The sequence below is a fragment of the Muntiacus reevesi genome, chromosome 3, assembly GCF_963930625.1.
Source record: "Muntiacus reevesi chromosome 3, mMunRee1.1, whole genome shotgun sequence".
NCBI lineage: Eukaryota > Metazoa > Chordata > Mammalia > Artiodactyla > Cervidae > Muntiacus > Muntiacus reevesi.
This window is the reverse complement of record NC_089251.1, coordinates 108547155-108617741: the sequence shown is the minus strand read 5'-3', so window position 1 is coordinate 108617741 and position 70587 is coordinate 108547155. Positions and strand designations below refer to the sequence as shown.

Genomic DNA, 70587 nt, shown 5'->3' with positions numbered 1-70587 from the left:
TAGTTCTTGTTTTTCTGCTTTGACCCCCTAATCCTATCTTCGGTCAGGGATCAGATCCCTCCACTGGCTGCTGATAACTGCACACTCTTGGAGTGGTTACCATGTATTTCCTCCAAGGCCTCGATACTCAGCCCCTCTGTCAGCAAGCTCTGGGCTCTGGAAAGCAAACCAAGGGGAGTGTTAGCAGAGCAGACGGAGGAAAATTCAAAGCAAGAATCACCCCTGTCTCTCCTCGGCCTGGGCCCACCCTATAAGACCATTTCTTCAGACAATAGGTGCCATTTCTTGAGCATCTTTTTTTTAAAGTTAAAGTCGCTCAGTCATGTCCAACTCTTTGCAACCCCATGGATGATACAGTCCATGGAATTCTCCAGGCCAAAATACTGGAGTGGGTAGCCTTCCCCTTCTCCAGGGGATCTTCCCAACCCAGGAATCGTACCCAGGTCTCCTGCACTGTGGGCTGATTCTTTACCAGCTGAGCCACCTGGGAAGCCCAAGAACACTGGAGTGGGCCGCCTACCCCTTCTCTTATTTTTCAGGCTGTGCTGGATCTTAGCTGCAGTGCAGAGGCTTCTATAGTTGCAACACGTGGGCTCTAGAGCATGCTGGTTCAGTAGTTGCAATGAGCAGACTTATTTGCCCCACAGCTTGTGGGATCATAGTTTCCCCACCAGGGGTCGAATCCAAGTTCCCTGTTTTGGAAGGTGGATTCTTTATTACTGGGGCCACCAAGGAAGCCCCCATTTCTTGAGCATCTTAAGCTACGTGTCTCCCGCCTACAACAGCCCTCACCAGCAGGGCCCCACTCCACCATCCCAAGACCTAAGAGACCCCCATGTAAACTGCATTAGTTTTCTGTCATGGCTGTAACAAATTATTGCAAACTTGGTGCCTTCAAATGACACAGAGGTAGTATTTTACAGCTCTGTAGATTAGAAGTTTGACAAGGATCTCACTGGGATAGAATCAAGGTGTCTGCAGGGTTGTGCTTCTTTCTGGAGGCTCTAGAGGAGAACCCCTTTCTTTACTTTTCTGACTTTATGGCCCCTTCCTCCATTTTCAAAGTAAGCCATATGGCACCTCTCTGACCCTGCTTCCATTGCCACATCTCTGACTCGCCTCTTCTGTTACCCTCTTCCACTTTTAAGGACCATTGTGATCAGGCTGTTGTTGGGTGAGTCATTCAGTCATGTCCCACTCTTTGTGACCCTGTGAGCTGTGGCCTGCCAGGCTCCTCTGTCCATGGGATTTTCCAGGCAATAATACAACCTTAGCTCCATCTGCAACCTTGATTCCCATTTGCCATGTAATGTTCACGTAACATACTCACGTTCCAGGGATTAAGAGGTGGATACCTTTTTGTTTTTTTAATTCAAGTATAGTTGATTTACAATATTGTGTTAATTTCTGTTGTACAGAAAGTGATTCAGTTATTCTGAATCACTTAAGAATACATATATATTCTTAATATTCTTTTCCATTATGGTTTATCACAGGATACTGAATGTAGTTCTCTGTACTATACAGTAAGACCTTGTTGTTTATCCGTTCCTTATATAAAAGCTTACATCTGCTGACCCCAACCTCCCACTCCATCCCTTCTCCCTTCCCCTTCCCCACTGGCAACCACAGGTCGGGTCTCTATGTCTGTGAGTCTGTTTCTGCTTTGTAAACAGGTTCACTTGTGTTATATTTTAGATTTCACATATAAGTGATATCATATGGTATTTGTCTGTCTCTTTCTGACTTCACTTAGTATGGTCATCGCTAGTTGCATTCATGTTGCTGCAAATGGCATTATTTCATTATTTTTTATGGCTGAGTAATATCCCATTGTACACAGATACCACATCTTCCTGATCCAGTCATCTGTCAATGGACATTTAGGTTGCTTCCATGTCTTGGCTAGTGGTGAATAGTGTTACTATGAACATAGTGGGGCATGTATCTTTCTGGATTAGAGTTTTGTCTGGATATATGCCCTGGAGTGGGATTGCGAGATCATAAGGTAACTCTGTTTTTTGATTTTTAAGAAACCTCCATTCTCTTTTCCACAGTGACTCCACCAACTTACATTCCCACCAACAGTGTAGGAGGTTTCTAGGATGTGGATACCTTCAAAGTGACCATTAATCTGTCTACCCCATTTAACCAACAGGGAGTGGTGGGGACCATGACAATCCAGAGAGAACATACTAAATGAGAACAATATTCTCAATGCCCCCTTCTAAAGGGGGCATCTGCTACTCAGCCCTAGCTTTCTTCAGGTGAAATCTTCCAATTCTGAAATCACCAAACAAGCCGGAAAAAAAAAAAATTCTCATGGGCTAGATCCGGCCTGAGGCCACCCAGGTGTGACCTCTGAATTCATCTCCACCCCATCAGTGGTGAAATGATGAGATGCGCTCTGGCATTTACAGGTTGTCCAGGCTCTGGGGGAAGAGGAACCAGCTGGGCTGGACGTGGGAGGGAACGTGGTCAGGAGCAGAGCAGGTACTGCAGGGGGTGCCTCGGGGGAAAGTTTAGAGGGAGAAGGGACCAACCATTTCCCTGAGGGACCAACCATCACCTGCAGGAAGCAGTGGTGCATCAAAGGGTACAGGAAATCAGGCAGAGGCCGACCTGAAGAAATCAACCAGACTGAGGGAGGCTTTATGCCTCATGGCTTCAGAACAAATCAAGCAGACCCTTTCTAATTTCAAAACGTATCAGTTCTTCTCTTCCCCCTGAAAGCGCTAGCAACCCTGGCTGACTGTGTGGAGACTGGCAGGCAGGAGGCTGGCAGGGGTCGGGGTGAGCACGAGGCTTTTCACTCTCTGCCTTTTCATGCTTTTTGAATTTTGAACCAGTGGAAGTGCTATCTATTTAAAACACTACATTGAAGTACCTTTATTCATTGAAAAATATTTTAAAAATTCAATAGTTTACGTTCAAGGTAAAGAACAAAACAAAACATGAATGCAATGTGTGACCTCATGGCAGGAAGGTTTAGAAATGGTGAAATGTAAATGAATGTTAACAAAGTGGGCCAATTGCTTTGGATCCATCATGTTTGCTGCTTTTCCTTATCCTCACACACAAGGACTTTGATAAACCAAACTGGTGTCTTCAGTTCCACTCTATTCCAATCTGAATGGCAAAAAGCTAAGACTTGAGAGTCAGTCAGCTTGGTGACCTTGAGCCAATGTGCTTAACCTCTTTGAGCCTCAGTTTTCCGGTCTGTAAAATAGAGGTAATAATGATACCAATTTTATGGACTGTTATGAAGATTAATGAGTTAAGGCAAGTAAGGCACTTGAAACAACACAAAATCAGTGTCCAAAAATGATGACTCTTATTATTATTTTTACTGTTCCCTTCTAAACTTGTTTCTTTAGAGTGGGAAAATTATTAAAACCATAACAACTTAGGGCTTCCCTGGTGGTTCAAACTGTAAAGAATCTGCCTGCAATACAGGAGATCTGGGTTCAATTTATGGATCAGAAAGATCCCCTGGATAAGGAAATGGAAACCCACTCCAGTATTCTTGCCTGGGAAATCCCATGGACAGAGGAGCCTGGTGGGCGATGGTCAATGGGTTCACAAAGATTTGGACATGACTGAGCGACTAACACAATAACAACTTAAGACACGCAATGAAGATGATCAAAATGAAGTGAATTTAACCTCTGGCCCCCCAAATACTTACAACCACGCTCTGAAGGGAATATCCATGTCTCCATTTTATAGATAAGGAAACTAAGGCCTGGAAAGCATGAACAAGTTCCTCAAGGACACTGAGTTTGGACACAGAGAAGACAGAGGCTTGAACCAGGATTTCAAGATTCCAGATCCCATGACTTTCAATTAAAGTCTGTCTTCTGGTGTGATTATACGGCGTGATCATAAAATAACAGGCCTGAGTGGGGCAGTTGGATTTCCGTTTGTTTGGTTTGAGGACAGCCCCTCCCCTGTCATAGTCCCAGACCCAGTAGATTCTAAGGTGGGGGTCAGGTCAGGTCTCTGGCTCACATTCTGGTCTCAGTTTTGGAGCCAAGTTCCTCTCTCCCCGGGGAGGGATGCAGGGTTGGGGAGGGGGTGTCAGTGCATGGGGGGTTGCCATGGGTGACCCTGGCCCAGCTGCTGCCTGAGCTTTCTCACGAGGAGGTTCTCCCAGCGTCCCAGATCCACCCCAGGCCCTCTGCTGCCTCCCCCAACCCTCGTCATCTAAGGAGCAGTTGTTGCAGCTTGCAAATGTGTCTGGCACCAAACTTGGGAGTTAGATGCTCCAGAAAGATGAAGAGCACTCCCCAAGCAAACCTCGGGAAGTGAGAGCCCAGTGATCAAGAGCGCAGCCTTGCAGGTTTCAAACCTGGCTCCTCCACTTCCTAGCTGAGTGGCGGTGGGCTTCACCTTTCTGAGGCTTCCACACCTGTGAAATGGGAAGGCCAGCGTATCTATCTCAGATGTTGAGACGCTTTTCTTTTTTTAAAAGCGCTTTATTGAGGTATAATTTACATACCATAAAATTCACCTGCTTTAAGTACACAACTAAGTGATTTTTAGCCTATTTAAAGAATTGTATGATCATCACCACATCCATTTTAGGATATTTTTATTGGGGCTTCTCTGGTAGCTCAGACAATAAAGAATCTGCCCACAGTGCAGAAGACCCGGGTTTGATCCTGGGTTGGGAAGATCCCCTGGAGAAGGGAATGGCTACCCACTCCATGGACCAAGGAGTCTGGTGGGCTACAGTACAAGGGGTCACAAAGAGTCAGATGTGATAAGTCTCTCCAAAAAAAACTCTCTTGTACTCATTAGCAGCCACTCCCCTTCTTCTTAGCCTTGGGCAGCCACTAATCTCTATTCTATCTCTATAAATTTACCTTCCCTGGAAATTGAACATAAATGGAATTATACAATATGTAGTCCTTTGTACTTTGTTCCTTCCACTTAGGCTAATATTTTTGAGGTCCATCTATAGATTGTATACATCAGTAGTTGTTCCTTTTTTTCTTCTTTTTGGTCATACCACACAGCTTGGGGGAATCTTAGTTCCTTGACCAGGGATTGAATCCAGGCGCAGGGCAATAAAAGCACCAAGTTCTAACCACCGGAACACCAGGGAATTCCCGTGTTTGTTTCTTTTTATTGCTGAGTAATATTCCACCATATGACTATACTACATTCTGTTTATGCTTTCATCATTTGATACACTTTTGGGTTGTTTCGAATTTGGGGTTATAATGAGCAAGGCTGCTATGACTGTTCCCTGTACAAGGTTTTGAATAGACATATGTTTTCATTTCTCTTGGGTGAATACCTAGAAGAATGGCTAAAGTCATATGGTCAATTTATATTTAACTTTATAAGAAACTGCTAGTTTTTCAAAGTCTTACATTCCCAGCAGTAACATATGAGGATTTGCTGATAGAATTAAATGAGATAATTAACATAAAATGCTTAGCACTGTGCCTGATCATAGTGAATCTTCTATAAATGGTAGCTAGTATTATAGAGGTCTTAAAAGAATCTTAATAGAATAGTGTGAGAATCCGAGGTACTGCTGCCTCCTTTCCTGGAAAGAAAGTGAATCTCCAAGAGGCAGTCACTCTACAGTGTTAAAGCCCACACACCCTTTATCTGGCATTCAAGGTTCTCCACACACCCCATCGCTCCATCTGCTCATCCAGTCTTGGCCAGCATTCACCCTGCCCTCTAGCTTCTGCCCAGCCAAGCTGATCAGCACCCCTGCTCCCACCATTCTATGCTGTCTCCCTCTTGCTTTCTCTTCAAGTATTAAAATCCTACTTGGTTTTCAAGACTCAGGTCTAGCTCAGGTGTCCTTTCCTCTCCAAGGTCTATCTCAACTTTTTTTTTTTTGACCATGCTGTGGGCATATGGGTCATAATTCCCTGACCAGAGGTGGAACCCATGCTTCTTGCACTGGAAGCTTGAAGTCTTAATCACTGGACCACCAGGAAAGTTGCCTATACTGAATTTCTAAGTAACCAGACTAGCGCTGTCTGTGTGCTGTTGAGCACCCGAAATGTGGCTAGTCAGGGAACTGAAATGTACTAACTTATAATATATACATCAGATTTTGATGATTTAGCATGAAAAAGTAATATGAAATTAATAGGGTTTTTTGGTATTAATTACAGATTCAAATAGTATTGGAGGTATATTGGGTTAAGTAAAAATACATTATTGAAATTAATTTATTAAAAAATTAAAATTTTTTTAAAATGAGGTTGCTAGAAAACCTTAAATTACACATATGGCTCACACCTGTACCTAACTGCTAGTTCTACTGGACGGCATTGGTAAGAGCATCAATATCTTAACAGCTGCTGTTTACTGAGCACCTATTTTCTTGCATTGTTGCATCTGTTATCTGATGTAATGCTCAGTGCAACCCTGTGGGGAGATGTTATGAATATCTCCTTTTTTACCGATAAGGAAACAGAGGGAGGGTGTGATCTCCCTAAGGTCACAAAGCTGGACACCGGCAGACTCAGGATTCAAACCCAAGTTGTCTGCCTCCAAAGTCCATAGTCTTCCATTCTGCTGCACATACCACTGAAGCATCAAGGGGGGTCTCCTGGGGTGCCTTTGGCTGGAATCAGAACAGCTTTTCATGGTAATGAATCATGCTAATCAGAAACTGACTGAAAGCTTGTCTTTCATAAACACAAAAGGAGAAAGCAGATTAATTAATAGAAGCAGTGCATTTGGAATAAATCAGATCTTGGCATTTCTGGGTGTAAAAAGATTGAGAACCACGGGTCTAAACACATATCTCGTTTGACAGGTGGGGACGCTGATGCCCCAAAGGGAGAAGGTTTGTCCAGGGTTGTCATCGAGTGGCAGAGTCACATGCAAAAGCAGGGTTTCTGGGCTCTCAGGCCGAGTTCCCCTGCATGGACCTCACTGTCTGTACATGGAAGGCCCCTGCCCCCAGCCACCTGGAAGCCTTTTGTCTTGAACCAGCCCCCTTCCTCTCCCCAGCCTATCCCGAGGACTAAAGAGGAGGGGGGGGGGAGTGTCAGGAGACCCAACCCATTCCCATCAGGGTCCCAAGGCCACCATCCGGTCCTGGGCCAGGAATTCCTTTCAGAGACTGAATTAAACTGAGCCTGAAAATAATTCCGCACCCTTGGACGCCTCCAGGAGCTCCTTATTCCTACTCTGCCCGGATCTAGCGGACCAAGCCTCCCCAAGTCTCCTCTAGGCCATCTTCTGGGCTCCCCCAGACTTCCCCTGCCAACTTCCATCTCCACTCATAAGTGTGTTAGGGAGAGGGGGTGTTTAAATGTCTAAAGGCTGCCCACATCCCTGTGCCCTCGTCCCAGACTCTCCAAACAGGCAGGAGAAAGGGCGACAGAGACGTCCTAAACCCGGCATCATCATTGCTATGAGCCAACCCAGGAGGGCCCGAGCCAGAGGCACAGAGAAGACACCCAGACGTAGACACAAAGGGGAACCAAGAGTGTGCCCAAGGCAGAAGAACAAGGATGGACGCGCAGATCAAGATCAAGGCATGGAGCGAGAGACGAAGGGAAGAGACAGAAGAGAAAGAGAAAGAGAAAGGAGGTGGAGATGAAAAGGGGATTCAGAAAAAGGAAAACGAGAGGAAGGCAGAGTAGGAAGACGAGAGAGAAATGAGAACGTGCGGGAGAGACCGCAAGAGCAAGAGAGGCGCGACCTGGGCGAGGAGGAAGGGGGCACCCCGAGGGCGCCAGGGGCGATGCGGGCGATCGGCGGGCGGGGGGTGGCGCCCGGGCCGCGGGGGTCCCGGGGGTGGGGCGCGGGTCCTCCTCCCGGCGCCTCGCCCCGCCGCGGCGGTCGGCGCAGCCACATTCCTCCGGGTTTCCCACACACTCGCCATCAAAGAGTCCCCAAAGCCCCGACTTTTCCCGCGCCCCTCCCCCGCCAGGGCCGGAGAAGCTATTTTTCACCCCCTCCTGGTCTTTAATCTGTTGTGGGGGAAAGAAAGCGGCTTTTGTTGGGAGAGGGGCTGCGCGAGGGGGCGGGGCGGGGGCGCCGGCGATTGTGTGTCCCCGCAGCTGCGCGCCCGGGGCCGCCCGGGTGGGGCCGCCGGGGCGCGGGCGGGGAGGGCCCCCCGAGGTCGGGCCGGGCCGGGGTGGGGCGCAGGGGCGCGGGCGCGGATGGCCGGGGCAGGTCGACCCGGCCCGGGGTGGGGGCCGCGGGGGCGCGGGGTGCGGGCGGGAGGGTCGCAGGGGCCGAGGGAGTGGAGGAACAGGGTCACCCGGGCGCGCAAGCCCATTGTCCTCTTGGCCCTGTTCTGCAGCTGGCCCCGAGATTGGGGCAAAATGGGTACACGCGGAAAGGGCGCGTGGGGAGAAGGCTGCGGACCCGGAGGAGGTCGTATGCTCAGGCAGGGGCCCACGAGAACTCTGGGAGACGCACCGCGCTTTTAAGTATCACTCTGGGAGACACGTGCGCGCGCACACACACACACACATATACACCGTCTCACCAGGGACACAGACACACAAACTCTCAAGAAGGGTCCCACAGCCAGAGAGGGGCCAACCACACACTCCGGGAGGAACACACACATTCAAAAGAAGAACCCACTTACACACATACACAGACACCCACACACCACCTGACACCATAAAGGTCTGTTCAACAACGTGGATTTCCAATATGTATTTCCTTTTCCTTCCGGTTGGATTCCTGGGTGGGGAAGATCCCTTGGAGAAGGGATAGGCTGCCCACTCCAGTATTCTGGTCTAGAGAATTCCATGGACTGTATCCTCCATGGGGTCGCAAGGAGCCGGACATGACTGAGCGACTTTCGCTTCACTTCACTTCTTCCAACCCCCATTTCTCCTTAGAACTGGCCCCCATTCTCCAGGATTACCTTCTAGACCCTCCCTCCAGTTGGCAGCGTGGCTCATGACTCAAGCAGCTGTGCTCTGCCTCCTAACAGCTGTGTGACCTTGGGTGAGTGGCCTCACCTCTCTGAGCTTCTGATGGATATGTGGGTTGTAAGAGACAATATGTGTTGAGATGCCTGACTCATCGTTGGCACTTGGTTAAACTAATCCCTTATGAGCCTGCTGATGCTGGGGCCACAGTAATGAAGACACTCGGGGGCAGCTGTGGCCAGCCTCTCTTCAGCCTTCCTGCACCCCTGCACTTTCACTGCAGTGCCCAAATGGGCGTGGGGGAGGCTTCTCCCCTCCTGCAGGGTCAGCTCTGTCCCCAGGCTGGATCCGTACCATCCCAACCTCAATATCTGCCCTTTGAACTGCTGCTGGGACCTGGGCCAACACAAGACAATATCGGGGCAGGGTGGACATTGCATTTCCAGGCTCCTTTTTTTTTTTTTTTTAACCTTCAACTTTTCTTGCCTTGGTTCCATCATCTTTCTAAAGCCCTTCCTGAACCCCAGTAGTGAGAGCCCCAATCCAATTGTCAGCATCTGTCTGTGGTAAAGAACATCCCCTAAGGGGTCTCCCACGAGTGATCACCGAGGTGGAGCTTAATTCACTACATCCTTACTCATTGCCCATTCTCTGCCAGGCACTGTGAGGGATGCTGAGACCAGGCAGATGATATGACATAATTACAAAGCAGGTGAGCGATAAACCCCACAGGACAGTTGGAAGAGTTCAGTGAAACTATGAAGGAAAGTACCTTGGAAATAGCCAAACCTCTGCAATGATTCCTTTTCCTTTTGCTACTTGTTAAACCAGATTTCCACATAACCTACTGATGCTCTCTAAAGACTAGAAGTTCCAAACCTTTCTTTCTTTTTTTCTCCAAACTTCTCTTAACAGAGAAATGAGCTTATCCCTATCTGGCCTCATTAGCCTAAAAATGCTGGAGTGTCTGGACACTGTGTGCAGTTTGAATGTCTGTCTCCATCCTTTTATTCATCAATGTTTGAGCCACCAGACCTGAGAGTTCAGATTTTGATTGTTGGAATTTTTTTTCCTTCTAGCTCTGTAGACAAATCTCTTTGACCTTCAGTACCTTTGTCATAATACCTACCCTCAAAAGAGATTATACAAGACAGAATTTATAAAGAACCAGTGCAAGATAGGTTCTCAGAAAATAAATTCCCTTCGTACTTCCCTGTGGTTGTCCACCCACCCACACATCTCCCAGATGCCAAGCCAGCCCCTGGATGTCCCACGGTCACTGCCTACCTGCTGACATAAGGGCTTAGTTAACTTAAGAGTGTTATGACTGGTCCAAGCTAGGCTGGCTTTGGGTTGAAAGAAGGAGAGAGGGAGGAAACTCAACTCTAAAGCTGACTCCTAAATACAGGAGTAGTCAGTTTGCACTTTGTTTAAGAATAAACATCCCTTAAAGCATGGACAGGAAGGTTTGGGGGGGGGGGGGATTCTTCAGATTTCCAAGAAATGTCCGAAGCTCTCTGAGTCTCTCTCTGCTTAGAAAACATTTTCTAATACCTTAGTGTCTGTCTTCTGACATAATGATTGTCTTGCTTTTCTCTATCGGGTAGAATAAAACCATCTCAGGAGCAGGCTACTTTCCTAGGAGATCCCTTGAAAGGGCAGAAGGAAAATCATAAACACAGAAGGATAAAAGCTTTAAAACAGGTACCTGGGTGCAAGATTTGGATCTGTACCTTATTAGCCATGTAACCTTAGGCAAGTATATTAACTTCCCTGAGCCTCAGTCTGCTGGTACACAGAATGGATCAATGAGACAATGCATAAGGCAAGCAGGACTTGGCAAATAGTTAAGATTCAATGAAGAACGATGATGATGATGATGATAATGATGGGACCAAGTACTTCTGAACTGTAAAGGAGCCCATCTTGGAGGTCCCTAGACATCCACATTCCTATAAGGACTCATGCCTGAGATCCAGGTGCTCCCCATAGTCCCCTTCTCAGTATTGCCGTTCCTGAGAACAGTCTCAGCAGGAACCATTAAGCTTCTTGAAACCACCTACCTCACTCGCCAGGGGTTATATCACATCACAGCACACAATAACTAATTTGACTCCTGTGGCACTTTCTATCCCTTATCCCCTTGATCCTCCCAGCTGTTAAGTGGGTGGGTATTTCTCCCCATTTTACAGAGGAGACAACTGAGGCAGAGGCAGGCTAGGTAGTCTATCCAAGGGTTTGAACCAGGCTTTGACCCTGCATTCCCTGTGATCTTGTTTCACAAGAGTCTAAAGCTGTAGTTTGAGGTCTAGCCTTGCTAGGGGGAGGGGAGGGGTATGTTCTAAGTGTGTGGCTAGGAAATCCTCCTCACACTCTCACAGGTACTTTGTGAGCAGACAGGTGTGCATGTGTTAGTCACTTGGTCGTGTCCGATTCTCTGTGGCTCCATAGACTGTAGCCTAACAGGCTCCTTTGTCCATGGAATTCTCCAGGCAAGAATACTGGAGTGAGTTGCCATTCGTTTCTCCAGGGGATCTTCGAGACCCCGGGAATGAACCAAGGGTCTCCTGCACTGCAGGCAGATTCTTTACTGTCTGAGCCACCGGGGAAGTCAAACAGGTACATATTAGGAAATGCAGCATCTGGATATGTCCTGAGATCCCTAATGTATCCCTAATACAGCAGACTACCCTAATTCAAAAGAGATTTAGAGGGCAAAGTGGACAGGGAGCCACAGGAGGGGTAGGTCTGGGTCCTGGCTACAGGTCAGCAACTGATATCTTGCCCAGAATAACTTTGGGCAAGATTCAGAAGTTCTCTTGGTCCCCACTTTCGACATTAAAGGCAAAAAAATAGAAAGGTAGATATAAGCTCAGTTTAGGCAAAAAGACATCTGCAATTCTCATCATCATTACTTTGACTTTGAAATCGACAGCTCAGAGACCCCCCACTACTTTTTAAAAATTTAAAGACAAAACAGTATAACTTAACAGTTCTGCCAACTCTTAAAAAAAAATCAGAGAGCACAACACTGACTTTTTTTCTTTTTTTTTTTTTAATTTTGGCAAAGGAAGATTCAGTTCCTGGAAATGCTTGCAAAATGATTCCTGACACTGGGGGGAGACAGTTAAAAAAAGAAGACGACGAAAACTTATTAAACACATGTAGTAAAGGACGAAGGTGGGAAGAAAGAGAATCAACGAAAGAAAGAAAATAAAGAACTAAAAGAGATAGAAGGTGGGGAGGGGAATCCATTAAAGGGCCCCAATTCAAGGAACGTTATCAAGTTCTCAGCATCTGCAATTCACAAGCCGCTTGTGGGTCGGGGCGGCGCAGACTCCGCCCCTTTCTCGGGTGTCGGACGCTCATTGGTGGGGGCGGCAGTCGCCGGCCGGTGACTGCCCGAGGAAAGGTTGCCTGGGACACGCATCCCTGTGTGAACGCATGACGTCCCACCCTGGCGCCAGGCTGTCTGGGGCTGAGTCTTAGATCAACACAGCTGTGGGACCGGGACCCACAGCTGGGCAAAGGAGCGGATTCCTCAACAAAAAATAGGATTGTGAGAAAAGTTCTGAAACAAAAACAGCGCAGACAAAAGCCTTAATGACATCCTTTCATAAAAATAAAAAATGCAAGAGGGGGGAAAAAGCTGGTAAAAGGAGCAGAACTGGGAACAGAAAGTTCAGAGGCATTTGGAATAAGAGACTGAGGCCCCACCACCGCTAAACAAGTTGCAGAAGGCCTGAGCTAGCCCTTCAGTCCGCTGTTGGGAAAAAGAAGTCTTTTGGGTTCAAACTTTATCCAGTGTTCTCAACCGTAACCCATTTCTTTCAGAATTAGCATCTTACATTGGAGAGTACCCATAGAGGTCATTTGCTCCCCGCGCCCCCAATTTTACAAAAAATGAAGCCCAGGAAGGAAGGAAATTCTTCCAAGGCCACATTGCAAGTTATTGACATGACCAGGAAAGAATTCTGCTTGCTAATCCCACTGCATCTCTTTCCTGCCTGTGTCGCCCAGCTCCTGGGCATTTTAGCCTGAAAGCATCTTTAGAGATAACGTGAAAGTGCTTTGCAAACTTCTGCACAAGCCCGACATCAGTGGTAGTGATGGAGGAGGGAGAAAGAGAGGGGGGAATCTACGTGCCTGCTGCTACGTCGCTTCAGTCCGACTCTGTGCGACCCCATAGACGGCAGCCCGCCAGGCTCCCCCGTCCCTGGGATTCTCCAGGCAAGAGTACTGGAGGGGGTTGCCATTGCCTTCTCCTGAATCTTTGTGGACCTGTGGACTAAGCACGGACCACTCAACCAGACACACGCACTCAGCAGTCACTTGCCCTCACATCCACTCAACCAGTTCTCAGGCACCAAGGAGACTAATGGACGTGATGGAGTCAGTATGTTAAGCGCCTTGCAGAGAAGAGACATTTAATAATTATTTGTGGAAGGAAGGAGGTAGATCTAGTTAGCTCCATTTTATAAATTGGAAAATTGAGGCGCAGAGACGTGACTTACCCAAAACTCACAGGTTTACTAAAAAAGAATGGAAATTTGAACGTAAAAATGCCTAGCCCCAGAGACCGTGATTTTTTCCAGAACCTGGGCTTGACTATTTTGCACAAACCATGGAGGTCTGCATGACCGAAAAGAAAAAGGTTTTCTTTTCGGTCATGCAGGAGTCCTTATAGTCACCATATTCCTTTCCTGAGACCAAAGAGCTGACAGGCTCTCCAGTTGACTTCTGTAGCATATATAGACTGATCTGTCCATTCACAGGATATTTTCATCCTCTTATACTAAAGAGACTGTCCTTGAAAACATCCGTATTTCAGGAAGAAATCTTTTGAAGACCTTTTACTTGGGACACAGATTCCTGTGGTATGACAGCAAAAAAAAAAAAAAAAAAAAGACTTTGGGGTCGGCTCTGCCATTACTTGTGGTGTGACCTTGGAAACATTTTATAACTCCTTTCTGGACCCTTTACCATCCCACACCTGCCTGCCCAAATTTCATAAAGCATCAGACTTCTAGAGTTGGAAAGGATTTCAAATAACCACTTAGCGCCATTTCCCCACTTTATTCACAAGGAACCAAGGCCAGGGTACCTGAACTTGTCCACGATCACAGGACAGATTATTGGCAAGGCTGGGAAGTTGAATCCAGGACTCCTAACTCCCAGTCTAGTGTCCTGTTTCACTATGACTCTTTTGAGATTGTCCTAGCTCTGAGCTCCCATTGTCCTGTTAATGAGTGCCACACAGTATAGAACTCTTAATTGTTTCCGGTGTTAATTTTGTCTCCCCAAATTCTGGGATCCTTGAGAGCAGAAGTCACTGTTTTAAGGAAACCAGCTCCATAAATATTCATCAACTGATTGATTAGGGAAGCAACCATTGAGGGATCCCACCTGGTCACTCCCAAGACAGAAACCAGCATTCAGAGGCTGCACTTTCCCCAAAACCCTTGGAAATGACAAGAAGACAAGCAAAGAATGCAATGTCCCATTGCAATATGGGGCTTACTCGCCTGTCCCCCAGTTCCTTTCTTGGGGGCTCTCAGATAGAGCTGGAGCCATTTCAGCAAGGCTAAGAATAATCAAGTCCAGGTGGCCTGCCCTCCCACAGCAGAAAGAGACAGACAATAGAGTGATGAAATTACCAAACTATTGTTTTCTGCATAGAGGTGTGTGGAGAATGTGGGGTTGGGGGGAGGGAGAAGGGAGAGTTAAAAAAATATTAACTGACCCAAAGGGAGCTCCTAAAAAGGTTATCTAGAAATCAGCCCATCTGTACTCCATATTCAAAACCCTGTCCAAAATTCTAATCAAACTCACTTCCAAAACATAACTGGGCATATATTTGGCTCCTTATGGAATGCATGAGGCCAGAGGGTGGGAGCTCTTTTTCTTCCCCATGCAAAAAGCACAATTCAAGCCTTTTTTTTCCCCTTTCTCCCTGTTGCTCAAACAGTGTTTTTTGCTCAAACCCCCTTCCCCTCCTCCTTCTGCAATCTCAGCGCCTAGCCCAAATCTGTTTTCTTCATTGTAACCTCAGCTTCACCGCAATTAATTTTTTCCCCCTCTGGTCACAAGATAATTCCTGACGCCAGTGAGTCTGGAGGTCAGACGAACAGCAAATTGGGGAACAAGGCGGCACTAATTCCTTACAAGTTTCCCTTGAAAAATCTTTTGCTTAAAAAAAAAAAGCTTTGCTGTTCAGGGATTTATGACCTCGGAGGACTATGGGTTCGAACAAGTATTGGGCTGTAGGTGGACTGGCAAGGGGGCAGGGGAGCTCGAAGATATGGGGCGCTGCCAGGAAAAGGCAAATTTTTAAAAGTTAATGGTTTTAAGTGATTTTTTAAAAATCCTTGCTGGCAAAGAGGCCCGCCTCTCCCCAGTATCAGCGCTTCCTCATTCTTTGAATCCGCGGCTCCGCGGTATTCGGCGTCAGACCGGCCAGAGGAAGCCTGTTTGCAATTTACCCGGGTTGTGAACGCCCAGGGTTGGCGGAGGCGGGGCCAAGGCGGGCTGTTTTGCATAAAGGGGCGTGCCCTCCAGGCCGACTCTATAAGTGCAGACTTCGGAGAGCGTGCGCGCGTTGCAGGCTGCTCTAGGGGGTCTCTGGCGTTCTCCTTCCTTCCAGCACTTCCCAACCTCACCGCTCAGTATGAAGGCGCTCAGCCCGGTGCGCGGCTGCTACGAGGCGGTGTGCTGCCTGTCGGAACGCAGCCTGGCCATCGCGCGGGGCCGTGGCAAGAGCCCGGCCGCCGAGGAGCCGCTGAGCCTGCTTGACGACATGAACCACTGCTACTCGCGGCTGAGGGAACTGGTACCCGGAGTCCCGCGAGGCACTCAGCTTAGCCAGGTGGAAATCCTGCAGCGCGTCATCGACTACATCCTCGACCTGCAGGTGGTCCTGGCCGAGCCGGCCCCTGGGCCCCCAGACGGCCCGCATCTTCCCATCCAGGTGCGCGCGGGCGTGCTCCGGAGCAGGGGCGGGGCTGAGCTCCAGGGCTGGGATGCTACGGGACCCCTGGACCTTCCAAACTCCGTGCGTAAACCCTTCCCCCCTTTTCCTTCTCTCAGACAGCCGAGCTCGCTCCGGAACTTGTGATCTCCAACGACCAAAGGAGCTTCTGCCACTGACCTGGCCCGTCCTGGCGCCTCCAGGTGAGTTATCCAAGCCGTATCTCTCGGGGGCGGGGAAGGGGGACGGCTGGTGCTTAAACGGCAGATCTTAGAGTTGGTAGACCTTTTAAAGGATTGCCGCGGCCCCCTCGGTTTAGGGAAATTCAGGCCAGAGAGGCGCAAGTGACTGGCCTGTGGTCACATCAAATGAATGACGGAACCAATTCCGATCCAGAGTTCGTTTCAACCTAAAGTGCACGTTGTTACGGTCTTCCCCCATTGGCCAAAGACGCGAAACTATAGACGCAGGTCCGACTAAATAAAATATAACCAGTCTGGCTGTGGCTTGGAGTCGTAAAGGGAGACGCGTTTTCCTCAGCCCCCTCCCAAGTAGTGTCACTTCCAAGAGGGAGGGGTGGTGCAAGCTCCGCCTGTGGTCCTTCGGCGCCAACTGGGTGGGGGCAGTGTGGGGCGCGGAGTTATCAGCTGGAGGTAGAGACCGAGTTTCCTCCCTGGCGCCGGCCAGTCTGCGGACGGCCCCCGCTTCGGCGCGCTCGGCGGAAACTGACGGCACCCTGGTCTTCTTTCCTCCCCCGCCCAGAACGCAGGTGCTGGCGCCCGTCCGGGACCCCGGGACCCTCTACGGCCGGAAGCCCGAGGGCATGGATGGGCCTCAACCTTGCCCTGCCCACTTGACTTCCCCAAACCCCTGCCTCGAGGCTGGACCTGCGCCCAGGAGCGAAGGACTGTGAACTTGGGTGGCCTAAAGAGCCAGCGCTCGCTCTGGGCACCCTCCCCCAGCCCTCACCCCACTCCCAAGTTTTAAAGACTGTCTTTCAGTGTGTGGAGGTGTTCGGGGTGGGGGCTGGCTGTTCTCCAAATTCTGCCTTGGCCAAGGCAGCGGTAGAGCTGGTCTTCTGGTCTCCTTGGAGAAAGACTCTGTTGCCCTGATTATGAACTCTATAATAGAGTATTTAGCTTTTGTACCTTTTTTGCAGGAAGGTGACTTTCTGTAACCATGCGATGTATATTAAACTTTTTATAAAAGTTAACATTTTGCATAATAAACGGTTTTTAAACACTTGTGTTTATAATTTGATTCCTTTAAGTGCTAACACTTTCTCACAAAGCTGGATTTAGGGAGAATAAATTCATGTCTTTCTTGGAACTTAGGAAAAGTAAACTTGCTTATTCCCTTAAAAGGGAGATGGGAGAATGCCCAGCTAAGCCTGGGGAAGAGGGAGAAGTAGAAAGGGCTCATGGGGGAGCCCCACACGCATTGGGTGCAGAGAAGAGCCTTGCCCTGCCTCGCTTTACAAGTGAGGGAAGACTGAAGAGTGACTGGAAGGAGCTCACCCAGCAAGTTGGGGGCCTAGGATAGAAATCTCTCCCGAGTCCCAGTTCTTAGGTCGTTTGAGAGCTGTGTTGCTAACTAGCAGATGGCGGTCCTCATTAATGCCATTAATCATGATGTTTCTCTAGCAGGGGATGTGAAACAGGACCCTCACCTGTCAGGCAGGCATGGTGCTGATAGATCCATTTCAGAGATAAATAAATGGATCATTGGGCTTGGCTTACTTCCCGCCTCACCCTTTTCTGGTTTAATTCCTCTTGGGCTTCCAAAGTTGGGGAAAATAGGAGAGGGTCTCTTCCCTCAAATCTGATCAACCACTCTGATCAGAAGGACTTTGGTGCTGCTTGGGAAATAGGGGGATAAATTCTACCACCAGGTAGTTGAAGACTAAGCCTCGACTGGGAGTTAGAGGAAGAGGGCACTACAGCCTTCATCCTGGTGTATCCTTCCAATAACATCTCCAGTGGGAGTCTCCTCTAAGCATCTTTAGCCCTATTTCAGAAATGGAGAAATTGAGGCTCAGTCAGGTTCACACAGTCCCTCGAGAGGCAGAAATGGGATTTTAAACTTAACTACAGTGACCATGGACAGGAAAGCCTGGTGTGTTACAGTCCATGGGTCATGAACAGTTGGATGCAACTTGGTGACTGAACAACAATGACCATGACTGTAGTGGAAAGGAGCAGGATCTGAGACTGGCTATTCCATGGGGCCAGGCTTGAGAGTCAGGCAGAGGGCAGGACTCCCAAGCCATGCCATCTTCCTTTGCTTCCCCACCCCAACCTCGATCTGGAGAGTCAGGCAGAGGGCAGGACTCCCAAGCCATGCCATCTTCCTTTGCTTCCCCACCCCAACCTCGATCTGGCAGTTCCCCAGGTGGGTTCCACCAGGCGCCTGGTCTTACTAGATTCCTGTTTATGATATGATCTCATTCATGTGTTGGCACCTGGCATTAGTTACTTCAGTATTTCATAACAAACAGGTCACCCACCTTTCATGACTTAACCCTGGTGAATTTGCAAGGGTGAACAGGGGCATGTGACGGGGTGGCAAACTTTGTCTTTGTGAACCACCCTCCTGATGAACCAGTGTTCTTAACCTGTTTCCTGGTCTCCTCCAAAGATCTGGTGAAAGGTATGAATACTCTTCAGAAAATCCACACGCACACACCATTTTGCCAGAGCAATAGGGCTTCCCAGATGGCTCAGTGGTAAAGAATCTGCCTGCCAATACTGGAGACACAGATTCAATCCCTGCGTCAGGAAGATTCCCTCGAGAAAGAATGGCGACCCACTGCAATATTATTGCTTGGGAAATTCCATGGACAGAGGGGTCTGGTCGGCTACAGTCCATGGGGTCACAAAGAGATGGACACGACTGAGCGACTGAGGATGCACGCATGGCCAAGCAAACCTCCAATGCCCTGGGGAGAGCCTTCAGTCCCCATGTGAGGAACTTTTGCTTCAAACCCAGTAAGTACAAGACCCAGGCCGGCTCTACCTGGGATCATTCATTAGGTGTCCTGTGCTGACTCTGAAGTCAGCCACACAAAGGTGCAAACAGCATACTAGCTGTTTGACTGCAAGCCAGGGACTGTTTCTATTGAGCCTCAGTGTCCACACCTGTGCGAGACTGCTGCTCTTGATACAGTTCTGAGGCACCTGGCCCCATATTAAACCATTAATTGCAGCAAAGCCAGGCACTGAACTCAACGCCCTGTGCCCTTTCTGCCACAGCATGCCGCTTCCTGCTCGGAAGGTGCGGGACTGAAAGGCAAGGAAGTGCTGGATGGCTCATCTGCCCTGTGACCTTGAGCCAGCCACCTCACCTCTCCAAGCCTCTCTCCTCCCTTGCGCAGCAGCTGGTGCTTCTTGCATTGCTGCCTCCCAGGACAGAAGATAATGGTGGGAAAGTTCTTTGAAATGCATCACACACCTACGAGGTATTATTAAGCTAATTCCAAGGAAATTGCCTGTAAGGTCCTCGGAGACTGAGCTGCTCAGGTGGCAGGGACAAAAGCTGGAACCAGCACGCCAGTTCATTAGTCATTAGAGAGTGAAAGCAATTTGGCCCTAGGTCAGAAAACTCTGAGAGAGGAGAGTTGTCTTGTGTCATAAACACCTATCAAATGCCTACCAGGTGCCAGGCTCTATTTCATCTTAACATTTTTCTAATCCTCACCACCACCCAGCCACATTTCATTATTCCCATGAAACAAATTCAGAGAGGCTGAATAACTTGATCCAGTCACATAGCAAGGAAGGGCCACAGCAAGGCAGCATCCAGCACCACCTGGCTCCAAAGTCCACGTTCAATCTTTTCCCTCTCCATTCCCTTCCCCTGGCACATATCTGGTCCCCAGTAGGCGCTTGCTGAATGAAAGACCTAGACCCACCCCAGGTCTCCCTCTCATTTGTGAAAAGAGGATGATGGTGCCTCTTTTGCAGGTCTGTGCTTCAGATTAAAGATGCATAAAGCATCAAACAGCCTCCCTGAAAATGCAAGATTCTCCATTAACTGAGTCTTAACAGTTCACTGTTGGATCAGCTCTGAAAAACGGACTTTGGGAAGGGATTTTTACTTTGTTAAAAACAAAAAAACAAAAAACAGGTTCAGAACAGATGAAGTAACTTGCCCGGGGCCACACAGCTCCTAAGTGACAAAGCAAGGATTCAAATTCATGCGTGTGAGAAACCAGAGACGGTGCCCTGTACGAGAAGACCAGTGACAACTCTCCTGTGGATGTGCCGGACAACCGCCAGTGGCTGTCTTTCGACCTCATCATCTCTCACTGCGGGCTGGCACTCGTCTCACTCCCGGGGCTACATCCTAAATCCTCGCTTCGCTCTTGCAGAACTGCCTCTGGCGCTCCGCTCCCCGCCGAGGCTTCGGAAGGCCGGGGCAGGGGCGGGGCCTCGGCCCACGTGGCCCGGAGCCCGACTGGGCGGGGCCAAGATATCCCCGCCCCTGCCCCGCCCCCGGCCCGGCGACCCGCGCTCCCCCCCGCGGGCCCTGGGGGCCGGTCGCAGGTGTTCGCTGGCGCCCGGATGTCTGAGCTCTGGCTCCGCTCTGGCTCCGGCTCCCTCCGCAGCCTGCGGGCGGGGCTCCCAGCCCATCCGGAGCCTCGCGGCGCCCCTGCCGCTCTGCCAGCAGCGCGGCCTCCCGGTTCCCAGCCTCCCGGCTTTGGGGGCGGGGTGCCGGGCCACCCCCACCCAGCCGAGCTGCTGACCCGATCGCTCTCCCGCTGCCCCCAGCTGCGCTCGGACCGCGACGGCCTCGACGCGCCCCCACCCCGCTTCCTGCCTCGGCAGTTTTGCCCGGGCCGGGCGGCCGCCCTGGATCGCACCCCGTTCCTTCCTTCCTTCATTCTTTTCAGGCAACTTGCATTCCTCGAGCGCCTGCGACGTGCCCCGCACGAGGCCTCTCCGACCTTCCGAGTGCGGGCCCCCGGCCCACCGGGGTCCTCCGGGAGGATTCCGCCCTCCGCCCGATCTCGCTCCCAACTCCGCCAGACTCTTCTATCTCTGATGTCCGGTTTCACTCCGAGTTTAGCATTTAATTGTTCTCTGGTTATTTCTCCTGTTAAGGGTCAGTCGGTGGCAGGGTCAGGGGATCACTTTGTGACCGAAATCAAGGGTCAGTCTGAAAGTGGAGTGAGGGGTCCGAGTGTGGCCAGAATTGGGGTTTTAGCCAGACTGTGGCAAGGTTTGGAGATAGTGTGGGTGGAAGTTGGCAGTGGTCAGGCTACGGCAGGGCTTAATAGACAGAGTGTAGTAGCATCAGTGGCCAAAGTCAGTGAGTCAGTCTTGGGCAGGGTCAGTGAACAGTGTGGATCAGGGTACTAGGTCACCCAGAGACTAGGATTTGGTGGCTGCCTTTGACAAGCCAGAAAAACGCAGTGGGGGGTGGGGGTGCAGTGTAGCTCTCTGAACTCAGATTCCTATCCCTCCACAGCTGGGGGCTGGTCATAGCCTCCCCCTGGCATTACTCAGACTGTGAAGCTGGCCTTCCATCTGGGACACTCCCTGCCCTCCACACCTCCCTGCTCCTGCCTTGTGCCAGATGCTGGAGGCAAAAAGCCCTGGCTGGGGCAGACCCGTGGTCAGACTGACGGTAACACTGGCCATGGCAAGGAGGCCTTAGGCTTCTGATGGACCCCCGCACACTTGGCATCACCCGTGGGGAACAGGTACCTTGATCTTCCCTGTACCTTCTGCCTTTTGTTCACAAACCTAAAGGCGGTTGGGGATGGAAGGGCTCTTAGAGGTCACACGTGTGGCCCAAGAGGGGAAGAAGCCTGCTCAGAGACACCCAGCAAGTTCGTGGTCAAGACAGGACTCCAGGGAACTCCCTAGTGGTCCTGTGGTTAGGACTCAACACTTTCACTGGGAACTAAGATCCCATAAACATGGCCAAAAAAAAAAAAAAAGACAGAAACCCATGTCTTTTACCTTTCTAGCTAGGGCACTCTTTGTGATCCTCTGCCTACCCTGAGCAAGGATTGTTATTCCCACTTTAGAGATGGGGCAGCTGAGACCCTGAGAGGCTTCTGGACTCACCTGGCTCTTACTGCCAAGGGCGAGTGGACTGCACAGCACCCAGCTGAGGAGCTGGACACGCGAAGTGGGGACCCGGTGATTCCCTGAAGCACTGCGTCCTTGTCACTGCCACCCAGCCCCCTCCCTGACGCCCTCGTTAGGAGCAAATGAAACAAGGGTGGCCGGGCAAAGCTGGGGAGAGAACACTTTTTAAGAACTGCTGGGGAAAAGCTTAGCTGGGTTCTTATGGAAACATATGGAACTCATTACCCTAAGTCGAAGTGGTCGCTGGCCAGCTGGCAGTTGGTCGGTTTGGGGCTAAAATTGTGTGTTGTGTGGTAGTGAGGGTACCTAAGGCAGACTCACCAGAATAACCTGCCCACTCACTGATCCAGGTTCTTCCTGAACCAGGTATTGTTTCCATTTTTAACATCGGAAAAAAAAAAAGTGATTTCAAGACCCCAGGTACTAGGCCACTCTAGGTTTTGTGGGTAGGATCAGAGACTTAGGGACCATCAGGACAGACAGCCCCCCCAGAACCACACACACCCTGACTCACATGTCTTTTTCCCACCAGGGCCCCTGCAGTGGGTCCAGATGTGTGAAGAGGGTCCAGATGTGTCTCAGCTTCCATCCAGGGTTCATCCAGGGGGGGCCTTGAGGGGCTTAAATGTTGGTCCTGCATCCTGTCAATCACATTTCCCTGGGCAGGTTGGACTCCATATTCAAACACAGCAGCAAGAAAGTGTTAAAAGAGACCATTTCCTGGTACACAGGATTTTAGTCTATGTGGTTGTAGGATCCTGGGGGGCTGCCTCCATTTCACCCCTATGAGGCTCACAGATATTAAGGAACCTGCCAAAGATCACCTTGGAGTAAGCATCAGAGCCCAGGTCTCCAACATAGCCTCCACATCCTGTCTTGTTGATGTCTGCTGTACTGCGTGCTAAATTGCTTCAGTGGTCCAACTCTGCCACCTCATGGACTGTAGCGCCCCCCCCCCCCCCCGCCCAGGTTCCTCTGTCTGTAGAATTTCCCAGGCAAGAATGCTGGAGTGGGTTACTATTTCCTTCTCCAGGGGATCTTCCCGACCAAGGGATCGAACCCGTGTCTCCTACTTTAGCAGGCGGATTCTTTACCATTGAGCCAACGCAGCTCTTCTAAAACTTTCTACTAACCAGTGGTCATACAGAATTGGCCTCAGCCACCCCCCCACAGCCCTCCTGTACTTTCTGTGAGTTTGGGAATCAGACAGATGCTGGTGGAAAACCCTAGCTTTGTCATGTATGGGCTATGCCATCAGAAAAGTGAAAAGTGAAAGTTGCTCAGTTGTGTTCGACTCTTTGCAATCCCATGGACTATACAGCCCATGGAATTCTCCAGGCCAGAATATTGGAGTAGGTAACTCTTCCCTTCTCCAGGGGGCTCTTCCCAACCTAGGGATCGAACCCAGGTCTCCTGCATTGCAGGCGAATTCTTTACTAGCTGAGCCACAAGGAGAGCCCAAGAATACTGGAGTGGGTAGCCTATCTCTTCTCCAGCCATTAGAGGTAGGTTATTTACCCTCACAAGTTTGCTGTGATGATTAAAGCAGATGACATGTAAAGTGCCTGGCACTTGGTGGACCCTGGGTGACCCCAGCCACAGAGCTTGTTGGGCACGGTTGTCAGACTCCTCACATAATTCCTCCCTCATCTTTCAGGGTGGCAGTGTTGTTGGCATAATCCATCCATGGCATCTCAGCACTGCCTGTCCAGCAGGCGTGCTCTTCAGAGGCCCTTCACACACACACACAGGAGTATGTGATCAACAGGACGCTCGGTGCCTTGAGGAACAGTGCAAGGACTTAAAAAAGCAGGGCTGCAATTCAGCATCGCCATTCCTAGGCTGTACCACCATGGACAAGCTCCTTAACCTCTCTGAGCCTCAGAAAGCCAGCCTGGAGCCACCGCAGAGTCCTGCTGAGGATTTAGTGAGGAACTAAAGATAGAGCACCAAGAGGCCCGCTGGCACAGGGAGGCATTCAGTAAGTTACAGTTGGGGTTAGAAATGGTCCTATTTCACAGATGGAGAGGCTGAGTCCCAGAGGGCATAAGTGACGCATCCAGTGTCATGTGAAAAGACCCCCTCACAGATCCAGGGATTAAAAACCAGATCTCCGTGCTCCCAGTCTTTGCCCAGCTGCTGCTGCTGCTAAGTCACTCAGTCGTGTCTGACTCTGTGTGACCCCATGGACTGCAGCCTACCAGGCTCCTCCATCCATGGGGCTTTCCAGGCAAGAGTACTGGAGTGGGGTGCCATTGCCTTCTCCCTTCGCTCATCACTGGGATTCGTAATCATTTCATGACAAAGGTGTTTTCAACTGTGGAAAGTCAGAACTTTGAACCCAGGCTCTGCCTGATACAGAGCCAGCTCGCTGGTGAGCGCATCCCTCTGTAGAAGAGAACAGGGGTCAGGGTTGGGGTAGGATGGATATGACTCAGAGACCAGAGAACCTGGAGGCCAAACAGTGAAATCAGGGGAGCAGGAGCTTTGTGATCAGACAGACCTGTCTCTGCCACTTCTTAGCTGTGTGATCAGCTAAAGGACCACCACCTCTCTCAGCATCACTTTTTCCTCTAAAGCTCCCAGTAGAACCTCTTTCATAGGGCTGTTTAGGGAACTAAATAAGACAACAGAGTCCCTGGCACAGATGAACTGCTTGAAATCGGCAACCCCTATGATTTTATCAATATTTTATCAAGGAGCCACCTGTGACTTTGTCATCACCCTCATTGTGAATCTTTTTGTAGACTTCCAATTGAACAAACAATATTTGGCTTCTGATATGCCTGTGTGTGTCCACATTCCCCCACTTAGAGTGTAAACTTGGACAAACTACTTAAGTTCTTTCATCTTCAGTGTCTGCACCTATAAAATGGGGATAATGAAAGTCCCTACTACAGACAGTTGGGATTTTTTTTTTTTTTTACTTTTCTTTTTTGGACACTCCATGAAGCTTGTGGAGTCTTAGTTCCCCAACCAGGCGTTGAACTCGGGCCCCCAGCAGTGAAAGCAGAGTCCTAATCCCTGCACTGCCGGGGAATTCCCAGGTGTGAGGATTAAATCAGTTACCACAGAGTACGCTCGGTCTAACGCTTGGCACATACTAGGGACCCCAAATGCTGCCTGTCATTCATTATCTTAGCACACTCTGAAGTTTGGGTTCCCATGCATTCTATAGCCATCTGTGTTTTTATACAAAATCTTAATGCCTCAATTATTTTAAATTGGCATTTCAAGAAAATGTACATATTTTTATCATATAGTTTTGTGAGATCTAGAGCCTAACTAACTTCACACATAGCCACACTTCTACGTGTGCACACGCATGTGCATGAACACACACACACATGATGGCTGAAACAAGCCCTCTTGCCTTGAAGAGCGGCCCGCATGCTCCGTCCCACTCACTGTCCTCTGTGAAGGGAGATTGGTGACTCTGACCTTTCAGCAGGAGAATTCCTTGGCAAAACTGACCTGGCCCTGGAGAAGGGCATGGCAACCCACTCCAGTATTCTTGTTTGGAGAATCCCATGGACAGAGGAACCTCGTGGGCTGCAGTCCATAGGGTCACAAAGAGTTGGACACAACTGAAGTGACTCAGCACGCATGTGTGATAAACCATAATGGAAAAGAATATAAAAAAGAATGTATATATATGTATAACTGAATCACTCTGCTGTAGAGCAGTAATGAACAAAACATTGGAAGTCAACTATAAATCAATAAAAGTAAAATAAAAACAACAATAAAACAAAAAACCAAGATGTCAGGTGGGGCCAGACCACCTAGGATATGACAGCCTTCTCTGGCAGCAGATCAATTCAGTGCTCTTTCTGGGGAGCACCAGGCTTTCTCCACCCTAAGCCCAAGTCTTGACTCTTTCTCTCAATCAGAACGAAAGGTGCTATAAAGTACAGGAAGCTCATCTTGGTGCTCTGTGATGACCTGGGTGGATGGGATGGAGGCGGGGTGGGAGGGAAGCTTAAGAAGGAGGGGATATATGTATGCATATGACTGATTCACTTTGTTGTACAACAGAAATTAACACAACATTGTAAAGCAACTATATTCCAATAAATAAATAAATAAAAGTAATTAATAAAAAATAAAAAACCTGACTTGGGAGGAAGCCCTGGCTCCGCTCTCAACCTGAGTATCAGAGCCCAGGTCTCAGTCCTGGTTCTCTCCCCTCCTTGCTGTGCAACCCTGGGCCCTTGACTTCACCTCTGAGCTTTGACTTCCCACCTGTGAAAGGGGGCGGACCTTTCAAGGTCGTGAGGATTAGGGAGATGCACAAAAAGTGTCTGCACATAGTCATTGCTCCAGATGAGAGCTCTTCAAAGCACGTTGGTTTTTTAACTCAGTAAGCGCTATCTTTTTATAATCTTTAATAAAACAAGGTTATGATCTGGGTGCCTTAATACCCTTTATTGCTTTTTAAACACATCTGTTAATCCAATAAAGGTGGTTTTCCTCCTAAAATTATTTTCTTTCCTATTTTATTCATATCTTACAATGTCTGGGCAAGTCATTGGACCTCACTGAGCCTCAGTTTCTGTATTTTTAACATGGGAAAAATGCCTTCCTCATGAGGTTGTTTGGAGAATTCAGTTGAGATGGTGTATGTAAAAGTGCTATATATGTATGGTGTATATCAAAAGTGCTTACTGTCAAGTCCAATAAGTGTAAGAGATGATTTTTTGCACCCTCCTTCCCTCTCAGTAGGCTGAATTCCTCAAAGACAGGAGGGAGTTTTATTTACCTTTGTATCTCCTGTGTTGAATGTGTAGTAATAATTTTAATAGTAGCATTTATGGTGATAAGAACTTTCATTTCCTGCACACTTGTATTGTGCAAGACTATGGGATGAGAGCATCTTAATGGAAGGATGAGTGATAGACACTTAAAAGTTTTGATTCCCTCTGCTGAGAATTGTTTTAGTTTTCTCTTGAGCAAGTTCTGTCTTCCATCCTGCAGACAAATTATTTTTATTCTTGGGCCTCATACGTTGTTTGGCCAATCCAGTTGAATAACCATAATAGCATTATTTAGTTTCCTTATCTATAAAATGGGGCTAATGATCAACTTAACCTCATATAAAAGTGTCCCATAAATGACAGTAACTTTCCCTTACTCTTTCATTTCCTCCCCACCTAGACACACCCTTTCCTTGGAGAGGAAGGTGATGACAGAACAAGGTGATTAAACTGGGTGGCAGAGAGCTGAGTCCCTTCATTTCTCTGTGCTTTTTTTTTTTTTATTTTTATTTTTTTGCCCATGCCCCTTGGCTTGTGGGGGGGGTCTTAATTTTCCCACCAGGGATCGAACCCTCACCCTTGGCAGTGAATGTGCAGAGTCTTAACCATTGGACCACTAGGGAATTCCCTGTCTGTGCTTTTGTTTCTTTTTTTGATGAGGGTGGCAGATCTTCCTGGAATAATTCCCTGATTCTGAGACCCTCCATGTCCAGCCTCCTAAATAATCTCCCCCTTTTGCCATAGCACCAAAGATTCAACTCATCTGGATGTCACATGCCCCTGTGATCATGTGTTGTATATTCCAAGTGCCTGTTAGTCCTGGAAGCAGAGTGGTGTATTAGGGTTTGACTTCTATTTTTCTAAGCATTTTCTTACCATCTCATCTCATTCTTTATAAACCTTTCAAAGTCCCCAAGCCACACATGGGGCAGCTGAGGCCCTGAGAGGGGCAGGGCCGTGGCTAAGGCCACAGACTGAGACAGAGCCAGTCCTACGACCCGAGGTATGCTCTGAGTCCCTCGGAGCTTAGGAACTCCGTGAGCCTCTAGATCCCGGGCTTTGTGCTTGATGCTGCCTCACAGAAATTTTATGAAGTCGGTGCTCCCCTCCACTTTCCAGATGAGCAAACTTAGAGTCAGACAGGTAAAAAGTTATTTCCCAAGTTGGAATCATGATGTAATCAGGGCTGATTCTAAAATGTGTGCTTTTTATCCAGTACCCCGATAAATATCCAGTATCTGCCCTGTTGTTATCTCAGGGCCCCGAAGATGGCCACTCCCAAATCTCTAGCAGCAGTGTTGGACCCTAAAGCTGGGAGTGATTGCCAAGGCTGACCCCCACGCTCTGCTCTCTCAGCCCCAGCAACCCCAGGGTCAAGGGGTTCACAGAGCAGGGCCCAGGAGGGCCCTCCTGCAGCAGTGATCTGCATGGAGGGGCCCCCCGATCCCCAAAGGCCATTGTCTCCCCAGGAGACAATACAGATAAAGGACCCAGCCCAGTGGGCTGCCTGCATCAATCTGTAACCATGGAAACCCGCAGGGAGACAATTCCAAAGCCCCTCCTGTCACCCTCCACCCTGCAGCTGTGGCTCCAGGAGCCCAGCCTCCAGCAGAAGGGGCATAGCTAGTAATCGCTGCCCCCCACCACGGCCACCCCCAAATGGGACACAGCTAGGCTCCCCCCAGCATACATCCTCCCAGAACTGGTGTTGGCAAAGGGGCCTTGGAAGTGTTTAAGGTCTATACCTCATTTCATCTGCAGGAAGGTTAGTTCCACCAGGTTCTGCATCGGCAAGATGTCACTGATCACAGGGTCCGGGCACAGGGAAAAGAAGGTCTCAATAGAATTCTTCTCCATCCAACGGTCAACCAGGACCCGGGAAGGTATTAGGTCTTCGGCGCGTGACTTCCCCCTGGTGGCCAGTTGCTGCAATTGTCAGTTTCGACTCGAGTAGCCAAACTTTTGTTACCTCTTTTTCCTTGGCTATCCAGTGTGTTCCAGCTGCCCACATACATTTGATCTAATCCTCACAACCACTCTGGGATGTGAGTGTTCTTATCCTCCTTACACACGCTGAAGCCAAGGCTTTCAGATGGTCTGCAGAAGGAAACAAAGCTAGCGGAGTGGGTGAGAGGGTGACTCCAGACTGCCCTGGCTCAAAACCAGGCATCACCAGCCCGATGATCTCGGGAAAAGTATCTGAGCTCTGAGTCTGTTTCCTATCTGTAAAGTGGGAGTGATAACAATACATACTTCATAGTGATGTTTCGAGGATTATATAAGATCCATAAGCCTTCAGAACAGTGATTGGCACATGATCAATAAAATCCTGTGGCCTGACACTTCTTAAGGCTGTGTGCCTTCAGGTGTATCACTGAGTTCTTCATCTGTGCGTGTGTGTGAGCTCAGTCACTGCAGCCCTGTCTGACTCTTTATGACCCCATGGACTGTGGCCCAAAAGGCTCCTCTGTCCATGGATTCTCCAGGCAAGAATAACAGAGTGGATTGCCATGCCCTCCTCCAGGGGATCTTCCCAATCCAAGGATTGACCCACGCCTCCTGCGTCTCCTGCATTAGCAGACAGATTCTTTACCCACTGAGCCACTCAGGAAGCCCCTCTTTTACCTGTACAGTGGGGCTAATCATGGCTTCCTCCTAGGACTATCATGGTAACTAAAGTGGATTTGAGGTGTGAATGTACTTGCTTTGCTACTATTAGCATCATTTTTTTATCTGCCTTTTTGGGGAGGGCTGATCATGGGGGCAGAGGGATGGGCAGAGAGATGCTACTCTGTCAACAAGCCAGGAGGAGATACCTGAGAATTCTGGTCCCTGCAGTCTCTTTGGTTTGCAGAGTCACAGAGCCTCTGACAGTGGCCAGAGACTTTTCTGGGAAGAGACTGGGAGTGGCCTCTCAAGTATTCCAACAATGTTTCACTAAGTTCACTTCAACCAGCGGTTCTTGGGCTTCTACTCTGCAATGAACACTGGGCTGAATATGGAGGTGCGACAATAAAGAAGGCAAGGAGTGACTTAAATCTGGGGGGAGGGACAGAACAGAATTACAATGTGAAATGATGACAGACTGAGATCCCCTCCAGGAAGTGTGGAGCAGGGGTCAGAGTTAGCATCTGAGAAATGGGTGCTCTAAGCTATCACCACCCACACTCACAGTGTGGCCAATACCACTCAGACTCCAAAGACTGAATGTCTTGTTTATTTCAAAGCAGTTCTGAGTCTTTTTTTTAGTGTCAGTAGTTGATCTGGATTTTTTATATTGCTGTCCCAGGTTTCAATTCTATTCAGCTGAAGGGTTAAAACACACCCATTTTTTAAAAATTAATTTCATTTTGGAGGATAGTTGATTAACAATGTTGTGTTAGTTTGAGGTGTATAGCAAAGTGATTCAGTTATACGTATACATGTATCTATTCTTTTTCAAATTATTTTCCCATTTAGGTTATTATAGAATATTGAGGAGTAATCCTTGTGCTATACAGTAGGTCCTTGTGGGTTATTTATTTTATTTTTATCTTTTATTTAATTTTTTTTGCTTCCCTGCACAGCATGTGGGATCTTGGTTCCCAGGCCAAGGATCGAACCTATGCTCCCTGCAGTAGAATCCCAGAACCTCAACCACTGGACTGCCAGAGATCCAGGCAAGTCCCTGGCTATCTACGTTAAGTATTGTATACCAGTGTGTATGTGTCAGTCCCAAACTCCCAAGCTATCCCTCACCCAGTTAACCCACTTCCTTGACTACAACCATACATTCATTCTCTAAGTCTATGAGTCTGTGTCTGTTTTGTAAATAGTTCATTTGTATCTATTTTTTTAGATTCTGCATAAATGAAGTCGTATTTGTCTTTCTATGTCTGACTTACTTCACTTATTATGATAGTCTCAAAAAGCCCATCCAGGTTGCTGCAAGTGGCATTATTTCATTCTTTTTAAAAACTGAGTAATATTCCATTGTATATATGTACCACATCCCCTTTAACCATCCATCTGTAGATGGAAAATACACCCATTTTTATCCAGTGTAGTTTGATATCACCTGTGCATAGAGGGTATATACAGCATTCTCTATGACTTGTGTATCTGAGAAACTTGTGTGTTTTTTTTTTTCTGGTGTGAGAGTTGGAGAGAAGCCCAAGCAGAGAGAACAATGTGGGCTAACAGGAAGAGCAGGGAGGTCAGAGGAGTGTAGAGAGAAGGGTGTTTTATCAAAGCCTCAGGTTTTTGTGTGAAGGAGGCTGAAGATCTGAGGGGCTTGCAGGGGGTGGGCTGGCCGGGCCATGCAGGGGAGCTATTTGCAAGATCATAAGCTAGAGAGTGACAAGACCAGGTGTGTGTTTTAAAGAGTTCCTTTGGGAAAAGGAGGGAATAAACTGATAATCACAGGACTCATAGGCTGTGTTTCCCCAAACTCCTCTGGGCATCTCTACTGGGACCTGAATCCGATTGCCCTCCTCCAGTGAGACCACAAGACCCAACATCTGTGAAAAACATCTTCAGGGCCTGGAAACATCTGGAAAGCATTTGGCCAATCTGGTAGCCCTGGGCTTCCCAGCGGGCTGCATCTTTCACATTCTTTATCTCCGCCCCAAGTCTGTAGGGGGTTGATTCATTGGTTAATAGGTATGATATAGCTTTGCAGGCCTCTGGCAGGTACCAGAGCTCACCTCTAGGTGGCAGCCTTACCCCTTCAACCCCACCAGCTTCCACCTGGAAAGGCCAGAGAGAAGGGACATGATCTAATTTGAAGGTGGGCAACCACCCTCTCGGGTGCCCATCATTACCTCCACTTTTTAGTTGAGAAAACTAAGGCTCTGAGAGGTGAAGCCACCAGTCCAAAGTCCCCAGATAGGCGGGCATAGCGGAACTCAGTTTCTCTGAGCCTCAGTTTCCTCATCGGTAGGATGAAACCACCCACGCCTGGCAACACTAGTCGACTTTCTGTCCCTGTGAAAAAGGTGAAAGTGTTAGTCGCTCAGTTGTGTCCGACTCTTTGCGACCCCGTGGACCGTCCGTGGAAGTCTCCAGGCAAGAATACTGGAAAGGGTTGCTGTTCCCTTCTCCAGGGGATCTTCCCAACCCAGGGATCAAACCCGGGTCTCCTGCATTGCAGGCAGATTCTTTTTACCGTCCAAGCCACCTGGGAAGCCCTGCCCATGTGTGGGGGTCGCGAACAGCATCCTTTTATGGCCTGTCTCCACTGGAGAAGCGTGGAACTAACATCCTTATGTCGGAATGGTTTCTGTCCCTATAGATTTGCCTATTCTAGACATTTTACCTGAATATAATAATGTGGTATGTAACCTTTTGTGTCTGGTTTCTTTCACTTAGCATAATGTTTTCAAGACTCATGCATGTGGTAGCAGATAGCAGTACTTCATTTGTTTTTGACTGAATGATATTCCTTTGGATGGATATACATTTGTGTATCCATTCATTAGCTGATGGGTACTTGGGTTTCCATGTTTTGCTCGTTATGAATACTGCTGCTGTGAACATCCATGCATATGTTTTTGTATGAACATGGGTATATATCTAGGAGTGGAATCCTTGGGTCATATCATAACTCTATCCTGAATATTCATTGGAAGGACTGGTGCTGAAGCTGAAGCTCCAACACTTTGGCCACCTGATGGGAAGAGCCAACTCATTGGAAAAGACCCTGAGGTGAGAAAGATTGAAGGCAAAAGCAAGGTGTGGTAGAGGATGAGATGGTTGGATGGCGTCACTGACTCAATGGACATGAATATGAGAAAACTCCGGGAGATAGCGAAGGACTGGGAAGCCTGGAGTGCTGCAGTCCATGGGATCGCAGAGTCAGACCCAACTTAGCAACTGAACAACAATAATGGTAGCTGTGTATAACTTTTTGAGGAACTGCCAAACTCTTTTCCAACGTGGCTACACCATTTTACGTTCCCATCAGCAATATATGAGGGTTTTAATTTCTTCGTATCCTGGCCAAAACTTGCTACTAACATTCATTTTGATTACAGCCATTCTAGAGTGTGTGAATCTTGTGGTTTGGATTTTCATTTCCTTAATGATTAATGATACTGGGCACCATTTCATATGCTTACTGGCCTCTATATATATTCTCTGGAGGACTGTTCATTCAAATCTTTTATCTTCTCAATTCACTTTGGTAATATTATGCCCAACACACACACACACACGCAATACATTCATGTACCATCGTGGATTTTCTTCAACTATCATAGTAACTATATGAGGAAGCCATGATTTGTCCCGTTTCTCAGATGAAGAAACTGAGGTCCAGAGTAGAGGAATGATATGCCCAAGAGGCCACAGCTTACAGAATATCAGGGTCCAGAGTTTTATTTATTTGACAAATACTCATATAGTATTTACTATGTGCCAGTCCAGAGAACCCCTGAACCTCACATTCCAACAATTTTCCAGTGAAAATATCATTATCAATAGAACTTCTCTGCTTCCCTGAAGCAGCAACTTATTGCTTTAAAAAAAAAAATGACTTATTTTTTTAGTCGTTAAGTCACGTCCGACTCTTTTGCAACCCCATGGACTGTAGCTCACCAGACTCCTCCTTCCTTGGAATTTCTCAGGCAAGAATACTGGAGTGGTTGCCATTTCTTTCTCTAGGGGATTTTCTCCACCCAGGGATCGAACGCATGTCTGCTTGGCAGGCAGATTCTTTACCTCTGAATCACCAGGACAGCTCCCCACCCCCCTTTTTAAAATAACGTTTTCTCTCCAGTTACCAAAGTGTGAAAGGGTAAGTTGCTCAGTCGTGTCCAACTCTTTGTGACCCCATGTACTATACAGTCCATGGAATTCTCCAGGCCAGAATACTGGAGTGGGTAGTTGTCCCCTTGTCCAGGAGATCTTCCCAATCCAGGAATCAAATCGGGGTCTCCTGCATTGCAGGCAGATTCTTTACCGGATGAGTAATATGTGCTTATTTTAGAATAGTTGAAAAAGACTGTACAGAAAAGTACAAATATGACAGAGCAGAGGTTTTCTTCCCCCCTTCCTATGTACAGTTCTAACTTGGCTTCTGTCTGATTTTGGATTTTTGTGAACAGATAACACACTGGGAGCCCCAGAACAAGAGGTCTGTGCCTTTGGGAAGTTTCTATCAAGCATTTTATATTTTGATAAGTAGGGCTTTGAGAAGAGGGAATCAGAGGCATTTTTCATAAGAAAATGCACCAGGGATGAGGTCCAACAGCTGAAATGAAAATTTGCTTTGTTTGGGGGACTTTTCCAGGGCTTTTGGTTCTGGCTAGAACAGGGCTGCCTCCCTTACCAGCTGTGTAGCCTCTCTTAACGTCCCCTGTGACTCAGCTTCCTTATCTGGAAAGTGGGGCTAAACATCAGTAATTATAAAGCAATTGATAGTTGTGAGCACACTCTTCCCACCCACAATAGGGTATGCAGCACTGGAACTCTGGGTTCACTGGCAGAACATACCCTCCTTCAATGGGGTTGGTTCCAGCATTGAGTTCTTCATTCAAAATAATAGCTCAGTGTATTGGGAGACAGAGATCTGAGTTCAGATCCTGGTTTCCCCATTAACCACTGGGCTTCCCTTGTGGCTCAGATAGTAAAGAACCTGCCTGCAATGCAGGAGACCTGGGTTCGATCCCTCTGTCAGGAAGATCCCCTGGAGAAGGGAATGGCAACCCACTCCAGTATTCTTGCCTAGAGAATCCCATGCCCAGAGGAGCCTGGTGGGCTATAATCACAGAGTTGGACATGACTGAGCAACTAACACTTCCACTTTCCTCTTTAACCAGCCCTAGCTCAAACTCCTTACATATGTGAGCCTCTGTCAGTCCCTGGGTCAGGAAGATACCCTAGAGGAGGGCATGGCAACCCACTCTAGTATTCTTGCCTGGAGAATCCATGGACAAAAGAGCCTGGCAGAGTACAGTCCATAGGGTTGCAGCGTCAGACATGACCAAAGCGACTTCGCACGCATGCACACCTGCCCTTATTGTACAGTGTTGTAGGGTAGTTGGGAAGTTTCAATGTAATAGTGCATGTAGGACTTCCTTGGTGGTTCAGTGGCTAAGAATCCACCTGCCAATGGAGGTTTGGTCTCTGGTCCAGGAAGATCCCGCAAGCTGCAGGGCAACTATGCCCATGCACCAAAACTGCTGAGCCCGCCCTCTAGAGGCCATGAGCTGCAACTACTGAAGCCTGAGTGTCTAGAGCCAGTGCTCCTCCACGAGATAAACCACTACGAGAAAAAGAAGCATCACACCTAGGAGTAACCCCGGCTCCCTGCAACTAGAGAAAGCCGCACACAGCAATGAAGACCCAGCACAGTTCAGTTCGGTTCCCTGGCTCAGTCGTGTCCGACTCTTTGCGACCCCATGGATTGCAGCACGCCAGGCCTCCTTGTCCATCACCAACTCCCAGCACAATCAAAACTAAATAAATATTAAAAAAAAGTAATAATGCATATAAAGTGGCTGGTTGGTGCTTTACACTGAGGCAGTGTTCAGGAGGCGTGCACTCTTAACACCATCATCACTTACTGCTGACCTACTATGTGCCTGGCACGCTCAGGGAGAGGGCATGAAGATGAAAACAAGCATGGGTCCGTGGAAGTTTTACTCAGACTCTATTCCTGCCACTCCACTGTTTGAACTGGACCTTGAAGGATGGGTCAGATCTGTCACGTGGGGATGGCAGCAGGAGGGGCCTTGTGGATATGGAGCCATGGAAGTCAAGGCTGGGAAACAGGAGAGTATAGGGCATGAATGGAAAACTGCAAGTATTTTAGTTTAGTTCCTTGTGAAGGTCTCTCTGATCACTCACACAAAGCTCAGTGAAAATATATTAAATACATGCTGTGCACCCATATATCCAACACCTCATTGAATCTTGAATGGAAAGGTCACTTTTGCCATACCCATTTCAAGGATGAAGAAATTGAGGCTCAGAGAGATCCAACAGCCTGACTAAGAGCCCTACACTAGGAATAGAAGGGACAGGAATTCAAGTTCAGGGCGACAGACTGCAGATTGGCATCCCACACCTCTGGCAGGAATTAGTTCCCAGGCAGTGAAACTCTACAGGCAGCCCCAGCTGCCCGAAACTCAGCCGCAGAGAGCTGGCTCATGGCCCCCTTGCTGGCTCCCTTCTTTCATCCCAGCCCCACCCTACCACCCCCATTTCCCATCCTGGCCCTGGGGCCCTGTTCCTTCCCCAAACCTGCTCTGCCACAATTCCTTCCAGGTTCTCTCATCTGTAAAATGGGGGTAATAACAATGCCTGTCTCAGAGGGGTGTCACGAAGATCAGAAAAGAGGCCCAAGTGCTTGAAGCCCAGCACACCATAGGTTCCATAAATATTAGCAATCATCAACATCATCATCAGCCAATAATACACCTGGAGTCTAGTGACACCGACCAAGTGGAAGCACCTGTATTTGATGGTTGAGGAAACTTGTGGAGAGGTAAAGTCGCAGCCTCTCTGAAGGTTCTCAGCCGGGAAGTTGGAGAGTGGGACTTGAATCTGGGCTTGCCGAGCCTCTGATTTCAGATCTCATTAACTTCTGCCAGTCTTTGCTGGGAAGATGAGTGAATCATTTAATCAATATTTATTATCCATCTTCTGCATGCCAAGCCAGTCTCTAGATGCTGAGGGACATTCAGAGAGGGATACCACCTGGTCCCTTGAGGAAGCTTAGAACCTAACAGATAAACAAAGGATGGAAACAAAGCCTTGTTTGTGGAGGCAGAACACACAAAGGGTCCAGAAAAGGGCAAGAAGCACTTTGACTAGGAGAGGAGAGGCAGGCAGGGAAGACTTCCTGGAGGAGGTGATATTTAAACTGGGGCATGAAGCTTTTCCCCATTTGGCTGCTGAGGAAAGAAGTCGCCAGAGGCGCCATCAGCTGTGCGGGCAGGGCAGCAGCACCTGGAGGCCAGTCACCAGACTCTTCAAGGTGAAACAGAGCCTGTGAGTTGAAGGTGAGTGAAGGCTGTCATGATAAATGTTTTCCAAAAACTTGTGGTAGAGGATGGCTGTGAGAAAACCATGAAGAACACAAATGCATGTATTAATAATAAGCATATAAGTACCTGCAGATGAATGTTCAAGTCCTTAGCTGTGGTGTTTAAAAAATTCTTCATTGCCTGAAAGGTGTGGCATACAATATATGAGAAGGAAACAAAAGAATTGGTCAAGAAGACATGAATTGAAGCAAATGATGAAAATTAATATTTTAGTGAACACTGATCACAATATAACTTACTGTGATAAGTTATATAGAAAAATACATGTTCAAATGGTTTTAATCCCTCGGCAATAAAGTCTATTTTCATTCAAATAACATAACACAATCATAATAAAAATTTTAAAAATAAACTGAGCCATGATAGACCAGTGAAATGTGTAGACTGGCGTAAAGGGATCTGTGCACTGGAGATAAGGTCAGAGATGTAACCACAGCTGCCATTTCTTGGGGTTCCTTGTAAACCATGCTCTGTGCTGAGAGCTTTACCTGCATTATCTCATGAGATTTCCCCACAGTCTTATGAAGTGAGTGATACGGGACAAGAAAACCCAAGTTCAGAGAGTTTACAAAACTCACACAGCTAGTAAAGTGACCAGGTCTGGGTTTGAAAGCAGGGCTCTCTGCTTCAAAGTCTGGGTTCTTCATCCCCACGCGTTATTACCATCTCATCTTCGAGATCTGAGGATCAAGTATGAAGCTGGGAACTGACTCTGAAGAAGTGCTTTGAATGCCAGGTTCAGACTTGCATAAAAATCACACAGACGCAGGCAGGAATCAGCAGACCTGGAATCTAGCAGCACCTTTTAGTGGCTCTGCCACTCACTAGCCAAGGCTACTTCTCTAAGTCTTGGCCTCTCTAGACTGGAGAGATGAGGAATGTAAATGGATTATTGGCCATGAAGGAAGGAAGACCTGTGACGAAAGAGTTGTTGAGGAGAAACCTGGAGATCTTCAAATATTCACTGAGAGCTGGGCTCTGGGAATACAACTGTGGACAAGTCAGAGTTCTGCACTCTGGACTCCCACCCAAGACTGCAAGGGCCTAGGCTCAGCTTAGGAGAGTGTGGGAGGATCCTTTCATTGGAACAAACAAGGGCTCAGGAGCTGGCCTTTCCCAGACTGAACTGTCAGATCACAAACCAGCCAGTCTCTCTGTGTGACCTTGAGCAAGTGACCTAACCTCTCAGACGGTCCATCTTTACCAGCAAGATCATCACTTCTTTTCTGGCAATTGTTGGATTCAATTAAATAAAATAAGATAAAGCAATCATCTAGCAGGGTGCTAGGTATGCTGTGGCCATCGATAGATGTTCAGTTCAGTTCAGTCGCTCAGTCGTGTCCGACTCTTTGTGATCCCATGGCACGCCAGGCCTCCCTGTCCATCACCAGGCTCCATCACCCGGAGACTGCTCAAACTCAGACCCATTGAGGCGGTGCTGCCATCCAACCATCTCATCCGATAGATGTTAGGATCCCCCTAAGGTATAAACCTTAGTCTCTGCCCCTCGCCCTCCCACCCCCACCTCGCCCCGTGCCAAGAAAGTAGACTTTTCTGGCTTTCATTTCAGCGGGGAAAAGGCTATAAATACCTCTACGTTAGCGTTAGCTGAGCTATCATGCAAACTAACAAAAGGCCTGCAGCTCGGGCAATGTACCACTGGGTTTGGGCTCAGGCCAAAGACTCCACGCCAAAAGATCCCCTCCACCCCCAGGGTATTCGGACCCATTCCTCAGGGCGTGGTTGCCTCCGCCGTCTGGGAACCACCCTCCTGGTCTGTTTCTCGGGCTGCCAGAGCGGGAGGGCACCGGGCGACCGCAGGTACGGCGGCCCCTTTAAGCATCAAGCTTGTGTTGCAATCACCACCTCGGGGGACTGGTCCTTCCGGGGGGTGGAGCCTGTGCCTGTTGCAGCGACCAATCGGAGCCCGGCATTTTCCGCGGGAGATCCGAATTTCGCGGCACGCAGTTTCGCGCTAAAAAAAAAAAAAAAAAAAAAAAAAAGGAAAAAAAAAGCAGCAGAGAAAGACTCAGGGACTTCAGATCGAGGCGAGAGGGAGTCGGTGCGATCGGTCCCCCTCCCCCATCTGAGTGCATCGCTGTTTTTGCCGAGCCCGTGGGCATCCCAGAGAACCCCTCCCCGGAGCGCGCCGGACTCCAGGGGCTGAAGCCTCCGGGGGCGCGGGGCCCTCGCAGGTCGCGGGCGCCCCAGGGGCGGGGCAGCCCGTGGCCCTGCCGCAGCCGCCGGCGCCGGGCGATCTCCAAGCGGCGATCTCCAAGCGCTGCCCGGCTCGGCTGCGGGCCAGGAGAGGAGGGTCCGGCCCTGCCTGGCCTCCGCGCCATGCCGCGGGCGGTGTGAGCCGCCGCGGGCTCCGAAGCCCGCAGGTGCCGGCGGGCGCGCCAGGCCTGGCTGGGAAGGGGGGCGCTGCACTCGCCATGCTGCGGGGGCCTCGGGCCCTGGCTCCGGCAGCCGGGCCACCCCCAAAGGGGCTGCCCGCGATGAGCCCCACGGAGCTGTGGTCGCCGGGCCTCAGCAGCCCCCACCTCTGCCCGGCCACCACCACCTACTACACTCAGCTGTATCCACAGACTGTGCCTCCCGCTGCGGCGCCCGGCACCTGCCTCGACGCCACCCCCCACGGACCGGAGGGTCAAGCTGTGCGATGCGTGCCGGCTGGCCGGCTGCCGGTAATGCTGGGGACCCCTACTCACCCACACCCACCGCTTCCCTTTCTGCTTTTACGGGTGTGGGAAACGCGGGAGGGGCGCCTGGGACCTAGTCTAAGTGAGGCAGATCGAGTCTGGGGAGGCAGAGGGCTGCTTTCAGCTTCCAGAACAACCCATTGCCCCAATATCTAAGGAGAAGAGCCTTTCCTTTTCAGACTTGGGATAAAATGAGCTCATCCACTGGAGTGGAATAGAAAGAACACTGGATCAGGAGTGTGGAGACCCAACCCACGACCCCCAGTGCACCCTGTGACCTTGGGGAAATCTATGGAATCAGTTTGCTGTCATTCATTCATTCTTTCATTCATTGTTTGGTTCAGAAACCAGTACTTGGCACCTGCTATTGTCCAAGCACGGAGCTGAGCCCAGGGATACCGTGGGGGCTTTAAAACAGGAGGAGGTCTCTCAGATCCAGCTGGCCTGAGACTCTCAATTTACCATCCAGCCAACTCTTTCCCAATTATCTGCACTAGGTACCACCCCCACCCCCCACCCCCAGTCCGTCTTCTGTCCCAGACAGCCAGTAGCAGGTGCAAGGTTGGGGCAGCCTTCTGAAGGTCCTTTGCAGATGGAGTGTTCCTTTCTCAAACCCCCAGGCCTGTTGCCAGGGAGGGCCCAAAGTGGGGTGGCACCAGGCACAGGGTGTGTTTCGTGGGAGTGGAATTCCTGGAGCCCATGAAAAATGAAACAACTATAGGGTGGGGATGGAGTGGGGAGAGCCCTGGGGAGTGGGGGTGGCAGTTGGGGAGCCTGGTTTCTCATCCTGATTGCCACTAATTCACTGTCTGTCCTTGAACAAGTTTTAGCCCCAGTCTGAGCTTCATTTTCCTTGTCTTGAAAATCTGTGTGGGGGGGCGGGTACCTGTGGGACTAATTCACCTCAGTTCTCTCCCAGCTCAAGGTCCAGGGTTTTGGAAGCAGGATCAGGGAAGGAAGATGGTGGTGTTGTAGGTTGCTTTGTTGTGAGACGTGAATCAAGTTCAAGTACAGAAACTGATAACCCCCTCTGCCCCAGTGCCTCTGATCTAGAGGCACTGATCAGACCTGTGTCATTCAGCAGCTTCGGCTCCCAGGCTGCAGGCAGAGCCCCCACTTCCTGCTTCTGGAATACTGCTTTGCTCATGATCAAGGCTTTAAACTTTCAGAGCCCCTTCCTGTACATTCTTTCCAATTAGGAGGAAGGAGGCAGGAGTGCTTTTCCTATTTTTACAAGTCAAGCACTCAAAGATAACCAGGAGTTTTGCATCTATCTCTTGATGACTATTTTACGATCTAAAACAGTTTTGTACCTTAAGAAGTAGATGGTGTTAGCAGCTCCATGTTGCAGGGGGAGACTGAGGCTCGGAAAAGGGATGTAACCTGTCTGAGTTATATAGGGAGATACATTCTCTTCTCTGCTTGACTCTCTCCAGTACCGCCTGGTTTAGGAGCTGGGTGCCCCCAGGGGGCTCAGTGGTGGGCCCAGTCTCTCCTCTGGCCAGCTGCTTTCAGGCGACCCGGCAGAGTTTTAGTAACAGCTGTGGTTTTAAACCGCTTGCCTCCCAGAGGAGCCGAGTGCATCTGTCTGTACCTCCCTCCCGGAGGGGCTCAGTGATCACAGCAAGAATGGCTCTTTTACTGAATGCCTCTCATGTGCCAGGCACTGCTTGGCACTCTTCACATTCATTATCTTGGTCAAGATGCCTGGGATGAGGCATCTCACAGATGAGGAAACTAAGCCGAGTTGTGAAGTCACTTGTTCAGGTCCTAAGCCAAGACGTGGGAGCATCTATTTGCCTCAGGTCACCCTAAGGGCCTCCAGGGCCCAGAGCCCCCTCTACTGTCATTCCCCGGCTGCCTGGTGTCCCGAAGCCTTGTGGGCAGGCCTCGGCCCCCTGTTTACTCACTTTCACAGGGTGTGACCAGGAGCAGCTCCAACCCCAACCCTGGGTGTGGCCACTTGCTTTGTGGCCAGGCTGCAAAGTGCAGGGTGAGGCAGGATTTGGTGGGGAGCTGCTGTTTAAAGGGACCTTAGGCAGTGCTCAGGGATGGCAACCAAGATCAGTGGCAGAAAGGAGGCGGGCACCTGGGTCTCCTCGCTCCCTGGCTAGAGCTCTTTCCACCACCTGTGGGGTGATCCGGCTCCAGTCAGGCCCATGGCCTCACCCTGCCGGAGCCTGGGAAAAGGGTGGGATCCTGCAGGCTTCTTTGCTTTTCATTTGTCTGTATTTTCCAAATTTCCTCTGAGAATCAGCAAAGAAAACAAGCATTTTAGTGAGCACCCCTACGAGGTGGGTCAGATGAGGAAATGTAGGCATAGGGAGGCCAGGGGGGATCTGGAAGCGAAGCTCTCAGCTCCTCAACAACGGCTCCTACCCGCACCCTCTAACTTAGGACTTGGGACTCAGGAGAGACGCGCCTTCACTCCCCGTGTGATTTGGGGCAAGTCACCTCCCCTCCTCTGAGCCTGGGTTACCTCACCTGTTGGAGGTGGTGTCTGGCATCACTGGCCCTCTCGCCTCTAGGACTGCCCGAGCAAGGAACTTCGTTCTTCTCCTGTGGGGTTGCCAGTGTGGACTGGAATCTTAATCAGGCCTTTAGGTTAAGTCAGAGGGGCTGCCTAACAGGTTCAGGTTGGAGCCCAGCTGGCCTTTGCTCTGAGGCACATCCCCGATGCTTTTGGGCTCACCTCTGAGCCCTCCCCTCGCTGGTGCCCCTGGTTAGCGATCACAGCTCCGTGGCATGAGCAAGCCCTTTGCTGCCCTCTCACGGGATCTCCGATGACGGGGGATGAGCAGGCATCCCCGCTCTGCTGGTGGGGCTCAGGAGGTCCACCCAGATGGGGACCCGGGTGGCTCTGGCTCCAAAGCCTGTGCTCAGCCTCGCCTCGGTCCTCATCCTCCTCGGCTTGTCCTCTGCCGCTTCTGCTTTCCGGGCTCAGGCGCATCCGTGCTGACTTGTCTCTGGGCAGTGGTGTCAGCGAGACGTACTCATAGTTTGCTGCTTACAGACCCTGAGAGTGCAGGATAAGGGTGAAGGGGAGGAAGAAAAGGGAGGGGACTGGTGTGTGCGTGTGTGAAGTAGTGATGGGGGCGGTGTGTGTGTGTGTGTGTGTGTGAAGTAGTGATGGGGGCAGGTGAACACAACCAGGTGAAAGGGAGGAAGAAAAGGAAGGGGACCAGTGTGTGAGTGTGTGTGTGTGAAGTAGTGATGGGGGCGGTGTGTGTGTGTATGTGTGTGTGTGTGAAGTAGTGATGGGGGTAGGTGAACACAGCCAGGTCTTGACTTGAATTTCAGCGGGTTCTTGGGCAATGTGTATGGGATGGAGCTGAGCCGTCTGGCCCATGGCTTTGGAGTCAGACAGACCTGGGTTCAAACTCTGGCTGTCCTCTCTGTGTGGCCTTGGGCACATGGCTTACCCTCTCTGAGTCTCTGCTTCTCCTTCTGGAAGAGAGAGTGCCATGAGTTAGAGCTGGTGAGCATGCGATAGGCCCCGCACAGGTACTCCGTTCAAGGCCCTCCCCTCCTCGCTCTGCAGGTCGTGTGGCTCTTCTGGTGTGTTCTGTGAACTCAGCAGAGGCTGGTTTTCTTTGGGTGGGGATGGGGAGACCGGGCGCCGTCTCTGTCTCAGGTAGAGCTCAGCCTGACTTCCCTTCCTCTCCTTGCCCTGGACTCACAAGGTCTCCATTTCTTCAGCTGTAAAGTGGGGATTCGCGGTATGGAAAAGATTCAGTGAGGTGATGAATGCTGGGACTTGGTCTAAGGCAGATAGAAGGTCTCAGTGAATGAGTAGGACTTTTTCTATAGACAAGATGGGACTAGAGCAGGTCACTGTCCCTAGAATCTAGCATCTCCCCAGCTGGGAGGTTAGAAAAGGAATATTCCAGAGAGACTTCAACAAGAGAATCGAATAAGCAGAGAGGTGTGGCGTTTGGATCATGTCCAGGTCTGGGTGGCGGTGGAGGAGAGGAGAATCTTATTCAGGCTCCTCAAACCAAGGAACGGGGCTCCTCAGATCAGTCCAGGAAGACTTCCTGGAGGAGGCATGAGAAGGGGGGTGGAGGCATGAGACGGGGGAAGGGAGCTGACAGCCGCAAGAGCCATCATCACCTCCCACCTGTCAGCCCAGCTGTGATCAGCAGCGGTTAGAAGTCTCAGCCCTGTTGAGCATGACCTCACCACCAAAGGTTAAAATAGGCCTCTCTGTCTTAGCTACGGTAGGGGTGTCTAGGTGACTGGGGGCAAGGGAGAGGAAGGAAACGGGTTCAGCGACCCCCAGAATAGTTTGTCAAAGAAGAAGCTGAGATTAGCCTGAACCCCTGCTGAGTGCTGAGCACTTTACAAAGATTATCTATCTCCTTGAAGCTTTAGGACAGCCCTCATGTTACAGAGGAGGAAACAGGGGCTCCTAAATGTGGAGTGTTTCCCGAGTCACACAACGAGCCTGTGAAGGAGTGGGGAGACCCAAGCCCGTATCTCTGACCTGTGGCCCAGTGCCCCAGTGCCCCAACCCTGCCTCTGCCCAGCCCTCGCAAGGAGAGAGGCCCCTTCCGGGCCAGCACCGCTTCTGGGCGTAATTGAGGCCGGGCGGCAGTCGGGTGGAGAGGAGCAGATGGGTCTGTGGTTTGATTTCCCCAGCAGGTGTTTCCCAAGCTTGGCGGGAACAGGGAGGGGGGAGCAGGGGGGACCTCAGCTGCTTGTCCTTAAGACACAGGGGAAGGATTCATTGTCTGCCCCTCTCAGCAAAGAAAGAATGGCAAATAGAGTCTATTCAGGAGGCTCCCGGGAGCCCTTGAGCTGGAGCCCAAACATGGGGGTGGGGGGATGTTTGCACTTCTTCCCCATGTAGGCACCTCCCTGGGGTGTGGCACGGAGCCAGGAAGTCCCCTGAGCCTGGGCGGATGCCCAGCCCCACCCTGATAAAGGGCCAGCTGTGAGGCTGTGATGGGCATTCGGTCTGGCTGGGCCAGCTGCTTCTGCAAGGGGGGAGGGGGGCTCTCCGCAGCCTGATGTGGTGTAGGCCCCACCCATTCCGTCCTCCCTGTGTCATCCCGGGACGGGGTGGAGAGACGGATGCAGAAGTGACCTTGGGGCTTCTTATTAAGGAACCTTGCATTAAAACCCAGACTGGCTTTGGTAGCCTCAAGAGCCTGGGCCTCAGAAGATGGGAGTGTGGTGGGCCCCTCAGCAATAGGACTTCCTTCCCCTGAAAGCTTACTTTTCAAGTCACTGATATTTCCTTACCAGGTACAGTGATTTTTTTTCACCCAGGACTGGTGGTAAACTGAGGCAGGAGGTGGCTGCTGGCGGCCTCAGGGCTTTGGCCCCAGGTCGGGGAAAGGCTAAAGCAGGAATGCTTCTCAAACTCTGCCTTTCTCTCCTCTTTTTCCCCAAGGCCAAAAGGAAGCTGGACCTGGAGGGGATCGGGAGGCCCACGGTCCCTGAATTCCGGACTCCCAAGGGGAAGTGCATTAGAGTGGATGGCCTCCCCAGCCCCAAAAGTAAGATACCCACGCCAATGGGGTATTATCTCAAGGCAGGCTCAGGAGACGAGGTTGGAGTCGGGAGGGTCAGAGGGCAGCAGGGCCGGCCAAGTCACTAGGACTGATATTCGTAGCAGACTTTCTGGTTTACAAAACAGTGTCCTATAGCTTCTCACTGGATCTTGCCAGGCAGGTTGATTATTCCCCTCTTACTGATGAGGCAGCTGGAGACCTGGAGCTTCAGTGACTTGCCCAAGGTCATACTGCTAGTCAGTGGCGTCAGGGCCAGAAGCCAGCTCCCGCCTCTTGATATTTTCAGTCCGTATTCTGCTTTGAGGGCTTCCCAAGGGTGTCTCAGCAGTAAAGAATCCACCTGCAATACAGGAGGCCTGGGTTCAATCCCTGGGTCGGGAAGATCCCCTGGAGGAGGGCATGGCGACCCACTCCAGTATTCTTGCCTGGAGAATCCCATGGACTGAGGAACCTGGCGGGCTACGGTCCATAGGGTTGTAAAGAGTGAGACACGACTGAGTGACTGAGCACCATCCTGGTTTGAGGGGGAGTTTAAGCAATGGTGTTAACACTAATCTGGGGGAACTGAGACCTAATAAGAAAAGGTATGTGACTGGGTTGGAAGATGAAGGGTCTGGAACCTACAGGTCTGGGCAGGACTCTGACATGAGTGGTCACTCCTTAGCCGTATCATCTGTAAAACAAGGCACAGCGAGATCAGGAATAGCAAGAAAGTTTCCTCTCAGTTGACTAGTAGAGTCTTCCCAGAGCTCTTCATTGAAGGATCCCAATCAGTTAGTAATGTCTGTCTTGGATGCAAAAATCGACAAAGTTGTCTGTGTGCCAAATACTTGCTATCTATATCTTAAGGGGTTCTAAAGTCCCCTTCTAGAGGAATCTGAGACTCTCTAAAACTCATTTCCCAGAACTAGTTTAGCCACTAACTTGCTATATGACTTGCAAGTCACTAGATTGCAAAAGTCTTCTTGTGGTTTAAGATGCTGCAGCTGAGGTGTGGTCTTGTGACATCGACCTCATTAAGAAAGGGACCTTTTTCATGAACCTGCTGCATGTGACGTAACAGGACTGATTCCTCTCAGATAATCACTGGATGACACATAGAAAGAAAAGGCAAGTCTACACTTATACAGTGCTGGATGTCAATTATATCTCAACAAAACTGAAAGAAAATAAAAAGCAAGTCTATAAACATGTTCTTGTCATTTCCTTCCTACCCTAATTCCAAATTCCTGACATAACTAGTAGGATTGGGTAGTGGTTAGGAAGGGAGACTTCTGGAGCCAGACTGCCTGGATTTAAGTGCCAACTTGGCCACTTTCTGGTTGAGGGAGTTGAGCAAATTAGTCTGCCTGTGCCTCAGTATTCTCATCTGTGAAATGGGGATGCTTCCATACCAAACCTATAGGGTGTTGTAAGGATTAAATCTGTTGTATATGGGAAGTGCCTAGAACAGTGACCTACACACAGTAAGCATTTGTTGTTGGTGTTGGTGGTGGTATGGCTGCCCTGAGCTTTGGTGGAAAGGTGTGAACCAAGAGTTAGAATATTTGGTTTCCAGCCCTGATAACGCCTCCACAATTGTGAAACCTGAAGCAAGTCACTTTGCCTCTCTAGTTTGAACAATGTTTGAACACTGCTGGTGATTGGCCACCCTTCCAGTACTCTGTAAACTGGGAAGTGGGTGCTCATGTGAAGGGTGGGACTTAGTGGCTTCAGGTCAATGGAGGAAGGTCCCCAGGGGCCCCTCTCTGAGCAGTGACTGAGCCCCTTTCCTCCTCAGCCCCCAAGTCCCCCGGGGAGAAGACTCGCTATGACACATCGCTGGGGCTGCTCACCAAGAAATTCATTTACCTCCTGAGTGAGTCTGAGGATGGGGTTCTGGACCTGAACTGGGCTGCTGAGGTGCTGGACGTGCAGAAGCGGCGCATCTACGACATCACCAATGTGCTGGAGGGCATCCAGCTCATCCGCAAGAAGGCTAAGAACAACATCCAGTGGGTGTGAGTGCCTGGGCCTGGGGCGGGTGGCACCAATGAGTGCAGGTGCAGTGGGCGGGGCCAGGGGTGCTGTGGGAGGCGGCCTGAGAGCAACATCCAATGGGCACACACGCTGGCTGGGGAAATCGGAAGCAGCATCCAATGGGCACACAGACTGGCTGGGGAAATCGGAGGCAACATCCAATGAGCTTACACGCTGGGGGTGGAGCCAATGTATTTAAGAGGGGGATGGAAGCGCAAGTGTATACGCTAGAATAAAATGAGGAGAGCGTGGCAGGGGCAGAGAGCGATATCCAGCATGTGTGGAAGCTAAGAGCACCCCAGATCTTTTTTTTTTTAATTAATTAATTTATTTTTATTAGTTGGAGACTAATTACTTTACAATATTGTAGTGGTTTTTGCCATACATCGACATGAATCAGCCATGGATGTACATGTATTCCCCATCCCGATCCCCCCTCCCACCTCCCTCTCCACCGGATCCCTCTGGGTCTTCCCAGTGCACCAGCCCCGAGCACTTGTCTCAGGCATCCAACCTGGGCTGGTGATCTGTTTCACCCTTGATAATATACATGTTTCGATGCTGTTCTCTCAAAACATCCCACCCCAGATCTTTTTGAGCCAGGGGTCCCAATATTGCCTTCTTCTAACTTAGGACAGTCCTCTGGGATGCTGAGCAGTAGTAACCTAGACTCCTTTCAGCTGAGATAAGGACTCCATCCCTCACTTCTTCAAGGTCTTCTGGAACAGACCTGTAACCCCTGGCATGAGCTCTTAAGAGAACGCAGGCAGAGGAGTGAGGAGTGAGGTCACTGCAGCTCCCTGCCATTTGGAGGAGCCTGCGGCATGGGGTGGGTAACGTTGAAAGCCTCCACCCCCCCAAAAGTGGAGTCAGGCCCTGACTTGTTTCTTTTCCCTAGCCCAACCCCCAAAACTCAAGTTTCAATCCCAGGCAGTTCCCCGGGAGCTAGGCAGGACCACTGATCTTTACAAGCCAGGGGGCACCTTCACATTCCCTGTGAAGAGCCTCTTCCTGGAGTTTCGCCTGCCCCGCCTGTGCAGCTTGGCACCGCAGCCCTGGGGTGGGGGGCCTTGGGTGAAGACTGAGGCTGACACCGTTGGGTGGGGCGGCTGTTCTGTCCCCAGAGGCAGGGGGCTGTTTGAAGACCCCACGCGGCCTGGGAAGCAGCAGCAGCTGGGGCAGGAGCTGAAGGAGCTGACGAACATGGAGCAGGCCCTGGACCAGCTCATCCACAGCTGCTCTCTGAACTTCAAGCACCTAACGGAGGACAAGGCCAACAAGAGATATCCTCCTTGGTTGGGAAGAAGGGGTCTGGGGGCAGGGGGCCTGTGGCATGCTCGTGACCACCCAGAGCTGATGCAGAACCTCTCTGGAGGGGCTGATCCACCCCAGGGGTCTGGCGTTATCACTGAAGAAAGACTTCCTTGATGGCTTTTCCTCTTGGGTCTATTGAAGTTACTTGCTCATGATAAAAAAAAAAGACAAGTATGTTTCCATAAATCTGGAAAATGGAGAAAACATAATATATGGAGAAAAATAAATACAGTGTGTACCTGCTGTACACAGCATTTTAATATATCCTACTTTTCTCCACTTGGCTTTCCTCGTGGCTCAGACGGTAAAGCGCCTGTCTGCAGTGCAGGAGACCCGGGTTCGATCCCTGGGTCAGGAAGATCCCCTGGAGAAGGCAATGGCAACCCACTCCAGTACTCTTGCCTAGAAAAATCCCATGGACGGAGGAGCCTAGTAGGTTACAGCCCATGGGGTCGCAAAGAGTTGGACATGACTGAGCGACTTCACTTTCACTTTTTTCCCTCCACTTAGTATATTACCATAGGTGATTTTTATGTTGTTATACATCCTTCCTAATTATTTGGGTTGATTCACCTAAAATTGGTATTGGACCATTTTTTAAGCTATAAAAAACAGCAGTTTCATATGGTTTAACCTCATATTTTAAATGGTTTGAGAATGTCCTACTGAGCCCACTGTGGTTTGTTGACAAGGCCTAGAACAGGCATTGAGATCAGTTATAGATTTCTGCATCTGTAAAGCAACATTGTGATGAATATCTTTATAGATAGAACCTTTTCCTGAGTTTTTTTACTTATTTCCCTGGGTTAGATTCCTAGGATTGACTCAACGAGGTCAAAGAGCATAAATTTTGCAATGGCTTTACATAGACTTTCCCCAAATGGTTTGACCATCTAATTGGCATTTAGATCTGACCTTATATTTTTGGAAGGATGGGAGGCATTGTGAGAAATATAAAGAAATAAGACAGAGCTTATAATCTAGCTTAACAGTTGAAGCCTTTATGTAAAAAGCTGATATAAGGCTGCTGCTGCTGCTAAGTTGCTCAGTCTTGTCCGACTCTGTGTGACCCCATAGACGGCAGCCCACCAGGCTCCCCAGTCCCTGGGATTCTCCAGGCAAGAACACTGGAGTGGGGTGCCATTTCCTTCTTCAATGCATGAAAGTGAAAAGTCAAAGTGAAATCTCTCAGTCGTGTCCAACTCTTAGCGACCCCATGGACTACAGCCCACCAGGCTCCTCCGTCTGTGGGATTTTCCAGGCAAGAATACTGGAGTGGGCTGCCATTGCCTTCTCCATGACATAAGGCAGCATTATTTATTTTTTTTGGTCACACCACGTGGCAAGTGGGATCTTAGTTCCCTGACCAGGGATCGAACCCACAGCCTCTGCATTTGAAGTGCAGTCTTAACCACTGGACTGCCAGGAAAATCCCTGAGGCAGATTTAAAAAAAAATGATTTATGCCCGTATTTCTCAAGGGGTTCAATGTAGCTCATGATATTAAAAGCACAGGTTATAGGTAGGGGATGGTTAGAGGCTTTGAGAGGTGGGTTCAGATCCCTGCTGAGCAGGCTGGGAATTTGAATTTCGACGCAACAGTCGCTTCTCTTGACTCCCCTGCTGCTACACTGGCCTACGTGACGTACCAGGACATCCGTGCCGTGGGCAACTTTAAGGAGCAGACGGTGATTGCGGTCAAGGCCCCTCCGCAGACGAGACTGGAGGTGCCTGACAGGAGTGAGGTGAGAGGGGAGGCGTCTGGTGGAGGGCAGGGCCAGGGACATTCCAGGCAGCCCTGTGGGTTCTGTCCCCGGCACTGCCCAGGCCCAAGCCTCGCAGGTCCATGCTGGTGGCCTTGGCAAGGCTGATGGTCTCCGAGCTGGGGCAGAAGAGGCAGAAGCTGGCAAGGGCATCAGGTACCGGCCTGAGAAAGCTATCTGTTCCCGGTTTCTCTCCGCCTCCCGCCAGCCCTGCGTTCCTGTGCACACACGCACGTGCATCCACACACGGCGCTGTCGGTACTCACAACAATCCTTCCCTGTTAACCGTGCTCTCCTAGGTTAAAGACCACATTCTTTACACACCTTATCAGACCGTCTGAGCTCTGACCCCTCCAACCTCCTCTCTGCGCTGCTTCTGTCCTGGCTTCACTCCTGCCACCCTGACCTGCCTGCGGCCCCCACACCACGCTGAGCTCAACCCCAGTATAAGAGCTTCTGACGTGCTGTTCCCTCCAGCCGAAATGCTCTTCCCTCTCTCGGCCTCATTATTTCTATTTGGGTCTTAGTTGCAGCACATGGGCTCTCTGGTTGCGGCGCCGACCCCAGAGCATGTGGGCTTGGTAGTTGCAGCACGTGAGCTCTTAGTTCCCCAACCAGGTTCCTTGAACCCTCGTTCCCTGCACTGCAAAGCAGATTCTTAACCACTGGACCCCCAGGGAAGTCCCTCTCTGCCTGGTTTACGACTGTTCATCCTACAGGTTGAAACATGAACGTCACCTCCTCAGGAAGCCTTCCTTGATTACTCCCCAGCTGCATAACCACCTGTCCTTCTCCGTCACATTTAAGCTCCGTTGGCCAGGATGTATCGACGATTACATAATTACGTGCCGCTTTCTCTATTAGAGGGTAACCTCCACAGAACCATGTTCCACCTGTGTTGTACTCCCAACCCAGAGTCTAGTAAGGGCTCGGGACGTTATCTGTTTAGCAGAAAAGCATTAAGATAAATAAGGGCCCTGCCCTCGCTTTGAAGAATCTCAGGACTTGGTGGGAAAAAGAGCCAGCAGTGATGCTGTCTTGCTTTGAGGGCCTGGAGGAAGGAGAGTTGGAGGAAGGGCCCACAGATGATGACAGGTAAACTGAATCCTAAAGAATGAATAGGGTCTTTGCCAGGAGAAGTAGGGCCAGGCAGAGGGGCTGCCTGGGCATAGGCGCAGACACCCGAATACCGTCGGGAGCAGCACCTCTGTTATCGGCTGTGGCTTAGGTTGGTTGAAGCAAGGGCGGGAAAGCCAAATATCAGTCTCTCGGTTACAGACAGCCACGTCCAGCCCGCTTCAGTGAGGGGCACCCCAGGGGAACCAAGTGACGGGTCCGGGGAAGATTTTGGGGATTGCAGGCAAGGATGGATTCAGGCACTCAAACTGGGACTTCAAGTTGGCCTCACGCCCTCCATCTCTCTCTCTCTCTCTGCCATACTCTGGGCCAGCTCCCCCTTGCAGTAGCAAAGACAGCTTTTATGATACCAGCTCAGGCCTGAGAGTAGGGGAGGAGTGGTTTCTCAAAGGAAAAATCAGAGCTTTCTCCCTAAAAGAAGGGGTGGGGGAGGTTTTGGGCCCAGACAGCTGTCTGCCACAGGCCACACGGGGCAGGCCCAGCGCCCAGCTCAGGGGCTGCGAGCTCGCATGGACGTTGAGAGCCTCGTGCACCCGTCCACACACGCTGAGCCATGAGTAAGTGCCCTGGTGCCCAGACCCACGACCTGGCTTCTCTCCCTTCCCAGGAGAACCTGCAGATATATCTGAAGAGCACACAGGGGCCCATCGAGGTCTACCTCTGCCCGGAAGAGGTGCAGGAGCCCCGCAGTCCTGCCGAGGAGCCCCTCCCCTCCACTTCCGCCCTCAGCCCCGGCCCCGACTCCACCCAGCCCAGCAGCAACAGCGAGCCTGGGGTCCCGGAACCCGCGGCATCCTCAGGTGAGACCTTCTGTCCAGAGGGACAGGAGATGGGCAGGGGCACCGGCCCTCGAGCCTTCCTCTTCCGTATCAGCATTTGCGGGATACCTACCTTCTACCCAGCAACAGGGAGACAGTCCTTCCCCCCCACGTGTGTGCAATGCACGTTACACTTTATAAAGCACCATACATTCTTTGTCTCAATGGGAAGACTGATGCTGCTCTGGGCAGAGGACGGCCTGTGTTCGAAGCCCAGCTCTTCTACTTACCAGCTGTTTGATCTTGGATAAGTTTCTTAACCTTTCTTTGTCTTAATCTCCTCATCTGTAACTTGGGCATAGTAATTAATAGGATCTACTTCACAGATTGTGAAAATTAATGAGTTAATAAATATAAGGAAGGCGGGGACTTTCCTGGTGATCCAATGGTTAAGACATCACGCTTCCAATGCATGGGACACAGGTTTGAATCCTGGTTGGGGGGACTTGAGATCCTGCATATTGCAAAGTGCGGCCAAAAAATACGTATATAGGTAAAGCATTTAGAACAATGCCTGGCGATAACTGGCCATATTATTTATTAAGAGCAATAATAATTACCTATTGTTATCATTATGGTGGTCTCTGCCATTAGTCCTGCTACTTCTGTAACAACTAATAGCAAAGCTCCTTGACACTCAGTCAGCCCTTAGTAAGTGGAAACTGTAGGTTTTCCGAGGAAGGCTCAACAATGGACTCAGTTGCTGTGGAACACAGAATTAGTTGCTGTGATATGTGTGATCTTCCTGGACCAGGGATTGAACTCACATCTCCTACATTGGCAGGTGCATTCTTAAGCACTGGACCACCAGGGAAGTTCTTAACACTTTCTTAGGAGATGATAACAAAGGTTTTTTGAACCACAGCTATGTCTCAAGGACATCCATTATCACATAACTCCTCACATCAATTCTTGGGGTGGTTTTTATTGTCCCAGTTTAGAGATAAATAAACTGAAAGAGAGCTGATGTGACCTGCTCAAGGCCTCCCAGCTGGAAGGCAGTGGAACTGTATCTTGAACCTTGGTCTCCACACTCATAGCCCAGGAATCTCTCCACCAGGCACAGAACAAATCAAGGAAGGACGGTGGCTGGGAGGTGGGTGGTACAGCTATAAGCTGCCTACGCCTGGCAAGAGGTAGAATGAGGCTGTTGCTAAGAAGTAAGGAAGTGGGAGAGTCCCTGAGGCTTCCTGGGAGACTTCCCAGAGTTGGGTAGGAGTAGAAATGGGAGCCTCTGCAAGGCCTGTCCCTCCGAATGGTTTTTGCCCTTTTTGTTTTCTTAGCAGCAGAATTCCCCTAAATAGAACCCTGGTGTTTAAACAAATGCACAGCTAGAACTGGTCTGGTGGAAAAGGCTTTTTTTTTTTTCTTTTGGTGGCCGTGTGGCTTGTGAGATCTTAGTTCCCCGACCAGGGATTGAACCCAGGCCATGACAGGGAACGTGCCGAGTCCTAACCACTTGTCTGCCAGGGAATTCCCTGGAAGAGGCTTTTTGTGTGTGTGGTGGATGGGAGCAGGTATCTACAGAACACAGATTGGATTCCATTTCTTTAACTCAAGGGTTAACAAAACTATTGCCTGCAGACCAAATCTGACCTGTTTTTATATGACCCATAAGCTGAGAATGGTTTTCATAGTTTTAAAGAGTTGAGGGTTCGGGGTAGGGCAAGCGATGTGTGTATGGCAGAGACCATACATGTCCTGCAAAGCCTAAAATATTATCTGGCCCCTTTACAGAAGTTCGTTGACCCCTGTTTTAACTCAACGCTTCATCTTATACAGAGCCCAGAGAGGGCAAGTGACTTTCCTGCGGTCACACAGCAAGATAGCAACAGGGCTTAGACAAGAGCCCAGACTGCCGGTTCTTCTCTAGTGATCTCTCCTGGGTCCTGGCCTGGTCCGGGGCCCAAGGCTCTCCCTGCATCCGCCATCTGTCCCCCTGGGCACCTCCCAGTGCCTATCTCCCGGTCCAGACCTGTGCCCCACCCTGTTTTCCCTCCTGCGATGCTCTGCTTTTTCACTGCCTTGTCAACATGCGCATGGCCCTCCAGAGTCAGAGCCTGCAGCTCTGAGACCTTGGGCAGAGGTGGTGGACCTGAATGCAGAAACCAGGGCGAGGTTTTTACCTCACTCATACAAGAGCCTGAGGCCTCAAAGGACTAGAGGTTTGCAGAAGAGCCGATGGAGGGGCCAGCTCTGCGCCAGGGCCCGTGCCCTTGCCGCCCCTTCCACCCTTGTCACATGACCTCTTAATGATGTCCCTGCTGAGAAGAGAGGTTTTCCAGAAGGTATTATACACACACACAGACGTGCACATGCTCCACATTCTGGCTTGAAGCAGGGTCATCCTGAGGCCCAAGGGCCAGGTCCAAAGAGGAAGTCACTGCTGTCTTGGGACCCAGGTTCCCATCCTGGGAAGGGATGGTTTCCCAGTTCTGGAACCACCAGGGGAATCACGAACACTTTGGGCGCTTGTTTCCTTCATCTGTAACGGGACGGTTGGAACCTGGGTCATTGAACATCCCTCCAGGCTGTGATATTCTGACTTAAACCTACACGTGGCTGAGGGTGCCCCAGCTGAAGTTGGGAGGCTTGGGTTCGAGTCTGCACTTCCCCTTCTATGACGGGGTGACGGTGGGGGAGCTGTTTTAACCCCTCTGAGCCTCTGTTCCCACATTTCTAAAACAGAGATGCTAAAACTCCCTCGTGATGTTTGCATGCGTTTCAGGCGAGGATACAGTGTGATTGTGACTTTTTAAAAGTTTATGTGAACTGAACACCTACTGTGTGTGCATTTGGAGATGTTTAAGTGGATACGAGCCATTCAGGGTACAGGGGAGGCACAGATGTTACAAAGAGCAGGTCTCTTCTGGATGTAATCAACAGCGAGAGAGAGAGAAAAAGGGAGAGAGAGAGAGGAAATGAACAGATGGATGGATGGGTGGGTGGATGGATGAGAGGAGCCTGACCTGGGGTCGAACCTCTCACATGTGACAGCTCAGTTACTGCTTCCACAACTCGGGGAGGTGGGTCCTTATTTTTCTGGGTGGGAAAACCGAGGCGCTGGGTCCTGTTGCCGGTGAAAGGGGCTAGCGTCTGAGCACCCAGTGTTTTTCCTCACTCCCAAGCCAGGCCTCTTAACACCTGCAGGCCTCTGCAGTGTGCTAAACAAACTTTCCTTTTTTTTTCATGCAAATACTACATTTGATTGGCTTCTTTGAGCTTCAGTTTCCTCATCTGTAAATAGACATCATAACAATGCCTCCCTTGGGGCTGCTTGAGTGTCTGAGGAGGTGCAACAGACCTCTCCTTGAGAGGAGAGCTGGGTCTGGTAAGCCCTTGGTGGTTGTTTTGTCACTAAGTCATGTGCAACCCTTTGCGACCTCGTGGACTGTAGCCCGCCAGGCTCCTCTGTCCATGGAATTCTCTAGGCAAGAATACTGGAGAGGATTGCCATTTCCTCCCCCTGGGTGTCTTCCTGACCCAGGGATTGAACCTGCATCTCCTGCATTGGCAGATGGATTCTTTACCACTGAGCCACCTGGGAAGCAAGCCCTCGGTAAACGGGATCTATTTTTATTTTCAGAAGGGCAGCCTACAGACCAGCTGTTCTTTAGCTTCACTTATCATTTAAGCCTCAACAACCAGAGGCAGGTATCATCATTCCCATCTTCAATCAGTTCAGTTCAGTCGCTCAGTCGTGTCTGACTCTTTGCGACCCCATGAACCGCAGCACTCCAGGCCTCCATGTCCATCACCAACTCCCAGAGTCCACCCAAACCCATGTCCATGAATCGATGATGCCATCCAGCCGTCTCATCCTCCGTCGTCCCCTTATCTTCCTGCCCCCAATCTTTCCCAGCATCAGGGAAATTCCCATTTTAGGGGTGAGGAAACGGAGGCCTGTGAACGCTGTCATCTGCCCACACAATTATACAGCTTGCTTGAGGTTTGTGTGTGTGTGTGTGTTGTTTGTTTGTTGTAATTCTAGGGATTTTTCATTAATTTTATTTTATTTTCCTTCCATCCATTTAAAAAAACTATTTATCTGGCTGTATCAGGCCCTAGTTGAGACATGCAGGATCTTCATTGCATCATACAATGATCTTTCATTGCAGCATGCAGGCTGTGTGCGGGCTCAATTGCCCCACAGCATGTGGGGTCTTTGTTCCCCAACCAGGGATCAAACCTGCATCCCCTGCCTTGCAAGGCAGATTCTTAACCCCTGGGCCACCCAGGAAGTCACCCAGCTCGGAGGTTGATCAGGCAATCTGGCACACCAGCATGGTTGTATTTTCAAAACAATGCTTGGTTGGTAAGGACCAATTCAGGTGGTGAGATTCTGGGTGTCAGGGTATGCCTGTGTAGGGAATCGCCTCCTTACATCTCAGTGGAAGTGAGCTGGGTGTGCTGAAGAGGAGGTGATGGCCGGTGTGTCTGGAGAGGTGGGCGTGAGCTGTGGGAGGTAGGCGGGAGAGAGAACAGAAAGGGAGGCAGGGACCAGATCGTACAGAGCCTACTCAGTCCTGGTGGGAACTTGGATTTTATTCTGTCTTTTTTTTTTTAAATAAAAAACTTTTTGGTGGCCCCACACAGCTTGTGGGATCTTAGTTCCCTGACCAGGGGCTGAACCCAGACCCCTTGCTTTGGAAGTACAGAGTGTCAACCACTGGACAACCAGGGAAGTCTCTCTAAGCCATTTTTAAGTCAGAGCACAGACTGAGGGCCAAGAGTTGAAGCAAGAAGACTGGTGAGGCGGCTCTGGCAGAGTCCTGAGTGAGAGAGGAGGGGATGAGCCCCAGACCCCAGCAGCAGAACTGAAGAGCCAGTGGGCAGCTTGGAGGGTTGACTTGGTTGTGGAGGTGACCAGACTTGCTACTGGGTTAGATTCGGGGGAAATGGCAGGATTTCAGATGATTCTTAGGCCTTTTTGCCTAAGCCCAACTAAGTGGCTGAAAGTGAAAGTCACTCAGTTGTGTCTGACTCTTTGCGACCCCATGGACTATACAGTTCTCAGAATTCTTCAGGCCAGAATACTGGAGTGGGTAGCCTTTCCCTTCTCTGGGGGATCTTCCCAACCCAGGGATCAAACCCAGGTCTCCCGAGTGACAGGTAGATTTTTTACCAGCTGAACCACCAGGGAAGCCCAAGAATACTGGAGTGGGTAGCCTATCCCTTCTCCAGCAGATCTTCCCGCCCCAGGAATCGAATTGGGGTCTCCCGCATTGCAGGCAGATTCTTTACCAACTGAGCTATCAGGGAAGTCCAACTAAGTGGATGGGAGTTTATTGAATATGATGCGGGAAGACTCAGGTTTGGGGAGTTGGACTATAAAGAAAGCTGAGTGCCGAAGAACTGATGCTTTTGAACTGCGGTGTTGGAGAAGACTCTTGAGAGTCCCTTGGACTGCACGGAGATCCAACCAGTCCATCCTAAAGGAGATCAGTCCTGAATATTCATTGAAAGGACTGATGCTGAAGCTGAAACTCCGATACTTTGGCCACCTGATGTGAAGAACTGACTCACAGGAAAAGACCCTGATGCTGGGAAAGATAGAAGGCAGGAGGAGAAGGGGGCGACAGGGGATAAGATGGTTGGATGGCAATACTGACTCAATGGACATGAGTTTGAGTAAACTCCGGGAGTTGGTGATGGACAGGGAGGCCTGGCGTGCTGCAGTCCATGGTGTTGCAAAGAGTCAGACACGACTGAGCGACTGAACTGAACTAAACCGGGAGTGTGGTTTGACATGCTGAGTTCTGATGTCGCGTAGACCTCAAGTAGAGATGAAGCAGGAGCCCAGAGCCTGGCAGTGGGGGCCAGGCTGGAGGTGTCCACCTGGGAGCAGTAGGTCTGGAGACAGATATAAAGCCATGGGCTGGCTGAGATCACCTGGGCAGGAGTGAAACCAAAGGAGAGAAGAATCAAAGGATGGGGCCTCTGGGCTTCAGGGTTTAGAAGTTGGGAAGAGGAAAGGAGATCAAGGAGAAGCAGCCAAAGAGGTAGGAAGAAAAGCAGGAGAATCTAGTACCTCTGAAGCCAAGGGAAAAACATGTTTCCAGAAGGTTGTGAACGACTGCATGTGATTCTGCTGGAAGGTCAAATAGGATGAGGTCAGGGAACCGACCATTGGATTTAGCAACACAGAGAGCACTGGTTCAGTGGCGTGGTGGGGACAGACCCCAGATTGGAGTGGGCTGAAGCATGAACAGTGGTGGGGAAGTAGGGAGTGAACATGGGAAACTTTTTTTTTTGGCCATGCCAGGTCTTAGTCATGGCATGCGAGATCTTTAGTTGCGACATGTTAACTGTTGCGGCATGTAAGATCTAGTTTCCTGACCGGGGGTTGAACCCCAGCGCCCCGCACCCGGAGCACAGAGTCTTAGCCACTGGACCACCAGGGATGTCCTATGGGTAACTCTTGAGAAACCTCACTGCAAAAGGGAGCAGTATAATGGGCTGGTAATCAGGGAGAGTCATGAGGTCAGGGGAGGAATGCTCTTTAAAGAAAGAGTGATTAAAGGATGTCTGTGCGTCGACAGGAAAGACCTAAGAGAGTGAGAAGCATTGATGATGCAGGAAGAAAGAGAACAGTGAATGACTTCAGGGGTGGGGGCCTTGATGGTGAAAGTGGGGAGGGTTGGGAGCAGAAGCTGGGGGTGCGTGCAGGGACAGGAGAGGGGAGAGAGTGCGGTGAAGGAGCGGGGCGCTGCTGGAGCTGGGGTGGGAAAGGGAGGTGTCCTGTGCCGTCGGGCGAGGGCCAGGATGGGAGACACGTGCAGGGTGCACAGCTACCTAGGGTACTAGAGGCGGTTCTTGTTCCCAGAGGTCTGACCGGCGGAGGCTTTGGCGGGGCACTGGACCGGGCATAACCCTGTCTGTCTGTCTGTCTGTCTGCAGAGCCGGCACTGACGTCCCCGCAGGTCCCGCCGCCGCCCCCGCCGCCCCTCATCCCCCTGGAGGCCACGGAGAACATGCTGGAGCTGCCGCACCCGCTGCTGCAGCAGACCGAGGACCAGTTCCTGTCCCCGACGCCGCCCTGCAGTTCCCCTCTGATCAGCTTCTCCCCGCCCTTAGACCAGGATGACTACCTGTGGGGCCTGGATGGCGGGGAGGGCATCAGCGACCTCTTCGACACCTACGACCTCGGGGACCTGCTGATCAACTGAATCGGCGCTGCCTGCACCCCCCACTCGCCCCGGGCAGCCCGGCCCGTTTCTACCTCCTCACAGGACGTGAGACATGAGGTGCTGCCCTCAGAGTGGAAGGGTCCCCCCGCCCCTCCTTTCCCACCCACCTGCCAGTCGACGCTGTCCCGGGGGAGGTGGAGGATACGGGGTGGGCGCCCAGCAGGGTGAGGCCCTGTCCGGCCTCGTGGAAGCCGGGCCTGGGAAGGCCTGGTCGGTCTCCTGATCTCTGGCCTCTCGCCTGAAGGGCTCTAGAGGAGGGGCCTGGGTCCAAGGAGAGGCCCAGCGACTGCCTTTTTGAGGGGCCACTCGGTCCCTCAGTTTACCGAGAAGCACTTAATGCCTTTGTATTTATTGCGGGTTGAGTTTTGTTTGTCTGCCCTCCCTGAGTTTTAGCAGGGAGGGGGTTCTAGTTTCTAGTAAGACTGCTCCTCAGACATGCCCAGCGCCGTCTGCTGCCAAGGGCAGGCTGGGGGCTTCCAGGGGCCCAGGCCAAATCCCCAACTGCCCCCAACACGGCGGGCTGGGCCCGAGGGCCCGTCCAGTCTTCTGGATCGTCAGTTGCACTTCGGCCTCCTCACCCAGAGAGAGGGAGCCGCTGGATTCCCGTCCTCTGTCCCAGAGCTGGGGTTCCTGGTGGGGGGAGGTCAGCCCTGAAGAGCTCCTGGGGAAACAGGGGCAGGAACACAGAATCGGGAAATGTTGCTATAGGCACCTTTGCCCTGTGGTTGCCTCACTGGGACAGGGGGCTGTTTAACACTGAAGACATGGGAGGCAAAGGCAGCCTTACTGTAGACAAGGGTGAGATGAAAGGAAGAAACTGCCAGAAAGTACCTCTTGCGGTAGCTGCTGGTATGGGCCTCCCCATTCCCGGAAGCATTTTGTTTTTTTGCCGCATTCGTTGAAGGGGGTGATTAAGGACCTCCCCTTGCCCCCAGCTCTCACACAGACCCCCTAGAGACAGAAGTGACCATGGCTTGATGGCACGTTGGCTTCTTTTGTCACAGGATGTTGAAAAGGTGACAGGGAAGGGTCTTCATTGCAGACCAGACATTGGCAGCTAACAAATGGGGAGATGTGCTCAGATTACCTCTTCAGGCTTGGGGTCCTATTGATAAGCTGGTCTTTTGACCTCCTCCCCATCCCCCAGAGGCGGGACCATCCCACGTTGTCCATATAGCCCAACTGGGTAGCGAGGAATCAGCTCTCCTTCCCCACCCAACTCGAGGTGGGGGTGCTCTGGGTGAAGCCAGGCTGTGCCTTCTGGAGAGAGGCGGTCCGGGGTGGTGCTGGCCTGAGAGCCTCTACCCACCCACCCTCGGGCAGCTAGGTTTCCTCAGGGGCTCAGCAGGGCAGCACTTTTTTTGTTTTTTAAGTTTGTAGCATTAAGTTGGTTTCAAATATGAAGTTGGCTCCGTGGGGTTGCTCCCGAGCTGACCTACTGGCATCTGAAGTTTGGAAGGTGGGCTTCCTTGCGGGTGGGGTCCGATGTGAGCTAACGCCCAGCGGGGGATAGTCAGGCCTTGTCATTGACCCAACTTCCTGGTCCTCAAGTCAGCACCCTCTCAGGAATGGTCTCAGCTACCCCAGTCTATAAACAGGGCCAATTGTTTGCCTTTTACAGAGGTGCGTGTCGTCTCCCCTCTCCAGATACTCACAGGGGTCTCAGCAAAAGTCAGTTTGGAAGCCCAACATGCCCAGGGCCAAGGGACTCCCCTGGGGCCCTTGGGTGGAGGGAAGGGGGTGCTTCCTGGGACCTGGTTTGGGGTGTGTGGGACTGGAGATGGCATGACTGTTGTGAGGTGGTTTAGCCATGTGCCATCTCGGAGGATGGAGACCTTTGATTTCCATGCCTGGGGCGCGGGCTGGAGCTTTCTCCTGGAATTAAATCAGAGGAAAAAGGAGAAGAGGCTGGCAGGACCCACCAGGAATGAATCTAATGGTGAAGTCCAGCCAGAATTTAAGCTCATTCCCCAAAAGTCCAGCCACAGGGCCGGACAGAGGGGCTGCCCCTTGGGCCCATGGCCTGTATCCAGAGCAGCTGTCCCCGCCCCCTCCCATCCCAACCCCTCCACACCCAGCCTGGCCCAGGGCCTGGACCACCCGGGTCAATCCTCAGGTTCCAGGCAGGAAACAAGTTCGTGCCTCTTTCTTGCCAGTGACGCCTGAAACCTCCCAAGTTCCATCAAGTGCTTTAAAAAGCATTTTGAGTGGAATTCCCTTTAGGGGCCCAATAAACTTTAAAACCAGGGTAGAAGAAAAGCCAGTTTCTTTCTGAGGTACTTTATTTCTGCCAGGAAATTTCCCAGTCCCTCTGGCAGCCCCCCCCCCATCACTTATGTTCCCAGGGGCACCTAAGGCGCAGGGGCTGCCGGGAGCCCGTAGCATTAAGTCTGGTAGAGTTGTTGGGAGATTCGAGGACATTTCTTAAAACCAGCGTAGCCTCCCTTCTCCACGGCCACACTGAGGTCTGAGCAGTGCGGCCTCAGGGAAGAGGAGGAAGGTGCAGCACGTTAGAGCTGGCTGTCCTGGGATTTTGACTTCATTTCTCCTTTCCGGGTGTTTGGTCTCAGTTCTGTGCCGTGTTTAGTTTTTAGTGAAAGAGTTTGGGTGTTCCTGTGTCCGAGCATTGTGTGGCTTAACGCATTTGAAGTGAAAGCCTTTTGGGGTTGTTTGCAAGCAGCTTTCTGGTTCTCGTCACTGCGTCCTGAAGTCCCCACCTCATCCTTGGGGCCCTCGATGAGCAGAAACCCGGTCAGCAGGCTGCTGGCTCCTGGGTGGGGCCTTGGACGTGACACCAGTGTCCAGAGGGAACCTGGTCCCTGCGCTGGGATTCCATGCGGGTCACTTACCTCCAGCCTGGTTTCCGGTCCTGCCTTGGCGAGCACCATGTGAAACCTCGTGTTGTGATGATTGGGCATTAAACGACAAACCTGGGCCCTTGTGTCTGTCGTGCTTTCTGTGGGTCATGACCAGGCCTGGGGCTGGGCCCCCCAGGTCGGGGGTGGGTCCAGCCCCCCAAAACAGCCTCCCTTTTCTCCACTGGCTTATTACCATGGCTGAAATGTCACCAATAAGACACTGGAGTTAGCACCAAGATCTAAAATGTGAACCCCTGCCCTATATTGCCTCCATCATCTCTCGCCTGAGATATTTCAGTAGCTTCCTTAATACTCTCACTGCTACCCACTCTGCATCTCATCCTCTGTATCAGTAGTTTTCAAAGGGTGGCCCTCAAACCAGCATTCCCTGAGAACTTGTAAGAAATGTATATTCTCAGGCCCCACCTTAGACCTTCTGAATAAGAAGAAACTGATTCAGAGTGGGACTCTGAATCTGTCTTAATGAGCCCTCCAGGTGATTCTAATTCAGGCGAAGTTTGACAAACTATGCCCCTCTACTAACCCAGAAAAGTCCTAAATTTTTATTTATTTTAGGCTGCCCCACGCAGCATATGGGATGTTAATTCCCCGATCAGGGACTGAACTCATGCCCCCTGTATTAGAAGGCAGTCTTAACCACTGGACCACCAGGGGAAACCCCATAGAGATCTGTCTAAAACACAGCTCTCATCATGTCTCTCCCTGCTTAATGGGTGGCTCCTCTGCCCTCAGGATGAAATGCCCCTTTACTTGGTGTGAACATCCGTTTCCAACTTTCCAACTGGCTTACTCTACCTTTCCAGCCTTACTGACCACTCCTCCCCACATCCTGTAGCCTCACTGGACTTCTTTGTCAATTCCTGTAAACAGCAAGTTTTCCCCCTTCTCTGCATTTCACTTGGGCAGGCTCTTGCTTATTCAAGGCCCAGTTTTTTTGTAGAAGTTTTCCTTGACACTGGTACATAGTTGTTACTACTTTGTACAGTTGATATGGTCTTTTATGGGTTATTGAAGACCTACTAAGTACTGGGGAGCTAGAAATGAATAAGAATAGTCCCCATCCTCAGGATGATCACAAGACACAGACATAATTAGGGGCTTGTATCTAGAATATGGGGCTTCCCTTGTAGCTCAGTTGGTAAAGAATTTGCCTGCAATGCAGGAGACCTGGGTTCAGTCCCTGGGTTGGGAAGATCCACTGGAGAAGGAAATGGCAAACCACTCCAGTATTCTTGCCTGGAAAACCCCCATGGACAGAGGAGCCTGGCAGGCTACAGTCCATGGAGGTTGCAAGAGTTGGACACGACTTAGCAACTAAACCACACCATACCACATCTAGAATATAGAAGGAACTCTTGTGTGCATGCTAAGTCGCTTTAGTCGTGTCTGACTCTTTGGGACCCTGTGGACTGTAGCCTGCCAGGCTTCTCTGTCCATGGGATTCTCCAGGCAAGAATACTGGAGTGGGTTGCCATTTCCTCCTCCAGGGGATCTTCCTGACACAGGGGTTGAACTCAGGTCTCCTATGTCTCCTGCATTGGCAGGTGGGTTCTTTACCACTAGAGCCACTTAGGAAGCCCAGAATGAACTCAAAACTTAATAAATATATATAACCCAACTAAAAAAATGTACAAAGGATATGAATGGGCTTTTCTCCGAAGAAGATATACAAATGGCCATTAAATACGTGAAAATATTCACAACCTCATTAGCCCCACCAGGGAAGTGTAAATAGAAACTATGAGATACCACCTCATATCTACAAGGATGGCAATAATCAAAAAGATAATATTTAATAACAAAGCTGAGCATGTAAAGAAATTGTAACCCTTGTACACTGCTACTCAGAATGTGAAATAATACAACCACTGTGGGGAAAAGTCTGGCAGGTCCTCAAAACTTTAAACATAAACCCACCATGTAACCCAAGTAATTCTACCCCTAGGTATATACCCAAGAGATTCAAAACATTCACACAAAAACTTGTACACAAACATTCATGAAAGAATTATTCATAATAATCCAAGAATGGAACAACTCAAATGTCTATCAATTGATGAATGGATAAATAAAATGTATTCATATAGTAATGGAATACGTGTGTGTTAAGTTGCTTCAGTCACATCTGACTCTTTGTGACCCCATGGGCTATAGCCCCCAGGCTCCTCTGTCCATGGGATTTCCCAGGAAAGAATACTGGAGTGGATTGCCATTTCCTTCTCCAGGGGATCTTTCTGACCCAGGGATCAAACCCAGGTCTCCTGCATTGCAGGTGGATTCTTTACCATCTGAACCACCAGGGAAGCCCATAGCAATGGAGTATTATTTAGCAAATAAAAAGACATAAATCACTGGTTTATACCGCAACATAAGTGAACCTTGAAAACCTGCTAAATGAAAGAAGTCAGACATAAATGGTAACAGAATATTATTTCATTTATATGAAATGTCTGGAATAGGGCTATCTAGCGGTTGGAAGCAGATTAGTAGCTGCTTAAGGCTTTGAAGGAAGGGAGAAGAGGAGTGACTGCTAATGGGAACAGGGCTTTATTGAGAGGGGGCCATGGAAATATTCTAAAATTGGTGTGGTAATGGTTGTACAGCTCCATGAATATCCTAAAGCCCACTGAATTGTATACTTCAAGTAGTTGAATTGTGTGGTATATGAATTATATCTCAACAAAGCTATTGCTTTACAAATGGAAATAGGGTGAATGCAAATTTATGGTAATAGTTATAGTTACTTGATACAATTTCTAGAAATCAATGCATGTACACCTAAAATAGGTGAAATTTAGATTATGTAAAAGATGCTTCAATAAAGTTGTTTATTTAAAAATAAAAAAGTTCCCAGGTAATGCAACCAATGAGAGACAAAGCTGAAAATGTATCTGAAAGGAACAATTTTCTAGAAAATAATATATTTACCCAAATTGGCTTAAGAGGAAATACAAATCGTTAACTAGCTTGAATTGGCATTCAGGAGTTTCTGACTCCAAATGATGCCAGAGCCAGAAGGAGTTTACAAGTTTTATTAAATCTTCATCTTGAACTTACACATTTTTCAGAGAATCAGAAACAAAGTTATCCGATGTGTTTTATGAGGCTAGGATAACCTTGATCCCCAAACCAACAATCCCCAACAAGGACAATGCAAGAAAAGAAAATTCCAGAAGAATTCTCTCAAATGTAGAGACACAAATCCTAAATATAAGCAGCTGCTGCTGCTGCTAAGTCGCTTCAGTCGTGTCCGACTCTGTGCGACTCCATGGACAGCAGCCCACCAGGCTCCTCTGTCCACAGGACTCTCCAGGCAAGAATACTGGAGTGGGTTGCCATTTCCTTCTCCACCTAAATATATAGTAGCCAATTAAATATGCCCTTGCAAAATAAAAATAAAACACAGCCAGCTTGGATTGATCCAGGCACACAAACACGTTATCAGCACATTTGCTGCAAAACTCCAAGCTTTTCTTTTGTGCAGAATGTGAGCTAGAAATGCAACTTTTGAGGAAGTTTTCCTAGGAATCTGTTCCTCATTTATTTATTCAGCAGATATATTTAGGTGCCTGTGAATTGTTGGGTGCCATTCTGACACGGCACATGACACAAACTCCTGCCATCAAAATTGGAAAGAAAGCAATTTATGCAATCCCCACATTAACAAATTAAAGGAAAACCCATGTGATCATCTCCATAGATACAGGAAAAATGCAGGAAAAAATCAACACTCATTTATGATTTTTAGAAATCTGATAGGTAAATCAAAATATACAGGAATGACTATTCTACAGCAAATATGTGTGCATGCTTGCTAAGTCGATTCAGTCGTGTCCAACTCTTTGCAACCCTACGGACTGTACCCCGCTAGGCTCCTCTGTCCAAGAGATTCTCCAGGCAAGAATACTGGAGTGGGTTGCCATGCCCTCCTCCAGGGGATCTTCCCGACCCAGGGATTGAACCATGTCTCCTTTGTCTCCTGCATTAGCAGGCAGGTTCTTTACCACTAGTGCCACCTGAAGCCCGCAGCAAATATCATACTTAACAATCAAACCTCAGAAACAAGACAAGGACACCTACTATTACTCCTACAACTCAACATCTCTTGGCAATCCTGGACAAAGCAATAGGACAAGGAGGAAAAAAGAAAAACAATTTGATGGCTCAGAATCCATGCAATTATCTCTGCTCTCCAGAGGGTTGTTTACTTTTCAGACATTTATTGAGCATCTGTCATGTGCCAGGATGGGGTCATAACTACTGTTCCTTCCTTGTTAAGAGTGTTGACCTGTTTTAAGAGCAGGCTTCCTCATTCCACGGATGGACAAGGCCTAGCAGGTGTGTGTCTGCGGCAGAACTCCTAAGCTGCCTGAAATTCTAGCTTAGAGCAGGGGTAGAAGTCCAGACCTCTCTGGGGAATTTCTGATGACAGTACTATTTGATTATGTATATTCATATATTTCATTTGCCTCTTGATCCTTTCCATCCTGGGAGAGAGGACGAATAATAAAACTAAAATTTGGAAGGTTTAAAATAATTAAAAAACAGAAGAACTGGAAAGGATTTTCATTCATTTATTTTATAAACATTTTTGAGCACCTACTATGTGTCTGCATCTGCTAGGTGCTGGGGAAATCATGACCCCTGCTACCTTCACAGAGCTTACAGCCTATTCTAATTCAAATCACCAATTTTACAGGTTGGTACATCCAATTAATGGGTTTCCCAGGTGGTGCTAGTGGTAAAGAACTAGCCTGCCAATGCAAGAGATGTAAGTGACATGGGTTCGAATCCTTGGTCGGGCAGATCTTCTGGAGGAGGGCATGGCAACCCACTCCAGTATTCTTGCCTGGAGTATCCCACATCAGAGGAGACTGACTGGCTACAGCCCCTGGAGTCGCAAGAGCTGGACACGACTCAGAGAGTAAACCACCACCATATACACTTCTCTAGGCCAGTAGATCACAAACTTTCACATGCAATAGAATCACCTGGAGGACTAACTAAAGCACTAATTACTGGGCTCCACCTCCAGAGTTTTTGATTCAGTAGGTCAGAGGCAAGGCCTAAAAGTGTGCATTTCTGACAAGCTCTAAGGTTACGCCAAGACTGCTGGTTGCGGGGAACCTACTTTGAAAACCACTGTACTAGCAACATGCCCACATTGGGATTCAGGCATTCAGTTCAGTTCAGTTCAGTTCAGTCGCTCAGTCATGTCTGACTCTGCGACCCCATGAATCTCAGCACGCCAGGCCTCCCTGTCCATCACAAACTCCCAGAGTTTACTCAAACACATGTCCATCGAATCGGTGATGCCCTCCAGCCATCTCATCCTCTGTCGTTCCCTTCTCCTCCTGCCCCCAATCCCTCCCAGCATCAGGGTTTTTCCAATGAGTCAACTCTTCACATGAGGTGGCCAAAGTATTGGAGTTTCTGCTTCAGCATCAGTCCTTCCAATGAACGCCCAGGACTGATCTGCTTTAGAAGAAGAAAGAAAACTGTTCCTACCCCTTAGGGAGCCTGTAGCTCCGTGGGTTGGTTTGTATAATCCTAATTCATGCCTCCCCACCTCCCTTTCCCCTTTGGTAAGTCTGTTTTCTATATCTGAGTTTATTTTTGCTTTGTGCATAGATTAATTCATACTATTTTTTAGATTTCATATATTTGTCTTTCGCCGTCTGACTTCACTGAGTATAATATTCTCTAGGTTCATCCATGTTGCTGCAAATGGCACTGTTTCATTCTTTTTTATGGCTGAGTAATATTCCACTGTGTGTATATGTCACATCTTCTTAAATCAATCATCTGTTGTTGGGCACTTGGGTTGTTTCCATGTCTTAACTATTGTATAGAGTGCTGCTAATAAACATTGGGGTGAATGTATCTCTTTGAATCAGGGTTTTCATCTTTTCCAGATATATACCTAGGAGTAGGGTTACTGGATCATACGGTAGCTCTAATTTTAGTTTTTTAAAGAACCTCCCCACTGTTCTGCATATCGGCTGCACTGTTACATTCTCACCAGCAGTGTTGGAGAGTTCTTTTTCCTCCACACTTTCTCCAGCATTTACTATTGGTAGACTTTTTGATGATGGCCATTCTGGCCAGTATGAGGTGATACTTCATTGTGGTTTTGATTTGCATTTCTCTCATAATTAGTGATATTGAGCATCTTTTCATGTGCCTATCGGTCATCTTTATATCTTCTTTGGAGAAATGTCTCTTTCGGTCTTCTGTTCATTTTCTAAAATTGGGTTGTTTGCTTTCTTTATATTGAGTTGTGTGAACTGTGGATGTACTTTTTGATATTAACCCCTTGTTGATCATACCTTCTGCAAATATCTTTAAAATATTTATTCATTTATTTGGGGCCATGTTGGATCTTTGTTGCTGTGCCTGGGCTTTCTCTAGAAAGAGGAATCTGTTTCAGTGGCTTCTCTTGTTGCGGAGCACAGGCTCTACTGCGCATGGGCTTCAGTAGTTGTAGCCTGTGGTCTCGTTAGTTGCAGCTCACAGGCTCCAGAGCACAGGCTTAGTTGTGGTGCATGGGCTTAGTTGCCCAATCTTCCGCAACCAGGGACCAAACCGGTGTCCCCTGCATTGCAAGATGGATGTCTAACCCCTGGACCACCAGAGAGGCCCTCCTTTGCAAATAGTTTCTCCCACTTCATAGGTTGTCTTTTTGATAGTTTCCTTTCCTGTTCAAAAGTTTTTAAGTTTAATTAGGTCCCATTTGGGGTTTCCTGAGTAGCTCAACTTGTAAGAATCCCCCTGCAATGCAGAGATGCAGGTTTGATTGCTAGGTCAGGAAGATTCTCTGGAGGAGGAAACGTCAACCCACCCACTCCAGTATTCTTACCTGGAAAATTCCATGGAAGCGGAGTCTGGTTGGGTATGGTACATCTTTAGAGTTGGCCATGATAGCACGCTGTTTTGATTACATGCTGTTTTGATGTAGCTTTGTGGTATAGTCTGACGTCTGGAAGGCTTATGCCTCCAGCTTTGTTCTCTTTCCTCAGGATTGTTTTGACAATTCTGGGTTTTTTGTTGTTCCATATAAACTTTAGGGAAATGTTTCTGTGAAAAATGTCATGAATATATTGATAGAGATTGCATTAAATTTGTAGATTTCTCTGGGTAATATGACCATCTTATCCATATCAATTCTTCCAACCCAAGAGCATGGGATATTTTTTCATTTCTTTGAACCATCTTCCTTTATCATTGTTTTATAGTTTTCACAACTCCATGGGTTTTAATAGGCACTCATTCACTTGCTCATTCATTTTTTCTTCAAACCAGGGCTTTGCATTCTTAATGTTGTGTAGTTTTCAGGGAAACCCTCTGTGCTGAGTACTGTTATTAGCCCCACTTTTACCTATGAGGTAACTGCAGCTCAGAAAGTTTAGATAATGTGCACACAGTTCCACAGTAAGTGACAGAGCCCAGGCTGCAGACCCCCAAGCATCCTTACTCTTAACCTCTAGTTAAACTGCACCTAAGTAATTTAATGATGTGTTTAAATGCTCCCATTAAGGAGACTACAGTGTTTCGGGAGCCTAGATGAACCCCATCTATGGAGGAAAGAACTCAGAGAGGTGGGGATGGACCTGAAGAGGACGTTTACCAGAGCACAGCAAGCAGAAGGAAGCGCTTCAGAAAAGGCCGGCGGTTCCATGGTCAGGGTAGAAAGAATAGAAGGTCCCAGTAAATGCCTATTCACCGGTCTCAGGCTCACGCCGGTGCTCGAGTGACCACAGAGGAGAGGGACCAGCAGGGTGCCCATTTGTCGGCCAGTGGCTGTGTTGACCCAATCAAGGCCACATGTCCTCCTGGTGCACGTGTGTGCAGATGTGTGTGCGTTTCTTCAAAGGAATCACAGGTCACCAGGCAGGCGATTTTCCCAGCATGGGGACCACCGCCCTCTGGTGGCCACTCTGCCAAAAGCCGGAATTGGGAAAAAAACTCTCCCTATTGAGACCGTCCAGGACCGGTTTAATCTCCCCAAAACATTATAGAATAGGTATTATTATGCCCAGTGAGGCTCAGAGAGGTGAAGTGACTTGTCTGAGTTCACACAGCTAGACACGGTGGGAAGGGTGGTGTGAGTGAGGTAAGAGAGACAAAGGATGGGACTGGAATCCGGTCACCCCAACTCCAAGGCTTACGGTCTTAGCCGCCACACGCCCAGTCTCCTGACAGGCATGCGGGGCTTCCATTCTCACCATGGACATTTCCTTTGTGCGTGCAATGTGCGTACCCTTTTCCCATGAAGAGCAGGGCTCATATCTGACAAATGTAAATTGGGAGAAGATGGCTTGCTCCAGGAGCAGCGTGAGGAGCATGGGTGTGTGTGTGTGTGTGTGTGTGTGTGTGTGTGGCATGGGTGTGTGTGGGGGGGGCCATGGGTGTGTGTGTGTGTGTGTGTGTCTGTCTGTCTGTCTGTCTGTCTGTCTGTCTGAAGGCCGTGTCCCAGTCACAAGGAGTCTTCTTCACGGAGTACATGCCCTGA

The 70587-nt window shown here is 49.6% G+C and overlaps 2 protein-coding genes across 2 annotated transcripts; both read left to right on the top strand.

The window, feature by feature from the left end:
• Positions 1–15466: 15466 nt before the first annotated feature.
• ID3 (inhibitor of DNA binding 3) lies at positions 15467–17091 on the top strand. The gene is made up of 3 exons (XM_065927517.1): positions 15467–15849; positions 15969–16052; positions 16612–17091. The coding sequence occupies exons 1-2, from the start codon at positions 15550–15552 to the stop codon at positions 16026–16028; spliced, it is 360 nt and encodes a 119-aa protein (XP_065783589.1). The 5' UTR covers positions 15467–15549; the 3' UTR covers positions 16029–16052; positions 16612–17091.
• Positions 17092–38766: 21675 nt separating this feature from the next.
• Positions 38767–62124, top strand: E2F2 (E2F transcription factor 2). Its single transcript, XM_065927524.1, has 7 exons — positions 38767–39422; positions 44836–44941; positions 46737–46956; positions 48100–48259; positions 49920–50033; positions 51796–51988; positions 58907–62124. The coding sequence occupies exons 1-7, from the start codon at positions 39171–39173 to the stop codon at positions 59173–59175; spliced, it is 1314 nt and encodes a 437-aa protein (XP_065783596.1). The 5' UTR covers positions 38767–39170; the 3' UTR covers positions 59176–62124.
• Positions 62125–70587: the final 8463 nt, after the last annotated feature.

Excerpts from the sequence above, each read along its gene's own strand:
- ID3 (XM_065927517.1), top strand. The coding sequence starts at position 15,550 with ATGAAGGCGCTCAGCCCGGTGCGCGGCTGCTACGAGGCGGTGTGCTGC. Across the intron at positions 15,850-15,968 it reads GCCCGCATCTTCCCATCCAG|ACAGCCGAGCTCGCTCCGGA; the intron begins GTGCGCGCGGGC and ends TCCTTCTCTCAG.
- E2F2 (XM_065927524.1), top strand. The coding sequence starts at position 39,171 with ATGCTGCGGGGGCCTCGGGCCCTGGCTCCGGCAGCCGGGCCACCCCCA. Across the intron at positions 46,957-48,099 it reads AAGAACAACATCCAGTGGGT|AGGCAGGGGGCTGTTTGAAG; the intron begins GTGAGTGCCTGG and ends TTCTGTCCCCAG. Across the intron at positions 48,260-49,919 it reads AGGACAAGGCCAACAAGAGA|CTGGCCTACGTGACGTACCA; the intron begins TATCCTCCTTGG and ends CCTGCTGCTACA.